This window comes from Schistocerca piceifrons, unplaced genomic scaffold, assembly GCF_021461385.2.
Source record: "Schistocerca piceifrons isolate TAMUIC-IGC-003096 unplaced genomic scaffold, iqSchPice1.1 HiC_scaffold_2340, whole genome shotgun sequence".
NCBI lineage: Eukaryota > Metazoa > Arthropoda > Insecta > Orthoptera > Acrididae > Schistocerca > Schistocerca piceifrons.
This window is the reverse complement of record NW_025728274.1, coordinates 2789365-2861453: the sequence shown is the minus strand read 5'-3', so window position 1 is coordinate 2861453 and position 72089 is coordinate 2789365. Positions and strand designations below refer to the sequence as shown.

The window sequence follows — 72089 nt, the reverse complement described above, 5'->3', positions numbered from 1 at the left end:
TCCCCGCCGGGGGCGTCGGTTTCCCCGCCGGGGGCGTCGGTTTCCCCGCCGGGGGCGTCGGTTTCCCCGCCGGGGGCGTCGGTTTCCCCGCCGGGGGCGTCGGTTTCCCCGCCGGGGGCGTCGGTTTCCCCGCCGGGGGCGTCGGTTTCCCCGCCGGGGGCGTCGGTTTCCCCGCCGGGGGCGTCGGTTTCCCCGCCGGGGGCGTCGGTTTCCCCGCCGGGGGCGTGGAATGCTTCCTCAGCAGCAGGCCGTATGCCCACATTTTGAAGAAGGTGGTGCTGCATTTAGTGTGAATGCTATATTGTGGAGGGGAATTCATGCTACACGAGGAATATTCACTTGTGTATAGGTCTGCTCATTCAACTGCAGCTGTCCAAGATAGACATTAATGTAATGGACTGGCTGTGAGAGACTGCTCACTTGAACACAATGGAAATTATGTGTGTGTAAGTAGCACGAACACACAGAGAACTGGCTGTGAAACACACCATTTATAGCTGATGCTCTTTTGGACTGCTTTTTTTGAAGCCTCGGTGGGGTTGTTTCTTCTGACAAATGGGTCCAATGCCTCACAGATTCAGTGCCAGGGTGCATGACTGAAGTCAGAAATAATGGGGCATTCTGGATAAAATGTTATGGACTGAGAACATTTTACTTTCTTTCCTTGTTCTTCTGTGCAGTGTTCTGCCAGTGAGAGCCAGCACAAAATCTCTTGGTGACGGAAAAATATCAAAGATGAGAGAAGGAAATTTGAGCTAGTTCTAGTTGGCATTATCCTTGTACCTGAAATAAATTTATTTTAATTTAATATTTTGAGTATTACATTCTCTTTACTTGCTCTCTGCCTACATACATGAAATGAATAAGCCAAGAGTGCCCCTTTTTAGGGCTATTTTTTGTTATGTCAAATTCATCTCTCTCCCACTCTATTGCCACCCATCAGCCTCGGCCAAAAATGTGCAAAATACATCTCTCTTTCTCTCTCTCTCTCTCTCTCTCTCTCTCTCTCTCTCTCTCTCTCTCTCTCTCTCTCTCTCTCTCTCTCTCTCTCACACACACACACACACACACACACACACACACACACACACACACACACACACACACACACAGGCAAATTACAAATTGGAAAGTCTCTCATGACCATATAAGAAAACAGGGCAGTAGGATAATTTGTAGTTTCTAAATGGTGTTTATATATAGAAATTGGTCTGTATGCTGCATTTATTTGATGGAGTACATGTGTTTCCTAATGCTGTATGTAGAATAAGAAACAATATGACATTTAATTTCTGTTGGACAAAACGTGTTTATTTCTTGTCTGAATCCTGGGCTACAGCAATGAACTTTGTCCACAGATTGTTCTTCCTTCATGTAATGGAGGAAAAATGCAACTGTGGACACTGCATCATGTAATTTCCCCATGCATCCTCCACAGCCTGACTAAACACAGCTTTGTTAGAGGCCATCTGATCTCGACTGTCGGTCATTTGTCCCAATCAGTGCTACCTAACAATAGCAAGACCGTGCACTCAATTTGCTTACTAAATCACAATCTGTCTTACATCACTGCACCCTTCAGTAAGAGTGATAGATTTGGTGAGTGGGAAGTAACTATACTGCCACTCATGTCAGACATTTCATACTTGCAGAACTGCAGTGCGAAAGGAGGGAGGTAGGGTGGGTGGGAGGGAGGTAGGAGGGAAGTCAGTATGGAACTGATGTAGCAGAAAATCAGTTTGTAAAGTAAGCACCACTTGGTGTTAGGCTCATACTCACCCAGTTTATGGACTGCAGTTGTTCTTGTTGTTGTTATTGTCAGTCCGAATGGGGTTTGATGCAGTTCTCCACTCTGGTCTACCTTGTGCAAGCATCCTTGGCTCTCTGTAACCATTATTAAATTCATTATCATGTGTTTAAATCTGGTAGGAGGCATACAGTAATGATTGTAACACAGTACCACATGGAATGACTTCAGTGCAGTCACAACCAGCAACTTCTGTGCAAATGACTGGTCAGAGAATTCTGTACTGCCTTCACAGAGTGAATAAAAGTACTTGTTTCTCATGAGGTACTGCAGTGCTGGAAGTTAAGCCGCATCCTGTTAGCAACTGACACAAGCTGAGTGGACCAAAATCCATTTAGTTCACTTTCAGAGGACTAATTCCGGACCACTGCTGTAGCCCCTCAATGAGCTATGGACATATGTGGACGTGTTTAGTCAGATGTTTTTACCTATTTTTCCACTTTTCGTTTCCATTTTAATTTCTTGTATTTCCTTTGTTTTGACTGCCATTGGGACCCTAGTTGTTGGGCTGCCCCAGTCCAATTATGCTCTTACTCAAGTCACTACTCGACAAAAAATTCTTATTTGCAGTTTCCTCTTTATTGGATGTGTTCACATTAGTCACATTGTGTTGCTGCTGTCATAATATCAGCTTCCACCCCTGTTAGCCATGACCACAGAGATATGCATGGCCAAAATACAAAGTTGCTTCAAAATTGTCCACAGCAACTGCTCTAACAGCTTCCCAATTAAATGCTCGAATATACCAAAATGGGATAATGATGCATTGCCTGTAGTTCTGTCAAACTGTGCTCTTACAGATTACTTTAAAGACTTCAGTTTTGAAATTTCCTTTCCCCTCCAAGTGATGTAGGACTTGCCTTATGCATGTCAAGGAATCCAAATTTGCACTGCAGTTGGATTTTGTGTAAATGTTACATTAGTTTCTTGTAAAAGTTGTAACAGCAGTCCCTGACAGGAATGCCTGATGTTAAGTCATCAGTACTGAGTACCACACTTGTTGATGATAGTTTTGTTGGTTAAGCTGTGTATCCAAATTGGCATATAGTTCCTTTAGTTGCTGGATATAAAATTTTCCAATTGTTTAAACTCCCACACCTTTATGCTGGTTCTTCATGCTGTCATTGTTGCTCTCTGCAGTGTTGCTATGAACATGTGCTAGGCTGTTACAGTATTTGTGATTTATGATGCCATATATCATTGCTACCAATGTCACATAGTACACTTCCAGACACCTACACTATCTTCTTTGTAAATTAGATATACTTTTCTGCATATCACCTTAACACTGTCCACAGTATGAAGTGGCTTCCACCTAGTCATTCACTATGAAACACACAAGTCTCACTTGTTCTGTGTGTACAGGTACAAATCAGTGAGGCTGATACACTGATGCCAGTTGCCACTGATGCATTTTTACAGGAGAATGCCATCAATAGCGATTTGGATGCCTACAGTGCTATATTTCAATCACATTGCAGTCTGCTGTAGCAGTGTGAACAACAAGAGCTATTCAGTGTAGTTTGGGGGCTAACTGAGCATGTGCTAATCAACACAAAATACATAGAAAATAACTATCCAAACCCTAACCAACAATGTACCTTGAGCAAACTGCTTGCATCTGTAAGAAGCTCCCTAACAGGGTAGTGTGACTCAATTGAAATGAAAACTTATGTGCTGGCCACGCATGTTAAGTATCTGTGGGCATACCCTCGACACATTAAACCTCCTTACCTCTGGGGCAGCTATTAGCATGTTGGAATCCAAAATATGAACTTTGATGAAGAATTACTCTAACACAACAACACTCTGGAACAGGTTAGTACACCCCTAAATAGACAAAGCTCATAAAATCATAATGTATTGTTGAGGCCAGTGTCCTCCAGTTTTGTAGGTATGCAGTCATTACAGTACTTGCAGATAGTTTAAAGTGTTTCGATCAGGATTCTCGGAATTCATGTGGCCTTTATGGCTTCCTATCAACATCACACTACTAATACAAAAGAAAGTGAGTCACATAGTTGTAAGCTGCCACAACTCTGCTACACTACATGGCATGTCATTTGCGACGTGTGCTACGTGAACTGCTGTGGCTCAACACTTTGGGATCTGCTGGTTCTCAGTAACTTGAAATCCAATGGAGACACTATCAGAATTGTACATGACATAATTTCTCTATCTCCTAACTGTGACAGTCTGTAATTTTATAATGGTCTGTTATTCCTTTCCCCTTTCATGAGGGGTGTTCATTTCAGCAAACTAAGCTGTACCATTATTTTGGTCACTGGCAGTGTCCTTACACCAGCCTCCAAACACCAATGTTGCCTTGCTTTTTGTGGGCACCTTTGTCCTTCTCTGTGACAGTGGCTGTATATGGCAGCTGTAATGAATTCAGACAATTAAAATTAAAATATTTTGTGGTTCTTCACTTGGATCATTATGCAGTTTTCATCAATCTCACTTTTATAAAATTCCACGTGTATGTACTTGCCACAGCACCTGATTCCTAATCTCCATCACTATTTTAATTTAGCAACTTCTTGACATTAAAATGAGCATGTGCAGTGAGAAGACAACCACTGCCACATATCAAGATGTTTGATTTACACTCAAATTCTGTTGATGTAAAGTTATTCAGCTTCTTAATATTTTTGCAGATGCCGCAGAAGTTGAGGATGGAGGAGCTGTTGGCAGGTGAGATATTTGCTTTCTTCAGTAGCTTCATTACACATTAAAGTTACGACTTTAATATTTTATTATGTGGTACTTTATTTTTCATCTTTTTCTTTGACATTAATATTCCATTGGTGGTGTGCTAAATAATTTTTGTGAAACAGTTTTTAAAAACTCTATACTATAACTTAACACTGGATGTTAATTATGTCATACATAATACATACTGAAAATTGGCGGTGTTATTGTAACTACGAAAGATTGGTTACAAATGTGCAGTTGCATTGAAAATGTGTACTGTGGTAAATTGTGAGGGAAATGTGGTCAAAGAGAGAAAAGACAAATTTTTAAGTACCAAATTGACATTTAGAAATTTGTCATTGTAATGTTAAGCAAACATTACAAATAGGCACACTACGATAAATAGTAATGAATTTTGCCACCTGACTGATGTGTGAAATAGCCTGACCCATCTGGGTGCCACAGTTACTCTCAATCCCCCGCCTGCCAAGAGTGTTATTGACTACCCGGTGACAACATGCTACTGAGTACAAGGTGGCTGACTTGTTGGTGGCTTCACAACTTGTGTACTGCATTCTCAAGACCCATCTCATACTCCTCTCGCCCCCTCTACTCCCATACCAGCTTCACTAATTTGAAAATTTTGGAGTTCCCCTTAACTTAAGTTTCACAATTCTTCCCTCAGTACTAGCCAATCCTACACTGCCCTTTCCCATGCCTAGCTCTGTACCTGTACCTGTACCTGTACCTGTACCTCCTATGTTACACCCTCTGCCACCCCATCCTCTCTGACATTTGCATTAAATCTGTCCACCACAACTCCTCACGCAGTTGGCCTGCAGGTTTATGACAATTTATCTGGTTGGCAGAGGGACAGAACGCAACAATGTAATTCCTGGCTTAGCCTTTTACTGCTTATTTCCAGATTAACCCTTTCATGGCCAATCGAACGTCTTAGGCTGATGCATAACACTGTAGTGTTTCCTACAAGTTAAAACAACTCAGACTATACATACTGGAGACTTAAATCATCATAAATAATATAATTTGTTTCGCTGTTCACTTCAGTCTGTTGGGATAACTTTCTGGATCCACAACTGTAGAAATCATGTGGTTTTGTAGCAAAGAGCCATGTTCAAAGTGTATTTTCACTCCAAAGGAAGTATGTCAAGATCATTGAACAGAGAGCAGAGAAGATGAAATCTGAGGGTGCAAGATCAGATGAAAAGGGTGGGTGCAAAATGACTTCTCAACCCAGTTGTTCTATAGTGTTTGTTGCCAGTCTAGCAGAATGCTGGTGACTGTTACTGTGGAATAGCACCACTTCACACAGTCTTCCTGGATGTTTTTCTGGGACTGTATCTGCAAGATGTCTGTTGTTGACAATAAATACCAACAGGAAAGTTACACCTCATGCAAGCAACTCGTAGTACACCACATGGTCACCTACATCTACATCTACATGATTACTCTGCAATTCACATTTAAGTGCTTGGCAAAGGGTTTATCCAACCACAATCATACTGTCTCTCTACCATTCCACTCCTGAACAGCGCATGGCAAAAACGAACACCTAAACCTTTCTGTTGGAGCTCTGATTTCTCTTATTTTATTTTGATGATCATTCCTACCTATGTAGATTGGTCTCAACAAAATATTTTCGCTTTCAGACGAGAAAGTTGGTGATTGAAAATTCATAAATAGATCTCGCCGCAATGAAAAAAGTCTTTGTTTTAATGACGTCCATCCCAACTCGCATATCATATTATGCTATACTCTCTCCCCTATTACGTGATAATACAAAACGAGCTGCCCTTTTTTGCACCCTTTCGATGTCCTCCATTAATCCCACCTGGTAAGGCTCCCACACCCCGCAGCAATATTCTAACACCAGACCTCTGCACAATATCCATAACATTATCTTGTGTGGATGCTCAAATGTCTATGTGGCACTGCTGCTCTGTTTGGACTGAAGCATTCCTTTCCGTTCTTTCTCTTACATTAGCATAAAAACAAAATTTCTAGTCATCAGTAACAATACAGGTTAGAAATGGTCAGTGGTATTCACCCACTAATCAAGAACAAGCAAGAGGGTAATGTACATAGGGCCAACCACTGATTTATATGGTTTGGCATGTGGTACCCGTATGATTTATTGTTGAACCTTCTCCTTTGTATTCAAATGCTGCACAGTGACGGAATGGTCATACTTCATCACATTTTCTGGTTCTTGAGTTCAATGATGTGCATCATCGTGGATTAATGCATCCAGATGATCTTCATCAAATGTTGAAGGTCTTTCTGAAAATGGAGGGTCAATAATGTCAAAACAATCATCCTTTAAATTATAAAATCTTTCCTTGCCATGCTCTGTCCCATGGCATTATCCCCATACATGGTGAAAACATTACCATTGAAACCACATATTCATAAACTCCACTGTTCTCATTTTGCCGACTTAGCCATTTTAAATTAAAATGTAGCAGTGCTTTGTGTCAACATAATATTCATAGAATGACAATTTACCTAAAAGAATGTGTCAACATTAAGTGAGAACAAGGTAATGTACTTCGTAAAAATGGTGGAAAAGACAACTGTATCCTTTGATCCCTAGGCATATGAACTTGTCTTAGATCACATGTAATGCCCCCAACAACACAAACACAATGATGGGAAAGGCTGACTTAAAGCATACATTGTGTGCTCACTCTTACATTATTGGTATCGGCTGCTTAAGTAACAATAACACAGTGCACAGTGTTCACTTAAGATGTCTCTCTGTTTTTGCTCCCAACATTTAATGTTCTAATGATGTACCAACATCATAATGCATTGATGGTGGGTGGTTTAAATAAAAAATATGTACAAATGAAATGAGTTTCGTGACAAGGCTGAAGATATATCGGTACATAGGACACTGCATAGAACTGTATGGAACATTGTAGATGTAACTGTAGATGTGCTCCAAGGAAGTGTGTGGGGCCCTTGATATTGATGTTTTATATTAATGACATCACAGACATTCTTCTTCTTTTTGTTTTTCTGTTTGGGGTATCTAATGACCACATACTAATTTCAATGCTTCCTCCTTTGTTCTTCTTCCAGGTTTCCTTCGTCTTCACTATCTATCCTTTTTTTTTCCTCAGACCATTCTGACCCTGTCTTCCTCTTCTTCTCCCTGCCTTGGAATGCTTCCATTTGCAACACTTTCTTCTTGAAATCCTATCATTCTGCTGGGTCTTTTTCTTGTATTTCTTTCCAAATCTTTCCTAACTACTTGAATCTGTCCTGTTGTTGACATCTTGTCCCAAAGATGCTCAACAATCTGCTCATGGATTTCCTAGCAGCCTGAGTATTTTTCAAATGATTCTTAATTCTAGGACTTGAAGTTTGTATAACTCATAATTCAACATTAAACATTCACTTGCATAGAGACATTCTGGTTTTACTACTGTGCTGTAGTGCTGTATTTTCAAATTTTTAGACACACACACCTTGTTGTAAATGTTCATGTTTATATCATATGCTTTCTCCATTTTACATACTATTTTGTCTACAGCAAACATTTTTGAAGCCATTGCCTTGAATCTTTCCTCCCAAATATTTAAATTTATAAACCCTCTTTATCAGTTCATTACCTGTTACTAGGATTTCTGGGTCATTTTTTATGTTTGTCCTAAAACATTTTTCCTACAGAAACTTTTAAAGCTGCTTTGTTAGGTATTCCTTCTAAGAGATTGATTTGTATTTCTGAATTTGTTATATTTTTATAAAGAATGGCATAATCATTTGCAAATACTAGACACTGAATTTCAGTATCTCTTTTTCCTGAAGTCTCCAGTCTCATTGTGACAGCTTATGTTCTTTGCCTTTTGTTTCAATTATCTTACTATTTCCTCTAAGATGCAGTTGAGGTGGCGTGGAAACATGTTGTCACCCTGCATTTCACCTGTTATTTTGAGTGCCTTAGGTGTTTCACACCAAAACTTTATTTATGCTTCAGTGTGTGGGTGTTTCACAAATAAGGTTTGCTAGTTTAGTGTAATGCCAAGTTCTCGAGTCACTTTACCCACTGTTTACCTGTCAATCAAATGCTTTTCTAAAACCTGTAAATGTTAAAACTATGTCTTAAAATTCGTATGGACTAAAAGTTGAAATTCTGTTCTGAGCCAGATTCGATCTTTCTAAATCCACTTTGATATTCTCCCAAATGGCTGTCAAGTGTTACTTCTACCTTGTTTAGTAATATTGTTAAAAATATAACACAGCCCACTGGCAACAGATATATACCTGTGCAATTATTTAGATAATGCCTGTGACTTTTTTGTGCACAGGATGGATAGGAGCCACTTTCCAGTCTTCTGGAATCTTTTCAGTTTCCCATATTTCTTCAGACATAATCTGAAGGTTAGTTGTCATTTCTGCTTGACACCAGTTATGGTTGAGATGATTTTATTTCTTCTCCACTGGCTTTGTTGTTTTTCAGGGTTTTTGTTTGTTTGTTTGTTTGCTTGCTGTAGGTGGTAGATCTGCTTCCATGTTGTCATCAAATATCTGGAAATTCTAGCTAACAATTCAGTTATCTACAGTTCAAGAATTGATCAAAGTACTTTCTTAGTAATTTACATGTGTGGTTATTGCTTAGACCTATTTTACCATTTTCGTCTCTGATGTAAATACATTGGAGCATGATAGCCCTTTTTGAATAAAACCATGACTGTATGTATGAGAGCATTTTTTCTGCTGTAGTACACAGTGATTCTTTTTTATCACTAATTATGATACTCGTGTCATCTGCAAATAGTAGAATTTTGGCTGGGCTGTCTGGAGCCTGTATGTCATTGATATAAACTAGAAATAACAATGGGCCCAGAATGCTGCCCTGAGAAACAACTATTTAAATTTGTTTTGGTTCAGATATGGGTTCAAAATTGTGAAGATTCTTGGATGACCTCAGCTCAACAACTTGTCATCTGTTTTGCAGATAGGATTCAAACTAATTTTTAACGGTACCCCTGATGCATATTGCTTCAAGTTTCCCTAGTAATATTACATTGTTCACAGTATTGAAGGCTTTGGCTAAATCTAGATTAATTCCAACAACCTGTTTATTTGACTCAAAATTTCTTACTATTGCTGTGCAATATGGCTGTTTCTGTACTGTGCCATGTTGACTGTTATTTATTAGTTTATGTTTTTCTAGATATTTTGTAACCCTGATTTTCATAAATTCCTCAAGTATTTTGGAGAAGTATGGGAGGAGAGATATAGGTTGGTAATTTTCTATTTTATGTCTGTCACCATTTTTGTGTAGAGGTATCACTTTAGCGATTTTATTTTATCCGGAAATATCTCTTCGTTAAGGGACAAGTTTGCTATGTGCACTACAGGTTCGACAACACGTGGAACAATTTTTTAATTATTGATACAGGTACATCATCCAAACCAGAGGACAATTTGGATTTCAAGCATTTAATGACTTTTAGAACTTAATGCTCGTCTGATGGGATTGCCATCATGCTGGTATTTACCATTGGAGACATCACTGTTAATTGTTGCGTAAAGTAAGGGGAATATTAACAAAATAATTGTTTACATAGTTTGCCATGGCGTTTTTTCTATGGGGATATTTTCATTATTTTTGAGATGGATTTCCTGTTCTTTAGTTTGACCCAAATTTTTTTTCTTTTTTTTTACCTCATCATTCTGGACTTGTTACTAGCCTGCCTTATTAATCTATCATTACTTAATAATTTTGCTTTTGATATTACTTTGCGGTAAGTCTGTTTGTATGTTCTCACATACTCAACAAACTGCTGATCATGACATGTTTTTAACTTTAAACTTAGTAATATCATGGTTTCACTTGATGTTTTAATTCCGGATGTACTCCAGGTCCCTTTGGATCCAGATGATCTGTAACTCAAAAGCTTTTTTGGGAAGCACATTTCAAAGTATGCCATAAAAGTGGAAGCAAATGTATTGTAAGCATCTTTTGTGTTTGTTTGTGCCAAGACCTCTGGCCAAACTGCATTTTTAACATTATTTTTGAACTGATTACAATTTTCAGTAGAGAAAAATCGTTTGTACTCCTTTTCATTTTCCCCTCCTTGGGAGTTGCAGTGAGATTAAAGGTTAGTGCATTATGATCTGATAATCCTATATTCACATTTGTAACTGCAACTTCATGTGTGACCACATTTGAGAAGATGTTATTTATTAGGCTTTCACTGGAATCTGTTGTTCTAGTGGGAGCTGATACGTGGGGAAACAAGTTGAAGCTTTTAGTATGTCTAAAAACTTGTATTTTACTGAACTCTGGACCAATAGATTAATATTAAAGTCACCACAAAGAATTATGGCAGAGTTCTCATTTGAGAAAAATGTCTAGCATTTCTTCCAAATTCTTAAGAGAGACTTCAGTATCTCCAGATGGTGATCTGCAAATTGCTGCAACAATTACTTTCTTTTCTATGATTAATGGTTTAGCCTCATATATTAACTTAAATTTAAGCTTGGGATTTAGATAAATGCATACACCACCACCTTTGACATTTTGCCTATAGTACTGACTGGCAAGTTTATAATATGTGTGACCAAAAGGACTTAAACTATATCTGTACATTGTATAAGGCTCAGTCACAACTTCTGTGCATGTCTATGACAGGTGGTGTGGGCAGCCTATCAAGTTAGGCTGTGGTCTCCTGATCTCACATTTTGTGCTCGCTTACTCAGTTGTGCAGGACTCTGACACTTGTCTCACTCCTCTGTCAACACAGCTTCCCTTTCATGTCGTTTGTCCCCTAACACTGCAGTCAGGTGTCATGTGGTGTAATTATTTAATACAATGATGTATTATATTCTGTACCTTATCTTCTATACTTCTTCTCAAACTCTGTTATAATTACTTTAAAATTCAAAATTGATGCCTTTGACGCATCACATTTAAATAAATAACTTACTATGTCACTTTTGACTTAACAAATTATTTATTCCCTTCATCATCACACTCATGAACTACACTAAAAGATCACCTTCATTCAGTATAAAAGAGACACTCACAATAATTTTGAAGGTTCCTCTTCTGTGTCTCACAACATACATCAGTTGTTGAAATAACTCCTTCGGCAGCCTATTGCTTTACAGGACAGTGTGGTGACCCCACAGAATACTTATTTTAAGACATGTAGTTTGGCACCCAAAGCTGCTGCGATAGCTGTACAGTGCTGAAGGTGCATATTGTCCCCTGATGTAAGTCACCACACACAAAATAGAAATAACACTAATGAACAATATCTGTACATTTATGTTTGACATGTTGTTTTCTATTGCTCTTTTCATAATGTGTACACAAAACTTCTTTCAAAATGGCATTCATTGATAAGAAGTCATTGATATGTGCATCTCTCCTCTGGAGTGGTACGTACAAGCACAGTCTGTGAACATGGCGCCCAGTGAACACAGTCCAAAGTTTTTTAAAATTTTTTTTTCCTATATGCCATGAATGTGGATTTCTTTTTGTAACTATGGCTTCAGAGATTGGTTATAGCCTCAGTACATCATTGTCCATGATAAAATACGCAAATTTACCCTCAATTGCAGCCATAATTTAAGAGCATGTCCCTAAAGTGAACATAAAGTGCTTGAAAGATGTTTTCCTCTCTGTGTGTACAATAGTATCCAGTGCAGAACCACAGCGGCTGCGGACACCCGAGCCTGGAACCAGTACTGGGGCTGGTGACATACGTGCAGTGAAGTCACCTGGTGAGTAAGAGTAAATTTACACGTAATTGCAGCCTTAACTAAAGCAGTACATAAAGTACTTAAAAGACGTTTTACTCTCTGTGTGTACAATAGTAGGCAGTGCAGAACAGCAGCAGCTACGGTCACCAGAGGCTGGACCCAGTACTGCAGGTGCAGCGAAGTCACCTGGTGAGTAAGAGTAAGAGCCCACTGTGGCAGGCTTACATTCCTGCTTTGTACACTAGAGAATCAAATGTATCTGGACACCTATTAGTGGACATTAAGATTTTGTGTTCTCCTTTATGAGGACTTGAACTCTTCTGGGGACTCTTTGACATTTCGAAATCTCTGTGGGTGGATGCCAGCCCATTCTTCCTTGATAGCTGATACCAGACAAGGTAGAAATATTGGACACAGGGTATGGAGTGAAAATGCCATTTATAACTAATCCCTAAGACGATCCATTGCTTTCAGGTTGGAACATCGGCAGGCAAGCCTTCTTCAGGAATGCCACTGGTTATAAGCCTTTGCCTAACAATGCTGATCCATGAGAGGTACAAGTGTTGAGCTGATCAAATCGGTCGTTGTCTGTAAACTGTTCCTCTGCTGTGTATAGTACACAATACTGTCAAATATGTACTTACCCTTCTGCATTTATTATATCCTGAAGTACAATAAGGGGAGAACAAGTTAAAGAGGAGAAATTGCATATTGTTACACTGCCTGCTCTGCACTGCATTGTTGGCAGTAGAGTTAATGGCGGATAATGTTCACTGAGTAGTCACTCTATTCAAATTCTTCCGTCAGATACCCACGGAGTATAGCACTGTTTGTCACTCCAAATCTCGTTTCCACTCATCCACTCAACAGCAGTCATGGGTTTTTATGCTACAGTCAGTGTGACTTTATGTTGAACAGAAATGTTGTTTCCAGAAGCTGCTCAGCCACTGTAACCAGTTTTTCTAACTCCCTGTACACAGCCATTTCCTTAGTGGGCTCCTAGCTGCACTTCAAAACTGAAGAGTGACTGCAGCAGCTGACTGCAAGCTGGTTTTTACTATTTCCTACCACAATGATAGAAGCACTTGTCCATCAGCATACTGTGTGTGCCTGGACTTCATGTAGCATTGGTTGTTCCTTGACATTTTCACTTAACTGTCACATCGCTGACAGCTGACTTGGGCAAGTTTGGAAGGGCTGAAATTCATCCCTGTGTTAATTATTCAGGTGTAATGCAAAGAAAAGTCCATGTTCAGTGTACTCAGATCCCTGACTGATGAATTCTGCTTACAAAACAGTATTACCTGCCACTTCCTATAATATATATGACAGCAGTATCTGTTGCCGAAAGAACAATTGCCATGGATAACCATGCAGCTTTGCTAGAAATGAAATGATGATTAAATGGATGGAGCGTCTGCCATGTAAGCAGGAGATCCCGGGTTCGAGTCCCGGTCGGGCCACACATTTTCAACATTTCCCCAATGAAGTACATCACCGCCTGTTTGCAGCTAGGGTGTCCATTTAATTATCATTTCACTTCCTATAATAGTAGCTCCACCTCTCATTGAATTAAAATACTCAGTTGCCCATTACATAAGGGTGCCCAGCTATTTTGATTGGATAGTGGGTTTATAGTTCTTATCTATGTGATTTCTGCAACCCCTTAGTCAGTCCACCATTCACAATTGAATTAGAATCCAGAAATCACAATATATTTTATTATATTTATGTTTTTGAATATTGAGGACTTTGATTTGGGGCGAGTATTTACTGACTTACAGAAATACAAAGTTTACCTATATAGCTGTGGAAATATGTGTGCTGAGAATTACAGGGAGGGAAAAGGAAACAGAAAAATGGACAGGGAACAGGCAGGAGTAGGAGACGTAGTGGGGAGGTAGTGGAGATGAGTGATAAATGTAATGATGGAGTGAGTGACAGATAGGATAAGACAATTACATGCTCCTATCCTAGGGAGGTGAGTGGGGGGAACATTGAGGTGACAGTCTGGTGAGAGGCATTGAGTGGATATCAGGCTACATGGACTACAAGCTGCAATGCCTGTAGCTTGAGACCAGAATACCAGGAGAAGCCAGGGAAGAGGCTTAATCAAACAGTGGGACTCCAATGAATGAATGAATGAATGATGTGAGTAGAAGAAACAGAGGATGATTTGTATTTCAAAACTGAACCTTTTTGTACAACCTATTAGGGTAGTAACTTAAATGGAAATATTGGGGTGTGAATCTAGTTTATAAATGGTCATAGCTGATGCGTTCAGCACTACCATAAGTTATTTGATACTAACATTTTCAGGGGCTCCCTTAACCTTTCTGTGGTCAATCAGACATAAAGGTCCTGCCAAAATGTTTGTTTCAGAATCTGCACAACCATAGGAATGTTACATTTCATTGTGTACTGTAATCTGTTGTTCAGTTTATATACAATTAAAACCCAGAAGCTGACAGGTGATGATAGAATGTGTTTTTTCCTTTGTTGGTACAGAAGTGAGTACAGTATGTTTTGTAGAAGGAGCTTCCTATCTTTGGCTTAATTGTGGATGGCAAAGACAGTGTAGATATTATTTATCTTTGTTACATTATTTGCTAGGTATATACTATTTGACATGTATTTTCACTGATAACCCATTCTTGAAGAAAACTAATGTCTGTGTCTTGTAACTAAAATTAATGCATGTCTTTATTAATGAAAATCATATAAAAATCGTGACTGTAGTTGGAAATCTACCACCACAAATGTACAGATATTGTTCTTTTGATGTACTGTTTTTCTTCTTTCTCATGAGATAGTGTACTGGAGACATTTGTTTTCTTTTCCTTATTTTGTCTTGAATGTCTCAATAGTTTCTTGGAATTAATTGTTTACAATTATTTATGGAGCTGTCTTTTGAATTACGCGGAGGGTGATTATGAAGAATACAGTCAGCAGAAATAAGGTTTCTATGATCTACTTTATAACATATGAAAGCTGATCACCTCTGAAATGAAGGTGCTGGGAGTGTATAGTAGAGTGAAAACAACTGAAGCTTGTGGGATGAATGTGTCAATGCTTTTGGAGAGAATGGCTGATAATACAGTATCACTTCCTGTTCACTAGATTTGTCTCTGGTGCCAGTACCTTTGTTCATAAAATATTTCCCATCAAGACTTTCACTACAGTTTGATCCCAGACCAATCTGTTCATCTTTCTGCCTCACCTCTCTACAGGGAGTCCAGCAGGGAGCTGCCTTGCCCCATCTGCCACCCACACTCGTGGTCATATGTCCCACCTAATGTGGATGATCCATGCACATGGAGAGAGATGTGCTCAGGTAGCCATGAACATTAGAACTTCATTGGAACACAGAAGGCACATGATAATGTTGGGCAAGTGAAACAGCATCCTAGTGCAAGCAACATAAAAATACTCCTGATATGCTGTAAGGTTGTCACTAATATGAGCTAAGCTGAGCACTGCAAGCTGCACTGATGATGTCCTAGATTCCAATATTGCTGTGCTCAGAGGAAAAGTCTTGACTGTAACAGCAGCCAAAAGTATGAACTGTCATCCCCATGGAGGAGATGGCAGTGTCAACCATGAGGCACACACCTGGAAGAAAAATGCAAAAATTGGGCCAAGACATCAGTAAGGAGGGATGATGATGTGGAATGGTGCAGGCAGAAAGATACCAGGATGAAAGAAAGAAGTGGCACAAGGCATTTGAACACGGAGCAAAACCATTCAAACACTATGCAGAAGCACTTGAACACAGAGATGAAGGCTACCTAATGGATCACAAGACACTGGTAAAAAGCTTCCAGAGACAAAAAAGGTGTTATAAAAGCACTAGAAGAGAGATGTTCCTGAGTGGGCAAGAGGAAGAGTGTTTCATTGTGGCACAGATGGTACATGCCAACATGAAGCAAATGAAACAACTTTCTGATGAAGGCAAGGAAGAGAATGCCCTGATGCATGAAAAGATTGCTACTAATATGAAAACTATTCTTGACGCTTCCAGTTGAGCACTCTGTCTGTAACAACTGACAAACACTGCTGTAGGTAGCACTGGCAATGCCAATATTGTGGGCTGCATTCTTATTAATATAGTCATGCATTCCAAAGTAGATAGTTGATGTCGAGTCTGGAACTTGGGTTGGCTGGTGAGCCACTGTACATTCCCCTACAAAGGCTATGTAGCGGAGAAATACTGTTAAGTTGTCCAGTGTCGCATGGCTCCAGGGTGGAAACCGTGCGGTGTCTGTCATTGGCAAGATCTGCTGCACTGAGGGTGAGTTTCAGTTTCAAGCCTGTTAAGATGCCAGCAACTGACATACCTCTGTTGTGTGGCATAAGGCAGGATTGTAAAGCACGAGCCAGATGCTACACAACCCACTTCCACCTCATTCCTATTATGTCTCCTAATCCATCCTGTTCCCATACGCATCAGATTTTCTTTCTGTCTCACCTCTACAAAATATCCACCTGAGAAATAATCTGCCTCACCTGCCACTCATTCTCCTCACTACTTGTACCCATCTGTAAGTAAAGAAAGGAGTGTTACATTGAATGTGTTTGATGTGGCATTATTACTGCACAAACAGCAAAAATGTGGTAAGTGATAAACATTTTTGCTATTACTTTCTGTGGGGTATCTGTGAGAGAAATTCATGATAATTTAAAATTATTGGTGAAGTTTTCTGCAAAACACTAAGTGCTCTCATTGCCAAATACTGGATGAATATAATGTCGGTACATTAATGCAATTAGTGAAGGTGCATAAACAAGCTTACACGCAGTTCCTAAATGTTAAACGTGACACTGTGTTAACTGTGTAACATAAGATTGTATGTTTTATTAAGCAGATTTTAAAATTTGATCAATAATTATGTGAAATGATGACAATAAACATTTATTTGTCCCTGCCAGTCTTCAGATAGCAAGCGTGCAACCGGAATAAAGTTCTCGCTTTCTGGAACTCGATAATATTGATGGTTGTTTATAATTGAGTAGATTAGATGCTCAATTATACACTGATCCGTACTTTTTCTAAAAGATAGAAACAATTGATTCTGTTCTTTATCAGGTCATGTTGAAACACACTTTGTTTATCACTAGTTTGTTTTACTTGTGCAGATGAAGTATTTTTTATATTAACACGCAAATTCTTTTTTTGTCAATCAGGCCCTGCTGAGGAGGAAGGCACGCGTCCCATCGCTCAGGTGAGTGAAAGTAGTGGATGCACGTATGAGACCGGCAGAGCAAGTGTGATTTTCACCAGTAGCATATAAAGTTTGGGTCTGTGGCATGTAATGAACCCCACACTGCTTCCTGTCCTCCTCCCAGGGTGAGGACATATTTCATCAGCTCAGGGCTTTGAACCGTTAAAATACTTCCTCCTATTCTGAGCTACTCTGCACACTACCAACTTGCTTAATCAAATAAACTCCTTTATTAATATCCTATTCATCTCCATTTCAGTCTCATTGCATCTCCCATGGCAGTCTGTTTCCTGACATCACAAACTTTGCAACTTCTTTAGCACTGTTAACTGAAATGCTATCTCAAGTCTAAATTACTTGCTAAATGAACCAAAAAATATCTCAAAGACCACTCATATACTGGCTCTTAATTTAAAACAAGTAACTCTCTTTAATTATTAATGTCAAGTCATGTGTCATTGGTTAGTGTACAGAATCTTACTGACAGCTCGACTTCATCTTCGTTCTCCTGATGTAATGGCAGTTGTCATGATGCTGACAGTTCTAGGGGGAAGGCACATTGCTGAACAAGAATGTGACAGCAAGGAATAAACCCATGGACTGGTTGTTTGTGTTGCCATCATCATTTGTGAAAGCGGCATGGCTGGACCATGTAAAATTTGGGGATTCGTGTGGATGCTGATAACCACACCATTGAGTGCCCCCTAACCAGGTATCATCATCATCATGATAGAATAAAACACTGAAATCATCATGAACTGTGAAGAACGATAAACTAATTATCATTATCCCACCCTGCAGATATGCTGCATCAATCTCCACTAGATTTTGTGTGTTGTGGTTGGCAGGTGTTACTAGAGGAGGCCAAAATGCATGCGTTTTAACTCACGCAGGTTGACGTGAGGTCTGGAACAGGACAAGGAAATTAGAATTTAGAAAAACTGACTTAGCTGGTGGAATACTTAACTTTAATCCATTAATGATGAACGTCTGTCTTGATGGTACATGATTCACAATATCAATAGTAACTGATATGGGCCCCTTGCTAGGTCGTAGCAAATGAGGTAGCTGAAGGCTATGCTAAACTATCGTCTCGGCAAATGAGAGCGTATTTTGTCAGTGAACCATCACTACAAAGACGGTTGTACAGCTGGGGCGAGTGCTAGGAAGTCTCTCTAGACCTGCCGTGTGGTGGCGCTCGGTCTGCAATCACTGATAGTGGCGACACGTGGGTCCGACGTATACTACCGGACCGCGGCCGATTTAAAGGCTACCACTTAGCAAGTGTGGTGTCTGGCAGTGACACCACATTATGCACAACAGAGAAGGGTATAAAAGTTTAATGCCATCATTTGAATTAAAAAAAAAATAATAATCACTTTGTGGTGGTGACCATTGTTCATCGGTACTATAGACATTGTGAGATGTACACCTTTACCAAAGCCATGTGTTACACCATAGTTGATACTCATTAAACATGACAATAAATATTCCTTAAAATCGACACTTATCACTTACTGTTGTCTAAAATGCTTACTGATTGCAGTTGGGAACTGAGATTTCTCCATTTTTGAGCAAATATCACAAACACAAATGACAGGTACTCGCAATTGCAAACACATTTCAAAGTACCTTTCTAGAATTATATCAGACTCATTCTCCTTCATACATTCATGGCCTATCCAACTTCCTAAACTCTTCTGAAAATACTTTCCTGCTTGTGAAATAACTACCAAGTAAACTACTTTGAGAGGTATACTTGTCATTGTGTTTGTTACGTTTGTCACGTGTTGATTAGTAATTCAATAAAACTACCTTAGTGTACTTAAGCACGTGCATCACAAATTGTGCAGTGTGATTTCAAAGTAACTGTTTAGTTACTTTTGTCGTTAGGGATTTGCTTTCAGTAACATTAATATAGGTCTCTGGTATATTAAACAGAATTGAATGATCATTCTTGTGATCTTTCAGATCTTGCATTGACGTACTTGCCAGCTCCCATGACCATGGCAAACAGTCCTTTATCCAGTAAGTGGTTTCTTTTTCATACATCTTGTTGTTTAGGACCAATATGTGACACAAATCTTAAAGGTCAGGAATGTGTCAGATAAAATAAAATGTTTAAGAAACCAAAAAAGAGGAGCCATAAGTTTATGTAAATGCAGTCAAGAATGTAACACAGGAATGGCCGCTGAGGTGCCACCTCTCCATCTCTTTCCTCCTCCTCCTCTTTCCTAATCATGACATTATTCCAATGGAATATTAGTGGCCTTCAATCCAAAAAGATGACTTGCGGCTGCTCTTGGAATCGCAGCCTCTGCTAGTTCTCTGCCTGCAGGAAACAAAATTGCATCCTCCTGACTGATTTGAGCTTTTGTATTTCTTCCCAGTCTGCTTTGACTCCCTCTCTCCAAAGATGGCATTCCATATCGTAGGAGGAGAGAGGGGAGTCATGCTGCTCATATGGAAGGACGTTCAAAGTCAACCATTCTCCCTGACTACCCAGCTTGAAGCTATTCCTGTCCGCGTTTTACATTCCTCTCCTGAACTTTTCCATATGTACTGTTTACACCCCTCAGTCATTCCGTGTCATGGACACTCTTCATCCAGCTTACTGGCCAACTCCCTCACCCCTTTCTGCTGCTCATTGACTGTAATGCACACCATTCTCTTTGGAAATCTCCCAGAACCTGACAGAGAGGTGCCCTCTAGGCTGAACTTCTGTCACCTTAACCTCATTTGCCTTATCGTGGGAGTACCCATCTTCCTTTTAACTACATGCACTCCTACCCATACCTGGAAATCTCCTGCACTGCCCAATTTGCCCATCATCTCATCACTGTCTCTAGTACGTACTCGAGCAACCATTTACCATTTGCTATCCATTTTCTGACTCCTACGCCACATATATGCACACCCAAATGGCAACTTTCTAGGGATGACTCGAGATTTACTGTTCCCTGGCACCCTTTGAGTAACATAATTTCTCCAGTTGTGATGTCCAGGTAGAGTATCTTACAAATGCCATCATTACCACCACACAATATTCCATTCTCGCCCTTCATCTTTACTGTGCCATGTCCCAGTGCCTTGATTGACTGAGCTGTGTTGTGACTCAACTCACATGCAGAGATGTGTTCTCCATGTTTTTAACCATCATTCTATGATGGCAAATTGCATTCATTATGAACAGTTGCATGCACAGTGTCATTGCACCCTTCAGGATAGCAAAAATCTAGCTAGATTTCCTTAACTAGTTCTTCTAACAGTTCCACTACCTCATCGGTTGTATGGGCCCTGCAGGACCAAGATCCATTGGGCTGCTATTCTGCGGAGATTTCAAGCTCCACCCACTATCATTCTGCCTTCCTCCACCAGAAACAAGTGGAGGAGGCTTGGGTAGTACTCTATTTTGGCAGATTAGCGAGTGCTACAAGCTGCCTTTAGTATGAGGGGGCGAGAACTTGCTCTCACTTCCTATCGATCCTCCAACACAGTGCTGGACGATGTTTGCATTCAGATGTTCCTAAACCTTTCTTTTGTGGGCAAGCACTTGCTCTTTCTTATGTACAACTGCATCTGGGCAGAGGGCGCCGTTTGCCAGATGCCAGCATAAAGACACTGTCATTCCCATACCCAAACCCAAGCCCAGTACGGAAAAATACCTTCCTTCTAGTTACTGCCCCATTTCTCCCACAAGCTGTGTTTGCAAACTGATGAAACATGTAATTCATGCCTGGCTGGTATAGTGACTAGTGTGTGGCAATTCACTGACCACTGTACTGTGCGGATTTTGATTAGGCCGTCCTGCAGCTGACCATCTCATCACTTTGTCAACGTGTGTCGCGAATGGGTTTCTGTGGATATATCAGACACTGCCAGTGTTTTTAAATTTGCAGAATGCCTGAAACACCTTCTGAAGGATGGGTATTCTTGATCTCTCTACATGTGGCACTTCTGAGGCCACATGCCCCATGTCCTTCAGGTATTTTTAAAGTATTGATTTTTCAAGGAATGTTGGTACTGCCTTGTCAGACACCTTTACCAGGAAGTTGGTGTGCCTCAGGGTACTGTTTTGAGTGTGACCCTCTTTGCTATTGCCTTTAACCTTATTATGTCCTGTCTCCTGCAGGTCATCAGACCATTTGGCAATAGTGCCGTAAAAACCATACCAGGGATTGATCTCGGTGAGATGAGTGTCATTGGTGTGGTAAATGTGAGGTGTCTGACACTAACTCAGTATTCATGCTAGTGATCGCTTACTTAACTGCATAGGTTATGGACCTGACTCTCGGAATGTTCAATTCACTGACATAAGCACACTCTTAGCCTTAGTATATTTATTGGCATTCAGATTCTAAGTGCTCACTGTCTACCATTCAAGCAACTAAGAATGGAAGACCAGTTTTACCAACAAGTTTTTTGTTTTCCACTGCCACTCATATTCTCCATTTTGCAGCTTGAAAATATATCTCTGCATGATTTAGAATGAACGTTAAGGCCTCAAAATTACCTGCTCTTCCCAAATCCATTCTCCATGGTGAAATGATAGAAGCATTGCACGGTAACCTGAAGGTGCAGAGTTCAAAGCTACACATTTCCATTTTTTAATTGTTTTTGCAAATTCACTAGAAAGAGAGACAGATTTTTTTGACATTTATGCAAATAATGGAATTGTGTGTCTGAGTAATGAAATAGCTGCTCTTGTTGTGTATGGGCTTCACTCTGTTTCAGATACATTTATTAAACTACCTGTAGCTAAAGTCATGAAAGTTATAATGTTTTATGATAGAGAAAATAACCAACAACAAAAGCAACATTTGAAGAGCTCTTCTTAAAAGACAGAATGAAACATGATACCTTTAACAGTTCATGATAAGAAATATTACACACTACTACAACCACACTTAATACTTACCATCCTTAAATGTTTAAAGCAGTGGTTAAAATTTCCCAGAGTACTTTGACAAAGTGTGAACAAATAATGATGTACTTTTGCACCTACATACAGCCATTAAAGCTCTAATGAATGGGCAGGCAGCATTATCAAATTAGTTATCAACATTACTGGGTCAGCTACTTGTCAGAGAATATTAACTATAATCTATTAGATCTATTATGAACTACCAGAAAAAAGAATGCCAACAATTAAGCTTCCAGATGCATTTGAACTTGGATGCTGGCATCTTAAGTACTCACTTATGTGCCTTTACTGATGTAGATGTAGAATGGGTGCCAAGTTTGATATAATTATTTGAACACAAACCAGACCTCATGGCAAAGAATAGAAACAGTAAAACTAATGATTCACAGTATCATCCAGTTGCAGGCCTAGGTAAGCCAAGTGTTGCAACAAAACATTTGATCATATTCCATCAGATCTCATCTGTCACATGTGCCAAACTATAACTTCACTTTCCATTACAGTGCTTGTGTATAGTCCAGCACAATATCAACATTGTGAAGTGTGCTTCCACAAACATTTCTACAGCAAAAAGAGATCAAATTCCTTCACGGGGTTTACAATACTATTCAGGTTTTCATCACACAATGTTTGTCTTGTATGGGAGTCCTAGTGTACTGCATATCGTGCTTGAAAACGGGAACAGGGAGAAGGGGAAGATAAGGAAGATGATGGCGAGGTGAGTTGCAGTCTTGTGTTAGACCATCATAGCAACAATAGTTGCGGGCACAGATCAGTGGAAGATGTCATGGAAGGCCTTAGAACATCACTGAGACCCTAATTACAAGTAACAGACATAAGAAATAAATGAATACACCTTTGGTTGTCGTTACCCATGCCCTGGCTCCAACTCAAAACATTAATGTTTGCTTGACTGTGATATTCCTGTGGTGCTGCTTGTGAGTGGATGACTGTAACTGGGGTATTGTCAGAGGTGTTAGTCATCAGAAATGGCATATTAGTCCAATGCTGATTTCTCTCTTGTCATGCTGATAAATGGCAAAAATGTTTAAGGAAATTTTGTTCAAATATGTGGCCTGTCCTCAGTGTAAGCTGTGCAAGGTTAAGCAAACGTCTGCAGTATGCAGATGATTTGGCTTTCCATACATGCTTGACACATATCTGGCAGAGTCGTGAATTTCTATGTATCCTGTGTTGACATGACAAATATTAAGGGGTAGTAACGTGCATTTTTAAAGCTATACAAATTCACCCCAAGGGTGACTATGGGAGTGGAAGTTGCCTGAGTATTGGGAACTTTGGATAAAGTATCAACCTGTGTGATTGATGAATCTTTGGAATGTCAGAAGTCTACCCCTACTGTAAACAGAATTTTAAAGAATTTTGTTGAAGGAGGCACTATCAGCAGAATGCCTGGCTCAAGATACTGAGCACACAGCAGGATAACACATAGCTTGCCTCTAAGAGCCAACTAATCCCTCCCCTAGATACGAAGCAGTTGTAGTGAGTGACCAACTTCCCAGTTCCAATGATGCAGTTAGTTGAGGGCCAAGGAAAGCTGTACTGCACGCACAATGATCCACTATAAACCAGGAACTCAGTGAGGAAATGTTACACTGGCTGGCAGCCACAGAGCTACATCTGAATGCAATGTGAAAAAATGTATTTTTTCACAGATAAGTTGTCTTACCAAGACCAAACAGTAGTTTAGCAGCCGCGAGGGTCCAGACATAATGGCAAATAAGTGGTGACAACAGGTAGTACTAGCCGATTGTCGGTTTCCCCGCCGGGGGCGTCGGTTTCCCCGCCGGGGGCGTCGGTTTCCCCGCCGGGGGCGTCGGTTTCCCCGCCGGGGGCGTCGGTTTCCCCGCCGGGGGCGTCGGTTTCCCCGCCGGGGGCGTCGGTTTCCCCGCCGGGGGCGTCGGTTTCCCCGCCGGGGGCGTCGGTTTCCCCGCCGGGGGCGTCGGTTTCCCCGCCGGGGGCGTCGGTTTCCCCGCCGGGGGCGTCGGTTTCCCCGCCGGGGGCGTCGGTTTCCCCGCCGGGGGCGTCGGTTTCCCCGCCGGGGGCGTCGGTTTCCCCGCCGGGGGCGTGGAATGCTTCCTCAGCAGCAGGCCGTATGCCCACATTTTGAAGAAGGTGGTGCTGCATTTAGTGTGAATGCTATATTGTGGAGGGGAATTCATGCTACACGAGGAATATTCACTTGTGTATAGGTCTGCTCATTCAACTGCAGCTGTCCAAGATAGACATTAATGTAATGGACTGGCTGTGAGAGACTGCTCACTTGAACACAATGGAAATTATGTGTGTGTAAGTAGCACGAACACACAGAGAACTGGCTGTGAAACACACCATTTATAGCTGATGCTCTTTTGGACTGCTTTTTTTGAAGCCTCGGTGGGGTTGTTTCTTCTGACAAATGGGTCCAATGCCTCACAGATTCAGTGCCAGGGTGCATGACTGAAGTCAGAAATAATGGGGCATTCTGGATAAAATGTTATGGACTGAGAACATTTTACTTTCTTTCCTTGTTCTTCTGTGCAGTGTTCTGCCAGTGAGAGCCAGCACAAAATCTCTTGGTGACGGAAAAATATCAAAGATGAGAGAAGGAAATTTGAGCTAGTTCTAGTTGGCATTATCCTTGTACCTGAAATAAATTTATTTTAATTTAATATTTTGAGTATTACATTCTCTTTACTTGCTCTCTGCCTACATACATGAAATGAATAAGCCAAGAGTGCCCCTTTTTAGGGCTATTTTTTGTTATGTCAAATTCATCTCTCTCCCACTCTATTGCCACCCATCAGCCTCGGCCAAAAATGTGCAAAATACATCTCTCTTTCTCTCTCTCTCTCTCTCTCTCTCTCTCTCTCTCTCTCTCTCTCTCTCTCTCTCTCTCTCTCTCTCTCACACACACACACACACACACACACACACAGGCAAATTACAAATTGGAAAGTCTCTCATGACCATATAAGAAAACAGGGCAGTAGGATAATTTGTAGTTTCTAAATGGTGTTTATATATAGAAATTGGTCTGTATGCTGCATTTATTTGATGGAGTACATGTGTTTCCTAATGCTGTATGTAGAATAAGAAACAATATGACATTTAATTTCTGTTGGACAAAACGTGTTTATTTCTTGTCTGAATCCTGGGCTACAGCAATGAACTTTGTCCACAGATTGTTCTTCCTTCATGTAATGGAGGAAAAATGCAACTGTGGACACTGCATCATGTAATTTCCCCATGCATCCTCCACAGCCTGACTAAACACAGCTTTGTTAGAGGCCATCTGATCTCGACTGTCGGTCATTTGTCCCAATCAGTGCTACCTAACAATAGCAAGACCGTGCACTCAATTTGCTTACTAAATCACAATCTGTCTTACATCACTGCACCCTTCAGTAAGAGTGATAGATTTGGTGAGTGGGAAGTAACTATACTGCCACTCATGTCAGACATTTCATACTTGCAGAACTGCAGTGCGAAAGGAGGGAGGTAGGGTGGGTGGGAGGGAGGTAGGAGGGAAGTCAGTATGGAACTGATGTAGCAGAAAATCAGTTTGTAAAGTAAGCACCACTTGGTGTTAGGCTCATACTCACCCAGTTTATGGACTGCAGTTGTTCTTGTTGTTGTTATTGTCAGTCCGAATGGGGTTTGATGCAGTTCTCCACTCTGGTCTACCTTGTGCAAGCATCCTTGGCTCTCTGTAACCATTATTAAATTCATTATCATGTGTTTAAATCTGGTAGGAGGCATACAGTAATGATTGTAACACAGTACCACATGGAATGACTTCAGTGCAGTCACAACCAGCAACTTCTGTGCAAATGACTGGTCAGAGAATTCTGTACTGCCTTCACAGAGTGAATAAAAGTACTTGTTTCTCATGAGGTACTGCAGTGCTGGAAGTTAAGCCGCATCCTGTTAGCAACTGACACAAGCTGAGTGGACCAAAATCCATTTAGTTCACTTTCAGAGGACTAATTCCGGACCACTGCTGTAGCCCCTCAATGAGCTATGGACATATGTGGACGTGTTTAGTCAGATGTTTTTACCTATTTTTCCACTTTTCGTTTCCATTTTAATTTCTTGTATTTCCTTTGTTTTGACTGCCATTGGGACCCTAGTTGTTGGGCTGCCCCAGTCCAATTATGCTCTTACTCAAGTCACTACTCGACAAAAAATTCTTATTTGCAGTTTCCTCTTTATTGGATGTGTTCACATTAGTCACATTGTGTTGCTGCTGTCATAATATCAGCTTCCACCCCTGTTAGCCATGACCACAGAGATATGCATGGCCAAAATACAAAGTTGCTTCAAAATTGTCCACAGCAACTGCTCTAACAGCTTCCCAATTAAATGCTCGAATATACCAAAATGGGATAATGATGCATTGCCTGTAGTTCTGTCAAACTGTGCTCTTACAGATTACTTTAAAGACTTCAGTTTTGAAATTTCCTTTCCCCTCCAAGTGATGTAGGACTTGCCTTATGCATGTCAAGGAATCCAAATTTGCACTGCAGTTGGATTTTGTGTAAATGTTACATTAGTTTCTTGTAAAAGTTGTAACAGCAGTCCCTGACAGGAATGCCTGATGTTAAGTCATCAGTACTGAGTACCACACTTGTTGATGATAGTTTTGTTGGTTAAGCTGTGTATCCAAATTGGCATATAGTTCCTTTAGTTGCTGGATATAAAATTTTCCAATTGTTTAAACTCCCACACCTTTATGCTGGTTCTTCATGCTGTCATTGTTGCTCTCTGCAGTGTTGCTATGAACATGTGCTAGGCTGTTACAGTATTTGTGATTTATGATGCCATATATCATTGCTACCAATGTCACATAGTACACTTCCAGACACCTACACTATCTTCTTTGTAAATTAGATATACTTTTCTGCATATCACCTTAACACTGTCCACAGTATGAAGTGGCTTCCACCTAGTCATTCACTATGAAACACACAAGTCTCACTTGTTCTGTGTGTACAGGTACAAATCAGTGAGGCTGATACACTGATGCCAGTTGCCACTGATGCATTTTTACAGGAGAATGCCATCAATAGCGATTTGGATGCCTACAGTGCTATATTTCAATCACATTGCAGTCTGCTGTAGCAGTGTGAACAACAAGAGCTATTCAGTGTAGTTTGGGGGCTAACTGAGCATGTGCTAATCAACACAAAATACATAGAAAATAACTATCCAAACCCTAACCAACAATGTACCTTGAGCAAACTGCTTGCATCTGTAAGAAGCTCCCTAACAGGGTAGTGTGACTCAATTGAAATGAAAACTTATGTGCTGGCCACGCATGTTAAGTATCTGTGGGCATACCCTCGACACATTAAACCTCCTTACCTCTGGGGCAGCTATTAGCATGTTGGAATCCAAAATATGAACTTTGATGAAGAATTACTCTAACACAACAACACTCTGGAACAGGTTAGTACACCCCTAAATAGACAAAGCTCATAAAATCATAATGTATTGTTGAGGCCAGTGTCCTCCAGTTTTGTAGGTATGCAGTCATTACAGTACTTGCAGATAGTTTAAAGTGTTTCGATCAGGATTCTCGGAATTCATGTGGCCTTTATGGCTTCCTATCAACATCACACTACTAATACAAAAGAAAGTGAGTCACATAGTTGTAAGCTGCCACAACTCTGCTACACTACATGGCATGTCATTTGCGACGTGTGCTACGTGAACTGCTGTGGCTCAACACTTTGGGATCTGCTGGTTCTCAGTAACTTGAAATCCAATGGAGACACTATCAGAATTGTACATGACATAATTTCTCTATCTCCTAACTGTGACAGTCTGTAATTTTATAATGGTCTGTTATTCCTTTCCCCTTTCATGAGGGGTGTTCATTTCAGCAAACTAAGCTGTACCATTATTTTGGTCACTGGCAGTGTCCTTACACCAGCCTCCAAACACCAATGTTGCCTTGCTTTTTGTGGGCACCTTTGTCCTTCTCTGTGACAGTGGCTGTATATGGCAGCTGTAATGAATTCAGACAATTAAAATTAAAATATTTTGTGGTTCTTCACTTGGATCATTATGCAGTTTTCATCAATCTCACTTTTATAAAATTCCACGTGTATGTACTTGCCACAGCACCTGATTCCTAATCTCCATCACTATTTTAATTTAGCAACTTCTTGACATTAAAATGAGCATGTGCAGTGAGAAGACAACCACTGCCACATATCAAGATGTTTGATTTACACTCAAATTCTGTTGATGTAAAGTTATTCAGCTTCTTAATATTTTTGCAGATGCCGCAGAAGTTGAGGATGGAGGAGCTGTTGGCAGGTGAGATATTTGCTTTCTTCAGTAGCTTCATTACACATTAAAGTTACGACTTTAATATTTTATTATGTGGTACTTTATTTTTCATCTTTTTCTTTGACATTAATATTCCATTGGTGGTGTGCTAAATAATTTTTGTGAAACAGTTTTTAAAAACTCTATACTATAACTTAACACTGGATGTTAATTATGTCATACATAATACATACTGAAAATTGGCGGTGTTATTGTAACTACGAAAGATTGGTTACAAATGTGCAGTTGCATTGAAAATGTGTACTGTGGTAAATTGTGAGGGAAATGTGGTCAAAGAGAGAAAAGACAAATTTTTAAGTACCAAATTGACATTTAGAAATTTGTCATTGTAATGTTAAGCAAACATTACAAATAGGCACACTACGATAAATAGTAATGAATTTTGCCACCTGACTGATGTGTGAAATAGCCTGACCCATCTGGGTGCCACAGTTACTCTCAATCCCCCGCCTGCCAAGAGTGTTATTGACTACCCGGTGACAACATGCTACTGAGTACAAGGTGGCTGACTTGTTGGTGGCTTCACAACTTGTGTACTGCATTCTCAAGACCCATCTCATACTCCTCTCGCCCCCTCTACTCCCATACCAGCTTCACTAATTTGAAAATTTTGGAGTTCCCCTTAACTTAAGTTTCACAATTCTTCCCTCAGTACTAGCCAATCCTACACTGCCCTTTCCCATGCCTAGCTCTGTACCTGTACCTGTACCTGTACCTGTACCTCCTATGTTACACCCTCTGCCACCCCATCCTCTCTGACATTTGCATTAAATCTGTCCACCACAACTCCTCACGCAGTTGGCCTGCAGGTTTATGACAATTTATCTGGTTGGCAGAGGGACAGAACGCAACAATGTAATTCCTGGCTTAGCCTTTTACTGCTTATTTCCAGATTAACCCTTTCATGGCCAATCGAACGTCTTAGGCTGATGCATAACACTGTAGTGTTTCCTACAAGTTAAAACAACTCAGACTATACATACTGGAGACTTAAATCATCATAAATAATATAATTTGTTTCGCTGTTCACTTCAGTCTGTTGGGATAACTTTCTGGATCCACAACTGTAGAAATCATGTGGTTTTGTAGCAAAGAGCCATGTTCAAAGTGTATTTTCACTCCAAAGGAAGTATGTCAAGATCATTGAACAGAGAGCAGAGAAGATGAAATCTGAGGGTGCAAGATCAGATGAAAAGGGTGGGTGCAAAATGACTTCTCAACCCAGTTGTTCTATAGTGTTTGTTGCCAGTCTAGCAGAATGCTGGTGACTGTTACTGTGGAATAGCACCACTTCACACAGTCTTCCTGGATGTTTTTCTGGGACTGTATCTGCAAGATGTCTGTTGTTGACAATAAATACCAACAGGAAAGTTACACCTCATGCAAGCAACTCGTAGTACACCACATGGTCACCTACATCTACATCTACATGATTACTCTGCAATTCACATTTAAGTGCTTGGCAAAGGGTTTATCCAACCACAATCATACTGTCTCTCTACCATTCCACTCCTGAACAGCGCATGGCAAAAACGAACACCTAAACCTTTCTGTTGGAGCTCTGATTTCTCTTATTTTATTTTGATGATCATTCCTACCTATGTAGATTGGTCTCAACAAAATATTTTCGCTTTCAGACGAGAAAGTTGGTGATTGAAAATTCATAAATAGATCTCGCCGCAATGAAAAAAGTCTTTGTTTTAATGACGTCCATCCCAACTCGCATATCATATTATGCTATACTCTCTCCCCTATTACGTGATAATACAAAACGAGCTGCCCTTTTTTGCACCCTTTCGATGTCCTCCATTAATCCCACCTGGTAAGGCTCCCACACCCCGCAGCAATATTCTAACACCAGACCTCTGCACAATATCCATAACATTATCTTGTGTGGATGCTCAAATGTCTATGTGGCACTGCTGCTCTGTTTGGACTGAAGCATTCCTTTCCGTTCTTTCTCTTACATTAGCATAAAAACAAAATTTCTAGTCATCAGTAACAATACAGGTTAGAAATGGTCAGTGGTATTCACCCACTAATCAAGAACAAGCAAGAGGGTAATGTACATAGGGCCAACCACTGATTTATATGGTTTGGCATGTGGTACCCGTATGATTTATTGTTGAACCTTCTCCTTTGTATTCAAATGCTGCACAGTGACGGAATGGTCATACTTCATCACATTTTCTGGTTCTTGAGTTCAATGATGTGCATCATCGTGGATTAATGCATCCAGATGATCTTCATCAAATGTTGAAGGTCTTTCTGAAAATGGAGGGTCAATAATGTCAAAACAATCATCCTTTAAATTATAAAATCTTTCCTTGCCATGCTCTGTCCCATGGCATTATCCCCATACATGGTGAAAACATTACCATTGAAACCACATATTCATAAACTCCACTGTTCTCATTTTGCCGACTTAGCCATTTTAAATTAAAATGTAGCAGTGCTTTGTGTCAACATAATATTCATAGAATGACAATTTACCTAAAAGAATGTGTCAACATTAAGTGAGAACAAGGTAATGTACTTCGTAAAAATGGTGGAAAAGACAACTGTATCCTTTGATCCCTAGGCATATGAACTTGTCTTAGATCACATGTAATGCCCCCAACAACACAAACACAATGATGGGAAAGGCTGACTTAAAGCATACATTGTGTGCTCACTCTTACATTATTGGTATCGGCTGCTTAAGTAACAATAACACAGTGCACAGTGTTCACTTAAGATGTCTCTCTGTTTTTGCTCCCAACATTTAATGTTCTAATGATGTACCAACATCATAATGCATTGATGGTGGGTGGTTTAAATAAAAAATATGTACAAATGAAATGAGTTTCGTGACAAGGCTGAAGATATATCGGTACATAGGACACTGCATAGAACTGTATGGAACATTGTAGATGTAACTGTAGATGTGCTCCAAGGAAGTGTGTGGGGCCCTTGATATTGATGTTTTATATTAATGACATCACAGACATTCTTCTTCTTTTTGTTTTTCTGTTTGGGGTATCTAATGACCACATACTAATTTCAATGCTTCCTCCTTTGTTCTTCTTCCAGGTTTCCTTCGTCTTCACTATCTATCCTTTTTTTTTCCTCAGACCATTCTGACCCTGTCTTCCTCTTCTTCTCCCTGCCTTGGAATGCTTCCATTTGCAACACTTTCTTCTTGAAATCCTATCATTCTGCTGGGTCTTTTTCTTGTATTTCTTTCCAAATCTTTCCTAACTACTTGAATCTGTCCTGTTGTTGACATCTTGTCCCAAAGATGCTCAACAATCTGCTCATGGATTTCCTAGCAGCCTGAGTATTTTTCAAATGATTCTTAATTCTAGGACTTGAAGTTTGTATAACTCATAATTCAACATTAAACATTCACTTGCATAGAGACATTCTGGTTTTACTACTGTGCTGTAGTGCTGTATTTTCAAATTTTTAGACACACACACCTTGTTGTAAATGTTCATGTTTATATCATATGCTTTCTCCATTTTACATACTATTTTGTCTACAGCAAACATTTTTGAAGCCATTGCCTTGAATCTTTCCTCCCAAATATTTAAATTTATAAACCCTCTTTATCAGTTCATTACCTGTTACTAGGATTTCTGGGTCATTTTTTATGTTTGTCCTAAAACATTTTTCCTACAGAAACTTTTAAAGCTGCTTTGTTAGGTATTCCTTCTAAGAGATTGATTTGTATTTCTGAATTTGTTATATTTTTATAAAGAATGGCATAATCATTTGCAAATACTAGACACTGAATTTCAGTATCTCTTTTTCCTGAAGTCTCCAGTCTCATTGTGACAGCTTATGTTCTTTGCCTTTTGTTTCAATTATCTTACTATTTCCTCTAAGATGCAGTTGAGGTGGCGTGGAAACATGTTGTCACCCTGCATTTCACCTGTTATTTTGAGTGCCTTAGGTGTTTCACACCAAAACTTTATTTATGCTTCAGTGTGTGGGTGTTTCACAAATAAGGTTTGCTAGTTTAGTGTAATGCCAAGTTCTCGAGTCACTTTACCCACTGTTTACCTGTCAATCAAATGCTTTTCTAAAACCTGTAAATGTTAAAACTATGTCTTAAAATTCGTATGGACTAAAAGTTGAAATTCTGTTCTGAGCCAGATTCGATCTTTCTAAATCCACTTTGATATTCTCCCAAATGGCTGTCAAGTGTTACTTCTACCTTGTTTAGTAATATTGTTAAAAATATAACACAGCCCACTGGCAACAGATATATACCTGTGCAATTATTTAGATAATGCCTGTGACTTTTTTGTGCACAGGATGGATAGGAGCCACTTTCCAGTCTTCTGGAATCTTTTCAGTTTCCCATATTTCTTCAGACATAATCTGAAGGTTAGTTGTCATTTCTGCTTGACACCAGTTATGGTTGAGATGATTTTATTTCTTCTCCACTGGCTTTGTTGTTTTTCAGGGTTTTTGTTTGTTTGTTTGTTTGCTTGCTGTAGGTGGTAGATCTGCTTCCATGTTGTCATCAAATATCTGGAAATTCTAGCTAACAATTCAGTTATCTACAGTTCAAGAATTGATCAAAGTACTTTCTTAGTAATTTACATGTGTGGTTATTGCTTAGACCTATTTTACCATTTTCGTCTCTGATGTAAATACATTGGAGCATGATAGCCCTTTTTGAATAAAACCATGACTGTATGTATGAGAGCATTTTTTCTGCTGTAGTACACAGTGATTCTTTTTTATCACTAATTATGATACTCGTGTCATCTGCAAATAGTAGAATTTTGGCTGGGCTGTCTGGAGCCTGTATGTCATTGATATAAACTAGAAATAACAATGGGCCCAGAATGCTGCCCTGAGAAACAACTATTTAAATTTGTTTTGGTTCAGATATGGGTTCAAAATTGTGAAGATTCTTGGATGACCTCAGCTCAACAACTTGTCATCTGTTTTGCAGATAGGATTCAAACTAATTTTTAACGGTACCCCTGATGCATATTGCTTCAAGTTTCCCTAGTAATATTACATTGTTCACAGTATTGAAGGCTTTGGCTAAATCTAGATTAATTCCAACAACCTGTTTATTTGACTCAAAATTTCTTACTATTGCTGTGCAATATGGCTGTTTCTGTACTGTGCCATGTTGACTGTTATTTATTAGTTTATGTTTTTCTAGATATTTTGTAACCCTGATTTTCATAAATTCCTCAAGTATTTTGGAGAAGTATGGGAGGAGAGATATAGGTTGGTAATTTTCTATTTTATGTCTGTCACCATTTTTGTGTAGAGGTATCACTTTAGCGATTTTATTTTATCCGGAAATATCTCTTCGTTAAGGGACAAGTTTGCTATGTGCACTACAGGTTCGACAACACGTGGAACAATTTTTTAATTATTGATACAGGTACATCATCCAAACCAGAGGACAATTTGGATTTCAAGCATTTAATGACTTTTAGAACTTAATGCTCGTCTGATGGGATTGCCATCATGCTGGTATTTACCATTGGAGACATCACTGTTAATTGTTGCGTAAAGTAAGGGGAATATTAACAAAATAATTGTTTACATAGTTTGCCATGGCGTTTTTTCTATGGGGATATTTTCATTATTTTTGAGATGGATTTCCTGTTCTTTAGTTTGACCCAATTTTTTTTTCTTTTTTTTTACCTCATCATTCTGGACTTGTTACTAGCCTGCCTTATTAATCTATCATTACTTAATAATTTTGCTTTTGATATTACTTTGCGGTAAGTCTGTTTGTATGTTCTCACATACTCAACAAACTGCTGATCATGACATGTTTTTAACTTTAAACTTAGTAATATCATGGTTTCACTTGATGTTTTAATTCCGGATGTACTCCAGGTCCCTTTGGATCCAGATGATCTGTAACTCAAAAGCTTTTTTGGGAAGCACATTTCAAAGTATGCCATAAAAGTGGAAGCAAATGTATTGTAAGCATCTTTTGTGTTTGTTTGTGCCAAGACCTCTGGCCAAACTGCATTTTTAACATTATTTTTGAACTGATTACAATTTTCAGTAGAGAAAAATCGTTTGTACTCCTTTTCATTTTCCCCTCCTTGGGAGTTGCAGTGAGATTAAAGGTTAGTGCATTATGATCTGATAATCCTATATTCACATTTGTAACTGCAACTTCATGTGTGACCACATTTGAGAAGATGTTATTTATTAGGCTTTCACTGGAATCTGTTGTTCTAGTGGGAGCTGATACGTGGGGAAACAAGTTGAAGCTTTTAGTATGTCTAAAAACTTGTATTTTACTGAACTCTGGACCAATAGATTAATATTAAAGTCACCACAAAGAATTATGGCAGAGTTCTCATTTGAGAAAAATGTCTAGCATTTCTTCCAAATTCTTAAGAGAGACTTCAGTATCTCCAGATGGTGATCTGCAAATTGCTGCAACAATTACTTTCTTTTCTATGATTAATGGTTTAGCCTCATATATTAACTTAAATTTAAGCTTGGGATTTAGATAAATGCATACACCACCACCTTTGACATTTTGCCTATAGTACTGACTGGCAAGTTTATAATATGTGTGACCAAAAGGACTTAAACTATATCTGTACATTGTATAAGGCTCAGTCACAACTTCTGTGCATGTCTATGACAGGTGGTGTGGGCAGCCTATCAAGTTAGGCTGTGGTCTCCTGATCTCACATTTTGTGCTCGCTTACTCAGTTGTGCAGGACTCTGACACTTGTCTCACTCCTCTGTCAACACAGCTTCCCTTTCATGTCGTTTGTCCCCTAACACTGCAGTCAGGTGTCATGTGGTGTAATTATTTAATACAATGATGTATTATATTCTGTACCTTATCTTCTATACTTCTTCTCAAACTCTGTTATAATTACTTTAAAATTCAAAATTGATGCCTTTGACGCATCACATTTAAATAAATAACTTACTATGTCACTTTTGACTTAACAAATTATTTATTCCCTTCATCATCACACTCATGAACTACACTAAAAGATCACCTTCATTCAGTATAAAAGAGACACTCACAATAATTTTGAAGGTTCCTCTTCTGTGTCTCACAACATACATCAGTTGTTGAAATAACTCCTTCGGCAGCCTATTGCTTTACAGGACAGTGTGGTGACCCCACAGAATACTTATTTTAAGACATGTAGTTTGGCACCCAAAGCTGCTGCGATAGCTGTACAGTGCTGAAGGTGCATATTGTCCCCTGATGTAAGTCACCACACACAAAATAGAAATAACACTAATGAACAATATCTGTACATTTATGTTTGACATGTTGTTTTCTATTGCTCTTTTCATAATGTGTACACAAAACTTCTTTCAAAATGGCATTCATTGATAAGAAGTCATTGATATGTGCATCTCTCCTCTGGAGTGGTACGTACAAGCACAGTCTGTGAACATGGCGCCCAGTGAACACAGTCCAAAGTTTTTTAAAATTTTTTTTTCCTATATGCCATGAATGTGGATTTCTTTTTGTAACTATGGCTTCAGAGATTGGTTATAGCCTCAGTACATCATTGTCCATGATAAAATACGCAAATTTACCCTCAATTGCAGCCATAATTTAAGAGCATGTCCCTAAAGTGAACATAAAGTGCTTGAAAGATGTTTTCCTCTCTGTGTGTACAATAGTATCCAGTGCAGAACCACAGCGGCTGCGGACACCCGAGCCTGGAACCAGTACTGGGGCTGGTGACATACGTGCAGTGAAGTCACCTGGTGAGTAAGAGTAAATTTACACGTAATTGCAGCCTTAACTAAAGCAGTACATAAAGTACTTAAAATACGTTTTACTCTCTGTGTGTACAATAGTAGGCAGTGCAGAACAGCAGCAGCTACGGTCACCAGAGGCTGGACCCAGTACTGCAGGTGCAGCGAAGTCACCTGGTGAGTAAGAGTAAGAGCCCACTGTGGCAGGCTTACATTCCTGCTTTGTACACTAGAGAATCAAATGTATCTGGACACCTATTAGTGGACATTAAGATTTTGTGTTCTCCTTTATGAGGACTTGAACTCTTCTGGGGACTCTTTGACATTTCGAAATCTCTGTGGGTGGATGCCAGCCCATTCTTCCTTGATAGCTGATACCAGACAAGGTAGAAATATTGGACACAGGGTATGGAGTGAAAATGCCATTTATAACTAATCCCTAAGACGATCCATTGCTTTCAGGTTGGAACATCGGCAGGCAAGCCTTCTTCAGGAATGCCACTGGTTATAAGCCTTTGCCTAACAATGCTGATCCATGAGAGGTACAAGTGTTGAGCTGATCAAATCGGTCGTTGTCTGTAAACTGTTCCTCTGCTGTGTATAGTACACAATACTGTCAAATATGTACTTACCCTTCTGCATTTATTATATCCTGAAGTACAATAAGGGGAGAACAAGTTAAAGAGGAGAAATTGCATATTGTTACACTGCCTGCTCTGCACTGCATTGTTGGCAGTAGAGTTAATGGCGGATAATGTTCACTGAGTAGTCACTCTATTCAAATTCTTCCGTCAGATACCCACGGAGTATAGCACTGTTTGTCACTCCAAATCTCGTTTCCACTCATCCACTCAACAGCAGTCATGGGTTTTTATGCTACAGTCAGTGTGACTTTATGTTGAACAGAAATGTTGTTTCCAGAAGCTGCTCAGCCACTGTAACCAGTTTTTCTAACTCCCTGTACACAGCCATTTCCTTAGTGGGCTCCTAGCTGCACTTCAAAACTGAAGAGTGACTGCAGCAGCTGACTGCAAGCTGGTTTTTACTATTTCCTACCACAATGATAGAAGCACTTGTCCATCAGCATACTGTGTGTGCCTGGACTTCATGTAGCATTGGTTGTTCCTTGACATTTTCACTTAACTGTCACATCGCTGACAGCTGACTTGGGCAAGTTTGGAAGGGCTGAAATTCATCCCTGTGTTAATTATTCAGGTGTAATGCAAAGAAAAGTCCATGTTCAGTGTACTCAGATCCCTGACTGATGAATTCTGCTTACAAAACAGTATTACCTGCCACTTCCTATAATATATATGACAGCAGTATCTGTTGCCGAAAGAACAATTGCCATGGATAACCATGCAGCTTTGCTAGAAATGAAATGATGATTAAATGGATGGAGCGTCTGCCATGTAAGCAGGAGATCCCGGGTTCGAGTCCCGGTCGGGCCACACATTTTCAACATTTCCCCAATGAAGTACATCACCGCCTGTTTGCAGCTAGGGTGTCCATTTAATTATCATTTCACTTCCTATAATAGTAGCTCCACCTCTCATTGAATTAAAATACTCAGTTGCCCATTACATAAGGGTGCCCAGCTATTTTGATTGGATAGTGGGTTTATAGTTCTTATCTATGTGATTTCTGCAACCCCTTAGTCAGTCCACCATTCACAATTGAATTAGAATCCAGAAATCACAATATATTTTATTATATTTATGTTTTTGAATATTGAGGACTTTGATTTGGGGCGAGTATTTACTGACTTACAGAAATACAAAGTTTACCTATATAGCTGTGGAAATATGTGTGCTGAGAATTACAGGGAGGGAAAAGGAAACAGAAAAATGGACAGGGAACAGGCAGGAGTAGGAGACGTAGTGGGGAGGTAGTGGAGATGAGTGATAAATGTAATGATGGAGTGAGTGACAGATAGGATAAGACAATTACATGCTCCTATCCTAGGGAGGTGAGTGGGGGGAACATTGAGGTGACAGTCTGGTGAGAGGCATTGAGTGGATATCAGGCTACATGGACTACAAGCTGCAATGCCTGTAGCTTGAGACCAGAATACCAGGAGAAGCCAGGGAAGAGGCTTAATCAAACAGTGGGACTCCAATGAATGAATGAATGAATGATGTGAGTAGAAGAAACAGAGGATGATTTGTATTTCAAAACTGAACCTTTTTGTACAACCTATTAGGGTAGTAACTTAAATGGAAATATTGGGGTGTGAATCTAGTTTATAAATGGTCATAGCTGATGCGTTCAGCACTACCATAAGTTATTTGATACTAACATTTTCAGGGGCTCCCTTAACCTTTCTGTGGTCAATCAGACATAAAGGTCCTGCCAAAATGTTTGTTTCAGAATCTGCACAACCATAGGAATGTTACATTTCATTGTGTACTGTAATCTGTTGTTCAGTTTATATACAATTAAAACCCAGAAGCTGACAGGTGATGATAGAATGTGTTTTTTCCTTTGTTGGTACAGAAGTGAGTACAGTATGTTTTGTAGAAGGAGCTTCCTATCTTTGGCTTAATTGTGGATGGCAAAGACAGTGTAGATATTATTTATCTTTGTTACATTATTTGCTAGGTATATACTATTTGACATGTATTTTCACTGATAACCCATTCTTGAAGAAAACTAATGTCTGTGTCTTGTAACTAAAATTAATGCATGTCTTTATTAATGAAAATCATATAAAAATCGTGACTGTAGTTGGAAATCTACCACCACAAATGTACAGATATTGTTCTTTTGATGTACTGTTTTTCTTCTTTCTCATGAGATAGTGTACTGGAGACATTTGTTTTCTTTTCCTTATTTTGTCTTGAATGTCTCAATAGTTTCTTGGAATTAATTGTTTACAATTATTTATGGAGCTGTCTTTTGAATTACGCGGAGGGTGATTATGAAGAATACAGTCAGCAGAAATAAGGTTTCTATGATCTACTTTATAACATATGAAAGCTGATCACCTCTGAAATGAAGGTGCTGGGAGTGTATAGTAGAGTGAAAACAACTGAAGCTTGTGGGATGAATGTGTCAATGCTTTTGGAGAGAATGGCTGATAATACAGTATCACTTCCTGTTCACTAGATTTGTCTCTGGTGCCAGTACCTTTGTTCATAAAATATTTCCCATCAAGACTTTCACTACAGTTTGATCCCAGACCAATCTGTTTATCTTTCTGCCTCACCTCTCTACAGGGAGTCCAGCAGGGAGCTGCCTTGCCCCATCTGCCACCCACACTCGTGGTCATATGTCCCACCTAATGTGGATGATCCATGCACATGGAGAGAGATGTGCTCAGGTAGCCATGAACATTAGAACTTCATTGGAACACAGAAGGCACATGATAATGTTGGGCAAGTGAAACAGCATCCTAGTGCAAGCAACATAAAAATACTCCTGATATGCTGTAAGGTTGTCACTAATATGAGCTAAGCTGAGCACTGCAAGCTGCACTGATGATGTCCTAGATTCCAATATTGCTGTGCTCAGAGGAAAAGTCTTGACTGTAACAGCAGCCAAAAGTATGAACTGTCATCCCCATGGAGGAGATGGCAGTGTCAACCATGAGGCACACACCTGGAAGAAAAATGCAAAAATTGGGCCAAGACATCAGTAAGGAGGGATGATGATGTGGAATGGTGCAGGCAGAAAGATACCAGGATGAAAGAAAGAAGTGGCACAAGGCATTTGAACACGGAGCAAAACCATTCAAACACTATGCAGAAGCACTTGAACACAGAGATGAAGGCTACCTAATGGATCACAAGACACTGGTAAAAAGCTTCCAGAGACAAAAAAGGTGTTATAAAAGCACTAGAAGAGAGATGTTCCTGAGTGGGCAAGAGGAAGAGTGTTTCATTGTGGCACAGATGGTACATGCCAACATGAAGCAAATGAAACAACTTTCTGATGAAGGCAAGGAAGAGAATGCCCTGATGCATGAAAAGATTGCTACTAATATGAAAATTATTCTTGACGCTTCCAGTTGAGCACTCTGTCTGTAACAACTGACAAACACTGCTGTAGGTAGCACTGGCAATGCCAATATTGTGGGCTGCATTCTTATTAATATAGTCATGCATTCCAAAGTAGATAGTTGATGTCGAGTCTGGAACTTGGGTTGGCTGGTGAGCCACTGTACATTCCCCTACAAAGGCTATGTAGCGGAGAAATACTGTTAAGTTGTCCAGTGTCGCATGGCTCCAGGGTGGAAACCGTGCGGTGTCTGTCATTGGCAAGATCTGCTGCACTGAGGGTGAGTTTCAGTTTCAAGCCTGTTAAGATGCCAGCAACTGACATACCTCTGTTGTGTGGCATAAGGCAGGATTGTAAAGCACGAGCCAGATGCTACACAACCCACTTCCACCTCATTCCTATTATGTCTCCTAATCCATCCTGTTCCCATACGCATCAGATTTTCTTTCTGTCTCACCTCTACAAAATATCCACCTGAGAAATAATCTGCCTCACCTGCCACTCATTCTCCTCACTACTTGTACCCATCTGTAAGTAAAGAAAGGAGTGTTACATTGAATGTGTTTGATGTGGCATTATTACTGCACAAACAGCAAAAATGTGGTAAGTGATAAACATTTTTGCTATTACTTTCTGTGGGGTATCTGTGAGAGAAATTCATGATAATTTAAAATTATTGGTGAAGTTTTCTGCAAAACACTAAGTGCTCTCATTGCCAAATACTGGATGAATATAATGTCGGTACATTAATGCAATTAGTGAAGGTGCATAAACAAGCTTACACGCAGTTCCTAAATGTTAAACGTGACACTGTGTTAACTGTGTAACATAAGATTGTATGTTTTATTAAGCAGATTTTAAAATTTGATCAATAATTATGTGAAATGATGACAATAAACATTTATTTGTCCCTGCCAGTCTTCAGATAGCAAGCGTGCAACCGGAATAAAGTTCTCGCTTTCTGGAACTCGATAATATTGATGGTTGTTTATAATTGAGTAGATTAGATGCTCAATTATACACTGATCCGTACTTTTTCTAAAAGATAGAAACAATTGATTCTGTTCTTTATCAGGTCATGTTGAAACACACTTTGTTTATCACTAGTTTGTTTTACTTGTGCAGATGAAGTATTTTTTATATTAACACGCAAATTCTTTTTTTGTCAATCAGGCCCTGCTGAGGAGGAAGGCACGCGCCCCATCGCTCAGGTGAGTGAAAGTAGTGGATGCACGTATGAGACTGGCAGAGCAAGTGTGATTTTCACCAGTAGCATATAAAGTTTGGGTCTGTGGCATGTAATGAACCCCACACTGCTTCCTGTCCTCCTCCCAGGGTGAGGTCATATTTCATCAGCTCAGGGCTTTGAACCGTTAAAATACTTCCTCCTATTCTGAGCTACTCTGCACACTACCAACTTGCTTAATCAAATAAACTCCTTTATTAATATCCTATTCATCTCCATTTCAGTCTCATTGCATCTCCCATGGCAGTCTGTTTCCTGACATCACAAACTTTGCAACTTCTTTAGCACTGTTAACTGAAATGCTATCTCAAGTCTAAATTACTTGCTAAATGAACCAAAAAATATCTCAAAGACCACTCATATACTGGCTCTTAATTTAAAACAAGTAACTCTCTTTAATTATTAATGTCAAGTCATGTGTCATTGGTTAGTGTACAGAATCTTACTGACAGCTCGACTTCATCTTCGTCCTCCTGATGTAATGGCAGTTGTCATGATGCTGACAGTTCTAGGGGGAAGGCACATTGCTGAACAAGAATGAGACAGCAAGGAATAAACCCATGGACTGGTTGTTTGTGTTGCCATCATCATTTGTGAAAGTGGCATGGCTGGACCATGTAAAATTTGGGGATTCGTGTGGATGCTGATAACCACGCCATTGAGTGCCCCCTAACCAGGTATCATCATCATCATGATAGAATAAAACACTGAAATCATCATGAACTGTGAAGAACGATAAACTAATTATCATTATCCCACCCTGCAGATATGCTGCATCAATCTCCACTAGATTTTGTGTGTTGTGGTTGGCAGGTGTTACTAGAGGAGGCCAAAATGCATGCGTTTTAACTCACGCAGGTTGACGTGAGGTCTGGAACAGGACAAGGAAATTAGAATTTAGAAACACTGACTTAGCTGGTGGAATACTTAACTTTAATCCATTAATGATGAACGTCTGTCTTGATGGTACATGATTCACAATATCAATAGTAACTGATATGGGCCCCTTGCTAGGTCGTAGCAAATGAGGTAGCTGAAGGCTATGCTAAACTATTGTCTCGGCAAATGAGAGCGTATTTTGTCAGTGAACCATCACTACAAAGACGGTTGTACAGCTGGGGCGAGTGCTAGGAAGTCTCTCTAGACCTGCCGTGTGGTGGCGCTCGGTCTGCAATCACTGATAGTGGCGACACGTGGGTCCGACGTATACTACCGGACCGCGGCCGATTTAAAGGCTACCACCTAGCAAGTGTGGTGTCTGGCGGTGACACCACATTATGCACAACAGAGAAGGGTATAAAAGTTTAATGCCATCATTTGAATTTAAAAAAAAATAATAATCACTTTGTGGTGGTGACCATTGTTCATCGGTACTATAGACATTGTGAGATGTACACCTTTACCAAAGCGATGTGTTTCACCATAGTTGATACTCATTAAACATGACAATAAATATTCCTTAAAATCGACACTTATCACTTATTGTTGTCTAAAATGCTTACTGATTGCAGTTGGGAACTGAGATTTCTCCATTTTTGAGCAAATATCACAAACACAAATGACAGGTACTCGCAATTGCAAACACATTTCAAAGTACCTTTCTAGAATTATATCAGACTCATTCTCCTTCATACATTCATGGCCTATCCAACTTCCTAAACTCTTCTGAAAATACTTTCCTGCTTGTGAAATAACTACCAAGTAAACTACTTTGAGAGGTATACTTGTCATTGTGTTTGTTACGTTTGTCACGTGTTGATTAGTAATTCAATAAAACTACCTTAGTGTACTTAAGCACGTGCATCACAAATTGTGCAGTGTGATTTCAAAGTAACTGTTTAGTTACTTTTGTCGTTAGGGATTTGCTTTCAGTAACATTAATATAGGTCTCTGGTATATTAAACAGAATTGAATGATCATTCTTGTGATCTTTCAGATCTTGCATTGACGTACTTGCCAGCTCCCATGACCATGGCAAACAGTCCTTTATCCAGTAAGTGGTTTCTTTTTCATACATCTTGTTGTTTAGGACCAATATGTGACACAAATCTTAAAGGTCAGGAATGTGTCAGATAAAATAAAATGTTTAAGAAACCAAAAAAGAGGAGCCATAAGTTTATGTAAATGCAGTCAAGAATGTAACACAGGAATGGCCGCTGAGGTGCCACCTCTCCATCTCTTTCCTCCTCCTCCTCTTTCCTAATCATGACATTATTCCAATGGAATATTAGTGGCCTTCAATCCAAAAAGATGACTTGCGGCTGCTCTTGGAATCGCAGCCTCTGCTAGTTCTCTGCCTGCAGGAAACAAAATTGCATCCTCCTGACTGATTTGAGCTTTTGTATTTCTTCCCAGTCTGCTTTGACTCCCTCTCTCCAAAGATGGCATTCCATATCGTAGGAGGAGAGAGGGGAGTCATGCTGCTCATATGGAAGGACGTTCAAAGTCAACCATTCTCCCTGACTACCCAGCTTGAAGCTATTCCTGTCCGCGTTTTACATTCCTCTCCTGAACTTTTCCATATGTACTGTTTACACCCCTCAGTCATTCCGTGTCATGGACACTCTTCATCCAGCTTACTGGCCAACTCCCTCACCCCTTTCTGCTGCTCATTGACTGTAATGCACACCATTCTCTTTGGAAATCTCCCAGAACCTGACAGAGAGGTGCCCTCTAGGCTGAACTTCTGTCACCTTAACCTCATTTGCCTTATCGTGGGAGTACCCATCTTCCTTTTAACTACATGCACTCCTACCCATACCTGGAAATCTCCTGCACTGCCCAATTTGCCCATCATCTCATCACTGTCTCTAGTACGTACTCGAGCAACCATTTACCATTTGCTATCCATTTTCTGACTCCTACGCCACATATATGCACACCCAAATGGCAACTTTCTAGGGATGACTCGAGATTTACTGTTCCCTGGCACCCTTTGAGTAACATAATTTCTCCAGTTGTGATGTCCAGGTAGAGTATCTTACAAATGCCATCATTACCACCACACAATATTCCATTCTCGCCCTTCATCTTTACTGTGCCATGTCCCAGTGCCTTGATTGACTGAGCTGTGTTGTGACTCAACTCACATGCAGAGATGTGTTCTCCATGTTTTTAACCATCATTCTATGATGGCAAACTGCATTCATTATGAACAGTTGCATGCACAGTGTCATTGCACCCTTCAGGATAGCAAAAATCTAGCTAGATTTCCTTAACTAGTTCTTCTAACAGTTCCACTACCTCATCGGTTGTATGGGCCCTGCAGGACCAAGATCCATTGGGCTGCTATTCTGCGGAGATTTCAAGCTCCACCCACTATCATTCTGCCTTCCTCCACCAGAAACAAGTGGAGGAGGCTTGGGTAGTACTCTATTTTGGCAGATTAGCGAGTGCTACAAGCTGCCTTTAGTATGAGGGGGCGAGAACTTGCTCTCACTTCCTATCGATCCTCCAACACAGTGCTGGACGATGTTTGCATTCAGATGTTCCTAAACCTTTCTTTTGTGGGCAAGCACTTGCTCTTTCTTATGTACAACTGCATCTGGGCAGAGGGCGCCGTTTGCCAGATGCCAGCATAAAGACACTGTCATTCCCATACCCAAACCCAAGCCCAGTACGGAAAAATACCTTCCTTCTAGTTACTGCCCCATTTCTCCCACAAGCTGTGTTTGCAAACTGATGAAACATGTAATTCATGCCTGGCTGGTATAGTGACTAGTGTGTGGCAATTCACTGACCACTGTACTGTGCGGATTTTGATTAGGCCGTCCTGCAGCTGACCATCTCATCACTTTGTCAACGTGTGTCGCGAATGGGTTTCTGTGGATATATCAGACACTGCCAGTGTTTTTAAATTTGCAGAATGCCTGAAACACCTTCTGAAGGATGGGTATTCTTGATCTCTCTACATGTGGCACTTCTGAGGCCACATGCCCCATGTCCTTCAGGTATTTTTAAAATATTGATTTTTCAAGGAATGTTGGTACTGCCTTGTCAGACACCTTTACCAGGAAGTTGGTGTGCCTCAGGGTACTGTTTTGAGTGTGACCCTCTTTGCTATTGCCTTTAACCTTATTATGTCCTGTCTCCTGCAGGTCATCAGACCATTTGGCAATAGTGCCGTAAAAACCATACCAGGGATTGATCTCGGTGAGATGAGTGTCATTGGTGTGGTAAATGTGAGGTGTCTGACACTAACTCAGTATTCATGCTAGTGATCGCTTACTTAACTGCATAGGTTATGGACCTGACTCTCGGAATGTTCAATTCACTGACATAAGCACACTCTTAGCCTTAGTATATTTATTGGCATTCAGATTCTAAGTGCTCACTGTCTACCATTCAAGCAACTAAGAATGGAAGACCAGTTTTACCAACAAGTTTTTTGTTTTCCACTGCCACTCATATTCTCCATTTTGCAGCTTGAAAATATATCTCTGCATGATTTAGAATGAACGTTAAGGCCTCAAAATTACCTGCTCTTCCCAAATCCATTCTCCATGGTGAAATGATAGAAGCATTGCACGGTAACCTGAAGGTGCAGAGTTCAAAGCTACACATTTCCATTTTTTAATTGTTTTTGCAAATTCACTAGAAAGAGAGACAGATTTTTTTGACATTTATGCAAATAATGGAATTGTGTGTCTGAGTAATGAAATAGCTGCTCTTGTTGTGTATGGGCTTCACTCTGTTTCAGATACATTTATTAAACTACCTGTAGCTAAAGTCATGAAAGTTATAATGTTTTATGATAGAGAAAATAACCAACAACAAAAGCAACATTTGAAGAGCTCTTCTTAAAAGACAGAATGAAACATGATACCTTTAACAGTTCATGATAAGAAATATTACACACTACTACAACCACACTTAATACTTACCATCCTTAAATGTTTAAAGCAGTGGTTAAAATTTCCCAGAGTACTTTGACAAAGTGTGAACAAATAATGATGTACTTTTGCACCTACATACAGCCATTAAAGCTCTAATGAATGGGCAGGCAGCATTATCAAATTAGTTATCAACATTACTGGGTCAGCTACTTGTCAGAGAATATTAACTATAATCTATTAGATCTATTATGAACTACCAGAAAAAAGAATGCCAACAATTAAGCTTCCAGATGCATTTGAACTTGGATGCTGGCATCTTAAGTACTCACTTATGTGCCTTTACTGATGTAGATGTAGAATGGGTGCCAAGTTTGATATAATTATTTGAACACAAACCAGACCTCATGGCAAAGAATAGAAACAGTAAAACTAATGATTCACAGTATCATCCAGTTGCAGGCCTAGGTAAGCCAAGTGTTGCAACAAAACATTTGATCATATTCCATCAGATCTCATCTGTCACATGTGCCAAACTATAACTTCACTTTCCATTACAGTGCTTGTGTATAGTCCAGCACAATATCAACATTGTGAAGTGTGCTTCCACAAACATTTCTACAGCAAAAAGAGATCAAATTCCTTCACGGGGTTTACAATACTATTCAGGTTTTCATCACACAATGTTTGTCTTGTATGGGAGTCCTAGTGTACTGCATATCGTGCTTGAAAACGGGAACAGGGAGAAGGGGAAGATAAGGAAGATGATGGCGAGGTGAGTTGCAGTCTTGTGTTAGACCATCATAGCAACAATAGTTGCGGGCACAGATCAGTGGAAGATGTCATGGAAGGCCTTAGAACATCACTGAGACCCTAATTACAAGTAACAGACATAAGAAATAAATGAATACACCTTTGGTTGTCGTTACCCATGCCCTGGCTCCAACTCAAAACATTAATGTTTGCTTGACTGTGATATTCCTGTGGTGCTGCTTGTGAGTGGATGACTGTAACTGGGGTATTGTCAGAGGTGTTAGTCATCAGAAATGGCATATTAGTCCAATGCTGATTTCTCTCTTGTCATGCTGATAAATGGCAAAATTGTTTAAGGAAATTTTGTTCAAATATGTGGCCTGTCCTCAGTGTAAGCTGTGCAAGGTTAAGCAAACGTCTGCAGTATGCAGATGATTTGGCTTTCCATACATGCTTGACACATATCTGGCAGAGTCGTGAATTTCTATGTATCCTGTGTTGACATGACAAATATTAAGGGGTAGTAACGTGCATTTTTAAAGCTATACAAATTCACCCCAAGGGTGACTATGGGAGTGGAAGTTGCCTGAGTATTGGGAACTTTGGATAAAGTATCAACCTGTGTGATTGATGAATCTTTGGAATGTCAGAAGTCTACCCCTACTGTAAACAGAATTTTAAAGAATTTTGTTGAAGGAGGCACTATCAGCAGAATGCCTGGCTCAAGATACTGAGCACACAGCAGGATAACACATAGCTTGCCTCTAAGAGCCAACTAATCCCTCCCCTAGATACGAAGCAGTTGTAGTGAGTGACCAACTTCCCAGTTCCAATGATGCAGTTAGTTGAGGGCCAAGGAAAGCTGTACTGCACGCACAATGATCCACTATAAACCAGGAACTCAGTGAGGAAATGTTACACTGGCTGGCAGCCACAGAGCTACATCTGAATGCAATGTGAAAAAATGTATTTTTTCACAGATAAGTTGTCTTACCAAGACCAAACAGTAGTTTAGCAGCCGCGAGGGTCCAGACATAATGGCAAATAAGTGGTGACAACAGGTAGTACTAGCCGATTGTCGGTTTCCCCGCCGGGGGCGTCGGTTTCCCCGCCGGGGGCGTCGGTTTCCCCGCCGGGGGCGTCGGTTTCCCCGCCGGGGGCGTCGGTTTCCCCGCCGGGGGCGTCGGTTTCCCCGCCGGGGGCGTCGGTTTCCCCGCCGGGGGCGTCGGTTTCCCCGCCGGGGGCGTCGGTTTCCCCGCCGGGGGCGTCGGTTTCCCCGCCGGGGGCGTCGGTTTCCCCGCCGGGGGCGTCGGTTTCCCCGCCGGGGGCGTCGGTTTCCCCGCCGGGGGCGTCGGTTTCCCCGCCGGGGGCGTCGGTTTCCCCGCCGGGGGCGTCGGTTTCCCCGCCGGGGGCGTGGAATGCTTCCTCAGCAGCAGGCCGTATGCCCACATTTTGAAGAAGGTGGTGCTGCATTTAGTGTGAATGCTATATTGTGGAGGGGAATTCATGCTACACGAGGAATATTCACTTGTGTATAGGTCTGCTCATTCAACTGCAGCTGTCCAAGATAGACATTAATGTAATGGACTGGCTGTGAGAGACTGCTCACTTGAACACAATGGAAATTATGTGTGTGTAAGTAGCACGAACACACAGAGAACTGGCTGTGAAACACACCATTTATAGCTGATGCTCTTTTGGACTGCTTTTTTTGAAGCCTCGGTGGGGTTGTTTCTTCTGACAAATGGGTCCAATGCCTCACAGATTCAGTGCCAGGGTGCATGACTGAAGTCAGAAATAATGGGGCATTCTGGATAAAATGTTATGGACTGAGAACATTTTACTTTCTTTCCTTGTTCTTCTGTGCAGTGTTCTGCCAGTGAGAGCCAGCACAAAATCTCTTGGTGACGGAAAAATATCAAAGATGAGAGAAGGAAATTTGAGCTAGTTCTAGTTGGCATTATCCTTGTACCTGAAATAAATTTATTTTAATTTAATATTTTGAGTATTACATTCTCTTTACTTGCTCTCTGCCTACATACATGAAATGAATAAGCCAAGAGTGCCCCTTTTTAGGGCTATTTTTTGTTATGTCAAATTCATCTCTCTCCCACTCTATTGCCACCCATCAGCCTCGGCCAAAAATGTGCAAAATACATCTCTCTCTCTCTCTCTCTCTCTCTCTCTCTCTCTCTCTCTCTCTCTCTCTCTCTCTCTCACACACACACACACACACACACACACACACACACACACACACACACACACACACACACACACACACAGGCAAATTACAAATTGGAAAGTCTCTCATGACCATATAAGAAAACAGGGCAGTAGGATAATTTGTAGTTTCTAAATGGTGTTTATATATAGAAATTGGTCTGTATGCTGCATTTATTTGATGGAGTACATGTGTTTCCTAATGCTGTATGTAGAATAAGAAACAATATGACATTTAATTTCTGTTGGGCAAAACGTGTTTATTTCTTGTCTGAATCCTGGGCTACAGCAATGAACTTTGTCCACAGATTGTTCTTCCTTCATGTAATGGAGGAAAAATGCAACTGTGGACACTGCATCATGTAATTTCCCCATGCATCCTCCACAGCCTGACTAAACACAGCTTTGTTAGAGGCCATCTGATCTCGACTGTCGGTCATTTGTCCCAATCAGTGCTACCTAACAATAGCAAGACCGTGCACTCAATTTGCTTACTAAATCACAATCTGTCTTACATCACTGCACCCTTCAGTAAGAGTGATAGATTTGGTGAGTGGGAAGTAACTATACTGCCACTCATGTCAGACATTTCATACTTGCAGAACTGCAGTGCGAAAGGAGGGAGGTAGGGTGGGTGGGAGGGAGGTAGGAGGGAAGTCAGTATGGAACTGATGTAGCAGAAAATCAGTTTGTAAAGTAAGCACCACTTGGTGTTAGGCTCATACTCACCCAGTTTATGGACTGCAGTTGTTCTTGTTGTTGTTATTGTCAGTCCGAATGGGGTTTGATGCAGTTCTCCACTCTGGTCTACCTTGTGCAAGCATCCTTGGCTCTCTGTAACCATTATTAAATTCATTATCATGTGTTTAAATCTGGTAGGAGGCATACAGTAATGATTGTAACACAGTACCACATGGAATGACTTCAGTGCAGTCACAACCAGCAACTTCTGTGCAAATGACTGGTCAGAGAATTCTGTACTGCCTTCACAGAGTGAATAAAAGTACTTGTTTCTCATGAGGTACTGCAGTGCTGGAAGTTAAGCCGCATCCTGTTAGCAACTGACACAAGCTGAGTGGACCAAAATCCATTTAGTTCACTTTCAGAGGACTAATTCCGGACCACTGCTGTAGCCCCTCAATGAGCTATGGACATATGTGGACGTGTTTAGTCAGATGTTTTTACCTATTTTTCCACTTTTCGTTTCCATTTTAATTTCTTGTATTTCCTTTGTTTTGACTGCCATTGGGACCCTAGTTGTTGGGCTGCCCCAGTCCAATTATGCTCTTACTCAAGTCACTACTCGACAAAAAATTCTTATTTGCAGTTTCCTCTTTATTGGATGTGTTCACATTAGTCACATTGTGTTGCTGCTGTCATAATATCAGCTTCCACCCCTGTTAGCCATGACCACAGAGATATGCATGGCCAAAATACAAAGTTGCTTCAAAATTGTCCACAGCAACTGCTCTAACAGCTTCCCAATTAAATGCTCGAATATACCAAAATGGGATAATGATGCATTGCCTGTAGTTCTGTCAAACTGTGCTCTTACAGATTACTTTAAAGACTTCAGTTTTGAAATTTCCTTTCCCCTCCAAGTGATGTAGGACTTGCCTTATGCATGTCAAGGAATCCAAATTTGCACTGCAGTTGGATTTTGTGTAAATGTTACATTAGTTTCTTGTAAAAGTTGTAACAGCAGTCCCTGACAGGAATGCCTGATGTTAAGTCATCAGTACTGAGTACCACACTTGTTGATGATAGTTTTGTTGGTTAAGCTGTGTATCCAAATTGGCATATAGTTCCTTTAGTTGCTGGATATAAAATTTTCCAATTGTTTAAACTCCCACACCTTTATGCTGGTTCTTCATGCTGTCATTGTTGCTCTCTGCAGTGTTGCTATGAACATGTGCTAGGCTGTTACAGTATTTGTGATTTATGATGCCATATATCATTGCTACCAATGTCACATAGTACACTTCAAGACACCTACACTATCTTCTTTGTAAATTAGATATACTTTTCTGCATATCACCTTAACACTGTCCACAGTATGAAGTGGCTTCCACCTAGTCATTCACTATGAAACACACAAGTCTCACTTGTTCTGTGTGTACAGGTACAAATCAGTGAGGCTGATACACTGATGCCAGTTGCCACTGATGCATTTTTACAGGAGAATGCCATCAATAGCGATTTGGATGCCTACAGTGCTATATTTCAATCACATTGCAGTCTGCTGTAGCAGTGTGAACAACAAGAGCTATTCAGTGTAGTTTGGGGGCTAACTGAGCATGTGCTAATCAACACAAAATACATAGAAAATAACTATCCAAACCCTAACCAACAATGTACCTTGAGCAAACTGCTTGCATCTGTAAGAAGCTCCCTAACAGGGTAGTGTGACTCAATTGAAATGAAAACTTATGTGCTGGCCACGCATGTTAAGTATCTGTGGGCATACCCTCAACACATTAAACCTCCTTACCTCTGGGGCAGCTATTAGCATGTTGGAATCCAAAATATGAACTTTGATGAAGAATTACTCTAACACAACAACACTCTGGAACAGGTTAGTACACCCCTAAATAGACAAAGCTCATAAAATCATAATGTATTGTTGAGGCCAGTGTCCTCCAGTTTTGTAGGTATGCAGTCATTACAGTACTTGCAGATAGTTTAAAGTGTTTCGATCAGGATTCTCGGAATTCATGTGGCCTTTATGGCTTCCTATCAACATCACACTACTAATACAAAAGAAAGTGAGTCACATAGTTGTAAGCTGCCACAACTCTGCTACACTACATGGCATGTCATTTGCGACGTGTGCTACGTGAACTGCTGTGGCTCAACACTTTGGGATCTGCTGGTTCTCAGTAACTTGAAATCCAATGGAGACACTATCAGAATTGTACATGACATAATTTCTCTATCTCCTAACTGTGACAGTCTGTAATTTTATAATGGTCTGTTATTCCTTTCCCCTTTCATGAGGGGTGTTCATTCCAGCAAACTAAGCTGTACCATTATTTTGGTCACTGGCAGTGTCCTTACACCAGCCTCCAAACACCAATGTTGCCTTGCTTTTTGTGGGCACCTTTGTCCTTCTCTGTGGCAGTGGCTGTATATAGCAGCTGTAATGAATTCAGACAATTAAAATTAAAATATTTTGTGGTTCTTCACTTGGATCATTATGCAGTTTTCATCAATCTCACTTTTATAAAATTCCACGTGTATGTACTTGCCACAGCACCTGATTCCTAATCTCCATCACTATTTTAATTTAGCAACTTCTTGACATTAAAATGAGCATGTGCAGTGAGAAGACAACCACTGCCACATATCAAGATGTTTGATTTACACTCAAATTCTGTTGATGTAAAGTTATTCAGCTTCTTAATATTTTTGCAGATGCCGCAGAAGTTGAGGATGGAGGAGCTGTTGGCAGGTGAGATATTTGCTTTCTTCAGTAGCTTAATTACACATTAAAGTTACGACTTTAATATTTTATTATGTGGTACTTTATTTTTCATCTTTTTCTTTGACATTAATATTCCATTGGTGGTGTGCTAAATAATTTTTGTGAAACAGTTTTTAAAAACTCTATACTATAACTTAACACTGGATGTTAATTATGTCATACATAATACATACTGAAAATTGGCGGTGTTATTGTAACTACGAAAGATTGGTTACAAATGTGCAGTTGCATTGAAAATGTGTACTGTGGTAAATTGTGAGGGAAATGTGGTCAAAGAGAGAAAAGACAAATTTTTAAGTACCAAATTGACATTTAGAAATTTGTCATTGTAATGTTAAGCAAACATTACAAATAGGCACACTACGATAAATAGTAATGAATTTTGCCACCTGACTGATGTGTGAAATAGCCTGACCCATCTGGGTGCCACAGTTACTCTCAATCCCCCGCCTGCCAAGAGTGTTATTGACTACCCGGTGACAACATGCTACTGAGTACAAGGTGGCTGACTTGTTGGTGGCTTCACAACTTGTGTACTGCATTCTCGAGACCCATCTCATACTCCTCTCGCCCCCTCTACTCCCATACCAGCTTCACTAATTTGAAAATTTTGGAGTTCCCCTTAAGTTTCACAATTCTTCCCTCAGTACTAGCCACCCCTACACTGCCCTTTCCCATGCCTAGCTCTGTACCTGTACCTGTACCTGTACCTGTACCTGTACCTGTACCTGTACCTGTACCTGTACCTGTACCTGTACCTGTACCTGTACCTGTACCTGTACCTGTACCTGTACCTGTACCTGTACCTGTACCTGTACCTGTACCTGTACCTGTACCTGTACCTCCTATGTTACACCCTCTGCCACCCCATCCTCTCTGACATTTGCATTAAATCTGTCCACCACAACTCCTCGCGCAGTTGGCCTGCAGGTTTATGACAATTTATCTGGTTGGCAGAGGGACAGAACGCAACAATGTAATTCCTGGCTTAGCCTTTTACTGCTTATTTCCAGATTAACCCTTTCATGGCCAATCGAACGTCTTAGGCTGATGCATAACACTGTAGTGTTTCCTACAAGTTAAAACAACTCAGACTATACATACTGGAGACTTAAATCATCATAAATAATATAATTTGTTTCGCTGTTCACTTCAGTCTGTTGGGATAACTTTCTGGATCCACAACTGTAGAAATCATGTGGTTTTGTAGCAAAGAGCCATGTTCAAAGTGCATTTTCACTCCAAAGGAAGTATGTCAAGATCATTGAACAGAGAGCAGAGAAGATGAAATCTGAGGGTGCAAGATCAGATGAAAAGGGTGGGTGCAAAATGACTTCTCAACCCAGTTGTTCTATAGTGTTTGTTGCCAGTCTAGCAGAATGCTGGTGACTGTTACTGTGGAATAGCACCACTTCACACAGTCTTCCTGGATGTTTTTCTGGGACTGTATCTGCAAGATGTCTGTTGTTGACAATAAATACCAACAGGAAAGTTACACCTCATGCAAGCAACTCGTAGTACACCACATGGTCACCTACATCTACATCTACATGATTACTCTGCAATTCACATTTAAGTGCTTGGCAAAGGGTTTATCCAACCACAATCATACTGTCTCTCTACCATTCCACTCCTGAACAGCGCATGGCAAAAACGAACACCTAAACCTTTCTGTTGGAGCTCTGATTTCTCTTATTTTATTTTGATGATCATTCCTACCTATGTAGATTGGTCTCAACAAAATATTTTCGCTTTCAGACGAGAAAGTTGGTGATTGAAAATTCATAAATAGATCTCGCCGCAATGAAAAAAGTCTTTGTTTTAATGACGTCCATCCCAACTCGCATATCATATTATGCTATACTCTCTCCCCTATTACGTGATAATACAAAACGAGCTGCCCTTTTTTGCACCCTTCGATGTCCTCCATCAATCCCACCTGGTAAGGCTCCCACACCCCGCAGCAATATACTAACACCGGACCTCTGCATAATATCCATAACATTATCTTGTGTGGATGCTCAAATGTCTATGTGGCACTGCTGCTCTGTTTGGACTGAAGCATTCCTTTCCGTTCTTTCTCTTACATTAGCATAAAAACAAAATTTCTAGTCATCAGTAACAATACAGGTTAGAAATGGTCAGTGGTATTCACCCACTAATCAAGAACAAGCAAGAGGGTAATGTACATAGGGCCAACCACTGATTTATATGGTTTGGCATGTGGTACCCGTATGATTTATTGTTGAACCTTCTCCTTTGTATTCAAATGCTGCACAGTGACGGAATGGTCATACTTCATCACATTTTCTGGTTCTTGAGTTCAATGATGTGCATCATCGTGGGTTAATGCATCCAGATGATCTTCATCAAATGTTGAAGGTCTTTCTGAAAATGGAGGGTCAATAATGTCAAAACAATCATCCTTTAAATTATAAAATCTTTCCTTGCCATGCTCTGTCCCATGGCATTATCCCCATACATGGTGAAAACATTACCATTGAAACCACATATTCATAAACTCCACTGTTCTCATTTTGCCGACTTAGCCATTTTAAATTAAAATGTAGCAGTGCTTTGTGTCAACATAATATTCATAGAATGACAATTTACCTAAAAGAATGTGTCAACATTAAGTGAGAACAAGGTAATGTACTTCGTAAAAATGGTGGAAAAGACAACTGTATCCTTTGATCCCTAGGCATATGAACTTGTCTTAGATCACATGTAATGCCCCCAACAACACAAACACAATGATGGGAAAGGCTGACTTAAAGCATACATTGTGTGCTCACTCTTACATTATTGGTATCGGCTGCTTAAGTAACAATAACACAGTGCACAGTGTTCACTTAAGATGTCTCTCTGTTTTTGCTCCCAACATTTAATGTTCTAATGATGTACCAACATCATAATGCATTGATGGTGGGTGGTTTAAATAAAAAATATGTACAAATGAAATGAGTTTCGTGACAAGGCTGAAGATATATCGGTACATAGGACACTGCATAGAACTGTATGGAACATTGTAGATGTAACTGTAGATGTGCTCCAAGGAAGTGTGTGGGGCCCTTGATATTGATGTTTTATATTAATGACATCACAGACATTCTTCTTCTTTTTGTTTTTCTGTTTGGGGTATCTAATGACCACATACTAATTTCAATGCTTCCTCCTTTGTTCTTCTTCCAGGTTTCCTTCGTCTTCACTATCTATCCTTTTTTTTTCCTCAGACCATTCTGACCCTGTCTTCCTCTTCTTCTCCCTGCCTTGGAATGCTTCCATTTGCAACACTTTCTTCTTGAAATCCTATCATTCTGCTGGGTCTTTTTCTTGTATTTCTTTCCAAATCTTTCCTAACTACTTGAATCTGTCCTGTTGTTGACATCTTGTCCCAAAGATGCTTAACAATCTGCTCATGGATTTCCTAGCAGCCTGAGTATTTTTCAAATGATTCTTAATTCTAGGACTTGAAGTTTGTATAACTCATAATTCAACATTAAACATTCACTTGCATAGAGACATTCTGGTTTTACTACTGTGCTGTAGTGCTGTATTTTCAAATTTTTAGACACACACACCTTGTTGTAAATGTTCATGTTTATATCATATGCTTTCTCCATTTTACATACTATTTTGTCTACAGCAAACATTTTTGAAGCCATTGCCTTGAATCTTTCCTCCCAAATATTTAAATTTATAAACCCTCTTTATCAGTTCATTACCTGTTACTAGGATTTCTGGGTCATTTTTTATGTTTGTCCTAAAACATTTTTCCTACAGAAACTTTTAAAGCTGCTTTGTTAGGTATTCCTTCTAAGAGATTGATTTGTATTTCTGAATTTGTTATATTTTTATAAAGAATGGCATAATCATTTGCAAATACTAGACACTGAATTTCAGTATCTCTTTTTCCTGAAGTCTCCAGTCTCATTGTGACAGCTTATGTTCTTTGCCTTTTGTTTCAATTATCTTACTATTTCCTCTAAGATGCAGTTGAGGTGGCGTGGAAACATGTTGTCACCCTGCATTTCACCTGTTATTTTGAGTGCCTTAGGTGTTTCACACCAAAACTTTATTTATGCTTCAGTGTGTGGGTGTTTCACAAATAAGGTTTGCTAGTTTAGTGTAATGCCAAGTTCTCGAGTCACTTTACCCACTGTTTACCTGTCAATCAAATGCTTTTCTAAAACCTGTAAATGTTAAAACTATGTCTTAAAATTCGTATGGACTAAAAGTTGAAATTCTGTTCTGAGCCAGATTCGATCTTTCTAAATCCACTTTGATATTCTCCCAAATGGCTGTCAAGTGTTACTTCTACCTTGTTTAGTAATATTGTTAAAAATATAACACAGCCCACTGGCAACAGATATATACCTGTGCAATTATTTAGATAATGCCTGTGACTTTTTTGTGCACAGGATGGATAGGAGCCACTTTCCAGTCTTCTGGAATCTTTTCAGTTTCCCATATTTCTTCAGACATAATCTGAAGGTTAGTTGTCATTTCTGCTTGACACCAGTTATGGTTGAGATGATTTTATTTCTTCTCCACTGGCTTTGTTGTTTTTCAGGGTTTTTGTTTGTTTGTTTGTTTGCTTGCTGTAGGTGGTAGATCTGCTTCCATGTTTTCATCAAATATCTGGAAATTCTAGCTAACAATTCAGTTATCTACAGTTCAAGAATTGATCAAAGTACTTTCTTAGTAATTTACATGTGTGGTTATTGCTTAGACCTATTTTACCATTTTCGTCTCTGATGTAAATACATTGGAGCATGATAGCCCTTTTTGAATAAAACCATGACTGTATGTATGAGAGCATTTTTTCTGCTGTAGTACACAGTGATTCTTTTTTATCACTAATTATGATACTCATGTCATCTGCAAATAGTAGAATTTTGGCTGGGCTGTCTGGAGCCCGTATGTCATTGATATAAACTAGAAATAACAATGGGCCCAGAATGCTGCCCTGAGAAACAACTATTTAAATTTGTTTTGGTTCAGATATGGGTTTAAAATTGTGAAGATTCTTGGATGACCTCAGCTCAACAACTTGTGATCTGTTTTGCAGATAGGATTCAAACCAATTTTTAACGGTACTCCTGATGCATATTGCTTCAAGTTTCCCTAGTAATATTACATTGTTCACAGTATTGAAGGCTTTGGCTAAATCTAGATTAATTCCAACAACCTGTTTATTTGACTCAAAATTTCTTACTATTGCTGTGCAATATGGCTGTTTCTGTACTGTGCCATGTTGACTGTTATTTATTAGTTTATGTTTTTCTAGATATTTTGTAACCCTGATTTTCATAAATTCCTCAAGTATTTTGGAGAAGTATGGGAGGAGAGATATAGGTTGGTAATTTTCTATTTTATGTCTGTCACCATTTTTGTGTAGAGGTATCACTTTAGAGATTTTATTTTATCCGGAAATATCTCTTCGTTAAGGGACAAGTTTGCTATGTGCACTACAGGTTCGACAACACGTGGAACAATTTTTTAATTATTGATACAGGTACATCATCCAAACCAGAGGACAATTTGGATTTCAAGCATTTAATGACTTTTAGAACTTAATGCTCGTCTGATGGGATTGCCATCATGCTGGTATTTACCATTGGAGACATCACTGTTAATTGTTGCGTAAAGTAAGGGGAATATTAACAAAATAATTGTTTACATAGTTTGCCATGGCGTTTTTTCTATGGGGATATTTTCATTATTTTTAAGATGGATTTCCTGTTCTTTAGTTTGACCCAAATTTTTTTCTTTTTTTTTACCTCATCATTCTGGACTTGTTACTAGCCTGCCTTATTAATCTATCATTACTTAATAATTTTGCTTTTGATATTACTTTGCGGTAAGTCTGTTTGTATGTTCTCACATACTCAACAAACTGCTGATCATGACATGTTTTTAACTTTAAACTTAGTAATATCATGGTTTCACTTGATGTTTTAATTCCGGATGTACTCCAGGTCCCTTTGGATCCAGATGATCTGTAACTCAAAAGCTTTTTTGGAAGCACATTTCAAAGTATGCCATAAACATGGAAGCAAATGTATTGTAAGCATCTTTTGTGTTTGTTTGTGCCAAGACCTCTGGCCAAACTGCATTTTTAACATTATTTTTGAACTGATTACAATTTTCAGTAGAGAAAAATCGTTTGTACTTCTTTTTATTTTCCCCTCCTTGGGAGTTGCAGTGAGATTAAATGTTAGTGCATTATGATCTGATAATCCTATATTCACATTTGTAACTGCAACTTCATGTGTGACCACATTTGAGAAGATGTTATTTATTAGGCTTTCACTGGAATCTGTTGTTCTAGTGGGAGCTGATACGTGGGGAAACAAGTTGAAGCTTTTAGTATGTCTAAAAACTTGTATTTTACTGAACTCTGGACCAATAGATTAATATTAAAGCCACCACAAAGAATTATGGCAGAGTTCTCATTTGAGAAAAATGTCTAGCATTTCTTCCAAATTCTTAAGAGAGACTTCAGTATCTCCAGATGGTGATCTGCAAATTGCTGCAACAATTACTTTCTTTTCTATGATTAATGGTTTAGCCTCATATCTTATCTTAAATTTAAGCTTGGGATATAGATAAATGCATACACCACCACCTTTGACATTTTGCCTATAGTAATGACTGGCAAGTTTATAATATGTGTGACCAAAAGGACTTAAACTATATCTGTACATTGTATAAGGCTCAGTCACAACTTCTGTGCATGTCTATGACAGGTGGTGTGGGCAGCCTATCAAGTTAGGCTGTGGTCTCCTGATCTCACATTTTGTGCTCGCTTACTCAGTTGTGCAGGACTCTGACACTTGTCTCACTCCTCTGTCAACACAGCTTCCCTTTCATGTCGTTTGTCCCCTAACACTGCAGTCAGGTGTCATGTGGTGTAATTATTTAATACAATGATGTATTATATTCTGTACCTTATCTTCTATACTTCTTCTCAAACTCTGTTATAATTACTTTAAAATTCAAAATTGATGCCTTTGACGCATCACATTTAAATAAATAACTTACTATGTCACTTTTGACTTAACAAATTATTTATTCCCTTCATCATCACACTCATGAACTACACTAAAAGATCACCTTCATTCAGTATAAAAGAGACACTCACAATAATTTTGAAGGTTCCTCTTCTCTGTCTCACAACATACATCAGTTGTTGAAATAACTCCTTCGGCAGCCTATTGCTTTACAGGACAGTGTGGTGACCCCACAGAATACTTATTTTAAGACATGTAGTTTGGCACCCAAAGCTGCTGCGATAGCTGTACAGTGCTGAAGGTGCATATTGTCCCCTGATGTAAGTCACCACACACAAAATAGAAATAACACTAATGAACAATATCTGTACATTTATGTTTGACATGTTGTTTTCTATTGCTCTTTTCATAATGTGTACACAAAACTTCTTTCAAAATGGCATTCATTGATAAGAAGTCATTGATATGTGCATCTCTCCTCTGGAGTGGTACGTACAAGCACAGTCTGTGAACATGGCGCCCAGTGAACACAGTCCAAAGTTTTTTAAAATTTTTTTTTCCTATATGCCATGAATGTGGATTTCTTTTTGTAACTATGGCTTCAGAGATTGGTTATAGCCTCAGTACATCATTGTCCATGATAAAATATGCAAATTTACCCTCAATTGCAGCCATAATTTAAGAGCATGTCCCTAAAGTGAACATAAAGTGCTTGAAAGATGTTTTCCTCTCTGTGTGTACAATAGTATCCAGTGCAGAACCACAGCGGCTGCGGACACCCGAGCCTGGAACCAGTACTGGGGCTGGTGACATACGTGCAGTGAAGTCACCTGGTGAGTAAGAGTAAATTTACACGTAATTGCAGCCTTAACTAAAGCAGTACATAAAGTACTTAAAAGACGTTTTACTCTCTGTGTGTACAATAGTAGGCAGTGCAGAACAGCAGCAGCTACGGTCACCAGAGGCTGGACCCAGTACTGCAGGTGCAGCGAAGTCACCTGGTGAGTAAGAGTAAGAGCCCACTGTGGCAGGCTTACATTCCTGCTTTGTACACTAGAGAATCAAATGTATCTGGACACCTATTAGTGGACATTAAGATTTTGTGTTCTCCTTTATGAGGACTTGAACTCTTCTGGGGACTCTTTGACATTTCGAAATCTCTGTGGGTGGATGCCAGCCCATTCTTCCTTGATAGCTGATACCAGACAAGGTAGAAATATTGGACACAGGGTATGGAGTGAAAATGCCATTTATAACTAATCCCTAAGACGATCCATTGCTTTCAGGTTGGAACATCGGCAGGCAAGCCTTCTTCAGGAATGCCACTGGTTATAAGCCTTTGCCTAACAATGCTGATCCATGAGAGGTACAAGTGTTGAGCTGATCAAATCGGTCGTTGTCTGTAAACTGTTCCTCTGCTGTGTATAGTACACAATACTGTCAAATATGTACTTACCCTTCTGCATTTATCATATCCTGAAGTACAATAAGGGGAGAACAAGTTAAAGAGGAGAAATTGCATATTGTTACACTGCCTGCTCTGCACTGCATTGTTGGCAGTAGAGTTAATGGCGGATAATGTTCACTGAGTAGTCACTCTATTCAAATTCTTCCGTCAGATACCCACGGAGTATAGCACTGTTTGTCACTCCAAATCTCGTTTCCACTCATCCACTCAACAGGAGTCATGGGTTTTTATGCTACAGTCAGTGTGACTTTATGTTGAACAGAAATGTTGTTTCCAGAAGCTGCTCAGCCACTGTAACCAGTTTTTCTAACTCCCTGTACACAGCCATTTCCTTAGTGGGCTCCTAGCTGCACTTCAAAACTGAAGAGTCACTGCAGCAGCTAACTGCAAGCTGGTTTTTACTATTTCCTACCACAATGATAGAAGCACTTGTCCATCAGCATACTGTGTGTGCCTGGACTTCATGTAGCATTGGTTGTTCCTTCACATTTTCACTTAACTGTCACATCGCTGACAGCTGACTTGGGCAAGTTTGGAAGGGCTGAAATGCATTCCTGTGTTAATTATTCAGGTGTAATGCAAAGAAAAGTCCATGTTCAGTGTACTCAGATCCCTGACTGATGAATTCTGCTTACAAAACAGTATTACCTGCCACTTCCTATAATATATATGACGGCAGTATCTGTTGCCGAAAGAACAATTGCCATGGATAACCATGCAGCTTTGCTAGAAATGAAATGATGATTAAATGGATGGAGCGTCTGCCATGTAAGCAGGAGATCCCGGGTTCGAGTACCGGTCGGGGCACACATTTTCAACATTTCCCCAATGAAGTACATCACCGCCTGTTTGCAGCTAGGGTGTCCATTTAATTATCATTTCACTTCCTATAATAGTAGCTCCACCTCTCATTGAATTAAAATGCTCAGTTGCCCATTACATAAGGGTGCCCATGTATTTTGATTGGATAGTGGGTTTATAGTTCTTATCTATGTGATTTCTGCAACCCCTTAGTCAGTCCACCATACACAATTGAATTAGAATCCAGAAATCACAATATATTTTATTATATTTATGTTTTTGAATATTGAGAACTTTGATTTGGGGCGAGTATTTACTGACTTACAGAAATACAAAGTTTACCTATACAGCTGTGAAAATATGTGTGCTGAGAATTACAGGGAGGGAAAAGGAAACAGAAAAATGGACAGGGAACAGGCAGGAGTAGGAGACGTAGTGGGGAGGTAGTGGAGATGAGTGACAAATGTAGTGATGGAGTGAGTGACAGATAGGATAAGACAATTACATGCTCCTATCCTAGAGAGGTGAGTGGGGGGAACATTGAGGTGACAGTCTGGTGAGAGGCATTGAGTGGATATCAGGCTACATGGACTACAAGCTGCAATGCCTGTAGCTTGAGACCAGAATACCAGGAGAAGCCAGGGAAGAGGCTTAATCAAACAGTGGGACTCCAATGAATGAATGAATGAATGAATGATGTGAGTAGAAGAAACAGAGGATGATTTGTATTTCAAAACTGAACCTTTTTGTACAACCTATTAGGGTAGTAACTTAAATGGAAATATTGGGGTGTGAATCTAGTTTATAAATGGTCATAGCTGATGCGTTCAGCACTACCATAAGTTATTTGATACTAACATTTTCAGGGGCTCCCTTAACCTTTCTGTGGTCAATCAGACATAAAGGTCCTGCCAAAATGTTTGTTTCAGAATCTGCACAACCATAGGAATGTCCCATTTCATTGTGTACTGTAATCTGTTGTTCAGTTTATGTACAATTAAAACCCAGAAGCTGACAGGTGGTGATAGAATGTGTTTTTTTCTTTGTTGGTACAGAAGTGAGTACAGTATGTTTTGTAGAAGGAGCTTCCTATCTTTGGCTTAATTGTGGATGGCAAAGACAGTGAAGATATTATTTAGCTTTGTTACATTATTTGCTAGGTATATACTATTTGACATATATTTTCACTGATAACTCATTCTTGAAGAAAACTGATGTCTGTGTCTTGTAACTAAAATTAATGCATGTCTTTATTGATGAAAATCATATAAAAATCGTGACTGTAGTTGGAAATCTATCACCACAAATGTACAGATACTGTTCTTTTGATGTACTGTTTTTCTTCTTTCTCATGAGATAGTGTACTGGAGACATTTGTTTTCTTTTCCTTATTTTGTCTTGAATGTCTCAATAGTTTCTTGGAATTAATTGTTTACAATTATTTATGGAGCTGTCTTTTGAATTATGGATAGGGTGGTTATGAAGAATCCAGTCAGCAGAAATAAGGTTTCTATGATCTACTTTATAACATATGAAAGCTGATCACCTCTGAAATGAAGGTGCTGGGAGTGTATAGTAGAGTGAAAACAACTGAAGCATGTGGGATGAATGTGTCAATGCTTTTGGAGAGAATGGCTGATAATACAGTATCACTTCCTGTTCACTAGATTTGTCTCTGGTGCCAGTACCTTTGTTCATAAAATATTTCCCATCAAGACTTTCACTACAGTTTGATCCCAGACCAATCTGTTCGTCTTTCTGCCTCACCTCTCTACAGGGAGTCCAGCTGGGAGCTGCCTTGCCCCATCTGCCACCCACACTCGTGGTCATATGTCCCACCTAATGTGGATGATCCATGCACAAGGAGAGAGATGTGCTCAGGTAGCCATGAACATTAGAACTTCATTGGAACACAGAAGGCACATGATAATGTTGGGCAAGTGAAACAGCTTCCTAGTGCAAGCAACATAAAAATACTCCTGATATGCTGTAAGGTTGTCACTAATATGAGCTAAGCTGAGCACTGCAAGTTGCACTGATGATGTCTTAGATTCCAAGGTTGCTGTGCTCAGAGGAAAAGTTTTGACTGTAACAGCAGCCAAAAGTATGAACTGTCATCCCCATGGAGGAGATGGCAGTGTCATCCATGAGGCACACACCTGGAAGAAAAATACAGAAATTGGGCCAAGACATCAGTAAGGAGGGATGATGATGTGGAATGGTGCAGGCAGAAAGATACCAGGATGAAAGAAAGAAGTGCCACAAGGCATTTGAACACGGAGCAAAACCATTCAAACACTATGCAGAAGCACTTGAACACAGAGATGAAGGCTACCTAATGGATCACAAGACACTGGTAAAAATCTTCCAGAGACAAAAAGTTAATTATAAAAGCACAAGAAGAGAGATGTTCCTGAGTGGACAAGAGGAAGAGTGTTTCATTGCGGCACAGATGGTACATGCCAACATGAAGCAAATGAAACAACTTTCTGATGAAGGCAAGGAAGAGAATGCCCTGATGCATGAAAAGATTGCCACTAATATGAAAACTATTCTTGAAGCTTCCAGTTGAGCACTCTGTCTGTAAGAACTGACAAACACTGCTGTAGGTTGCACTGGCAATGCCAATATTGTGGGCCGCATTCTTATTAATATAGTCATGCATTCCAAAGTAGATAGTTGATGTCGAGTTTGGAACTTGGGTTGGCTGGTGAGCCACTGTACATTCCCCTACAAAGGCTATGTAGCGGAGAAATACTGTTAAGTTGTCCAGTGTCGCATGGCTCCAGGGTGGAAACCGTGCAGTGGCTGTCATTGGCAAGATCCGCTGCACTGAGGGTGAGTTTCAGTTTCAAGCCTGTTAAGATGCCAGCAACTGACATACCTCTGTTGTGTGGCATAAGGCAGGATTGTAAAACACCAGCCAGATGCTACTCCACCCACTTCCACCTCATTCCTATTATGTCTCCAAATCCATCCTGTTCCCATACGCATCAGATTTTCATTCTGTCTCACCTCTACAAAAAATCTACCTGAGAAATAATCTGCCTCACCTGCCACTCATTCTCCTCACTACTTGTACCCATCTGTAAGTAAAGAAAGGAGTGTTACATTGAATGTGTTTGATGTGGCATTATTACTGCACAAACAGCAAAAATGTGGTAAGTGATAAACATTTTTGCTATTACTTTCTGTGGGGTATCTGTGAGAGAAATTCATCATAATTTAAAATTGTTGGTGAAGTTTTCTGCAAAACACCAAGTGCTCTCATTGCCAAATACTGGATGAATATAATGTCGGTACATGAATGCAATTAGTGAAGGTGCATAAACAACCTTACACACAGTTCCTAAATGTTAAACGTGACACTGTGTTAACTGTGTAACATAAGATTGTATGTTTTATTAAGCAGATTTTAAAATTTGATCAATAATTATGTGAAATGATGACAATAAACATTTATTTGTCCCTGCCAGTCTTCAGATAGCAAGCGTGCAACCGGAATAAAGTTCTGGCTTTCTGGAACTTGGTAATATTGATGGTTGTTTATAATTGAGTAGATTAGATGCTCAATTATACACTGATCCGTACTTTTTCTAAAAGATAGAAACAATTGATTCTGTTCTTTATCAGGTCATGTTGAAACACACTTTTTTTATCACTAGTTTGTTTTACTTGTGCAGATAAAGTATTTTTTATATTAACACGCAAATTCTTTTTTTGTCAATCAGGCCCTGCTAAGGAGGAAGGCACGCGTCCCATCGCTCAGGTGAGTGAAAGTAGTGGATGCACGTATGAGACCGGCAGAGCAAGTGTGATTTTCACCAGTAGCATATAAAGTTTGGGTCTGTGGCATGTAATGAACCCCACACTGCTTCCTGTCCTCCTCCCAGGGTGAGGACATATTTCATCAGCTCAGGGCTTTGAGCCGTTAAAATACTTCCTCCTATTCTGAGCTACTCTGCACACTACCAACTTGCTTAATCAAATAAACTCCTTTATTAATATCCTATTCATCTCCATTTCAGTCTCATTGCATCTCCCATGGCAGTCTGTTTCCTGACATCGCAAACTTTGCAACTTCTTTAGCACTGTTAACTGAAATGCTATCTCAAGTCTAAATTACCTGCTAAATGAACCAAAAAATATCTCAAAGACCACTCATATACTGGCTCTTAATTTAAAACAAGTAACTCTCTTTAATTATTAATGTCAAGTCATGTGTCATTGGTTAGTGTACAGAATCTTACTGACAGCTCGACTTCATCTTCGTTCTCCTGGTGTAATGGCAGTTGTCATGATGCTGACAGTTCTAGGGGGAAGGCACATTGCTGAACAAGAATGAGACAGCAAGGAATAAACCCATGGACTGGTTGTTTGTGTTGCCATCATCATTTGTGAAAGCGGCATGGCTGGACCATGTAAAATTTGGGGATTCGTGTGGATGCTGATAACCACGCCATTGAGTGCCCCCTAACCAGGTATCATCATCATCATGATAGAATAAAACACTGAATTCATCATGAACTGTGAAGAACGATAAACTAATTATCGTTATCCCACCCTGCAGATATGCTGCATCAATCTCCACTAGATTTTGTGTGTTGTGGTTGGCAGGTGTTACTAGAGCAGGCCAAAATGCATGCGTTTTAACTCACGCAGGCTGGCGTGAGGTCTGGAACAGGACAAGGAAATTAGAATTTAGAAAAACTGACTTAGCTGGTGGAATACTTAACTTTAATCCATTAATGATGAACATCTGTCTTGATGGTACATGATTCACAATATCAATAGTAACTGATATGGGCCCCTTGCTAGGTCGTAGCAAATGAGGTAGCTGAAGGCTATGCTAAACTATCGTCTCGGCAAATGAGAGCATATTTTGTCAGTGAACCATCACTACAAAGACGGTTGTACAGCTGGGGCGAGTGCTAGGAAGTCTCTCTAGACCTGCCGTGTGGTGGCGCTCGGTCTGCAATCACTGATAGTGGCGACACGTGGGTCCGACGTATACTACCGGACCGCGGCCGATTTAAAGGCTACCACCTAGCAAGTGTGGTGTCTGGCGGTGACACCACATTATGCACAACAGAGAAAAAAATCACTTTGTGGTGGTGACCATTGTTCATCGGTACTATAGACATTGCGAAATGTACACCTTTACTAAAGCGATGTGTTACACCATAGTTGATACTCATTAAACATGACAATAAATATTCCTTAAAATCGACGCTTACCACTTACTGTTGTCTAAAATGCTTACTGATTGCAGTTGGGAACTGAGATTTCTCCATTTTTGAGCAAATATCACAAACACAAATGACAGGTACTCGGAATCGCAAACACGTTTCAAAATACCTTTCTAGAATTATATCAGACTCATTCTCCTCCATACATTCATGGCCTATCAAACTTCCTAAACTCTTCTGAAAATACTTTCCTGCTTGTGAAATAACTACCAAGTGAACTACTTTGAGAGGTATACTTGTCATAGTGTTTGTTATGTTTGACAGATGTTGATTAGTAATTCAATAAAACTACCTTAGTGTGCTTGAGCACGTGCATCACAAATTGTGCAGTGTGATTTCAAAGTAACTGTTTAGTTACTTTTGTTGTTAGGGATTTGCTTTCAGTAACATTAATATAGGTCTCTGGTACATTAAACAGAATTGAATGATCATTCTTGTGATCTTTCAGATCTTGCATTGACTTACTTCCATCTCCCATTACCATGGCAAACAGTCCTTTATCCAGTAAGTGGTTTCTTTTTCATACATCTTGTTGTTTAGGACCAATATGTGGCACAAATCATAAAGGTCAGGAATGTGTCAGATAAAATAAAATGTTTAAGAAACCAAAAAAGAGGAGCCATAAGTTTATGTAAATGCAGTCAAGAATGTAACACAGGAATGGCCGCTGAGGTGCCACCTCTCCATTTCTTCCCTCCTCCTCTTTCCTAATCATGACATTATTCCAATGGAATATTGGTGGCCTTTAATCCAAAAAGATGACTTGTGGCTGCTCTTGGAATCGCAGCCTCTGCTAGTTCTGTGCTTGCAGGAAACAAAATTGCATCCTCAAGACTAATTTAAGCTTTTGTATTTCTTCCCAGCCTGCTTTTACTCCCTCTCTCCAAAGATGGCATTCCATATTGTAGGAGGAGAGAGGGGTGTCATGCTGCTCATATGGAAGGACGTTCAAAGTCAACCTTTCTCCCTGACTACCCAGCTTGAAGCTATTCCTGTCCGCGTTTTACATTCCTCTCCTGAACTTTTCCATATGTACTGTTTACATCCCTCAGTCATTCGGTGTCGTGGACACTCTTCATCCAGCTTACTGGCCAACTCCCTCACCCCTTTCTGCTGCTCGTTGACTGTAATGCACACCATTCCCTTTGGAAACCTCCCAGAACCTGACAGAGAGGTGCCCTCTAGGCTGAAGTTCTCTGTCACCTTAATCTCATTTGCCTTATCGTGGGAGTACCCCTCTTCCTTTTATACTACATGCACTCCTACCCATATCTGGAAATCTCCTGCACTGCCCAATTTGCCCATCATCTCATCACTGTCTCTAGTACGTACTCGAGCAACCATTTACCATTTGCTATCCATTTTCTGACTCCTACCCCACATATATGCACAACCAAATGGCAACTTTCTAGGGATGACTCGAGATTTACTGTTCCCTGGCACCCTTTGAGTAACATAATTTCTCCAGTTGTGATGGCCAGGTAGAATATCTCACAAATGCCATCATTACCACCACACAATATTCCATTCTCGCCCTTCATCTTTACTGTGCCATGTCCCAGTGCCTTGATTGACTGAGCTGTGTTGTGACTCAACTCACATGCAGAGATGTGTTCTCCATGTTTTTAACCATCATTCTATGATGGCAAACTGCATTCATTATGAACAGTTGCATGCACAGTGTCGTTGCACCCTTCAGGATAGCAAAAATCTAGCTAGATTTCCTTAACTACTTCTTCTAACAGTTCCACTACCTCATCTGTTGTATGGGCCCTGCAGGACCAAGATCCATTGGGCTGCTATTCTGCGGAGATTTCAAGCTCCACCCACTATCATTCTGCCTTCCTCCACCAGAAACAAGTGGAGGCGGCTTGGGTAGTACCCTTATTTTGGCAGATTAGCGAGTGCTACAAGCTGCCTTTAGTATGAGGGGGCGAGAACTTGCTCTCACTTCCTATCGATCCTCCAACACAGTGCTGGACGATGTTTGCATTCAGATGTTGCTAAACCTTTCTTTTGTGGGCAAGCACTTGCTCTTTCTTATGTACAACTGCATCTGGGCAGAGGGCGCCGTTTGCCAGATGCCAGCATAAAGACACTCATTCCCATTCCCATACCCATACCCAAGCCCAGTAAGGAAAAATACCTTCCTTCTAGTTACTGCCCCATTTCTCCCACAAGCTGTGTTTGCAAACTGATGAAACATGTAATTCATGCCTGGCTGGTATAGTGACTAGAGTGTGGCAATTCACTGACCACTGTACTGTGCGGATTTTGATCAGGCCGTCCTGCAGCTGACCATCTCATCACTTTGTCAACGCGAATGGTTTTCTGTGGATATATCAGACACTGCCAGTGTTTTTAAATTTGCAGAATGCCTGAAACACCTTCTGAAGGATGGGTATTCTTGATCTCTCTACATGTGGCACTTCTGAGGCCACATGCCCCATGTCCTTCAGGTATTTTTAAAGTATTGATTTTTCAAGGAATGTTGGTACTGCCTTGTCAGACACCTTTACCAGGAAGTTGGTGTGCCTCAGGGTACTGTTTTGAGTGTGACCCTCTTTGCTATTGCCTTTAACCTTATTATGTCCTGTCTCCTGCAGGTCATCTCCAGCAGTCTACTGTTGCCCACCCCTACCCTGTTACCCTCCCACACCCTGTCCCAGCCTCCTCCTTACCCCCACATGATTGCCTGTCTCATCATGTGCAACTGCTCGCAGCCTGGCTTCAGCTGCCAGAGTGTGATCACGTGTGTGAGAGTTGCATTTGCGTGAGTATGTGAGTGTATGTTATCTATATATAACAGAGGCCTTGTTCACTGAGAGCTCACTTTCTTACAGTTTTTTTTTTTTTTTTTGTCATGCCTGTGTACCTTCCATGGTATTGTTAAATTCATTTCTGAAGAATTGTGATGGCTCGGGGCATTGAGGTGCTGAGGTAGGGGTCAGTGTACACTCATCAGCAAACAAACAATTGTGCCATATTAGACAAAAGCCAGGAAAGATCAGACCATTTGGCAATAGTGCCGTAAAAACCAGACCAGGGATTGATCTTGGGGAGATGAGTGTCATTGGTGTGGTAAATGTGAGGTGTCTGATACTCAGTATTCATGTATGCCCCATATGCTAGTGATCGCTTACTTAACTGCATAGGTTATGGACCTGACTCTCAGAAGGTTCAAATCACTGACATAAGCACACTCTTAGCCTTAGTATATTTATTGGCATTCAGATTCTAAGTGCTCACTGTCTACCATTCAAGCAACTAAGAATGGAAGACCAGTTTTACAAACAAGTTTTTTGTATTCCACTGCCACTCATATTCTTCATTTTGCAGCTTGAAAATATATCTCTGCATGTTTTGGAATGAAGGTTAAGGCCTCAAAATTACCTGCTCCTCCCAAATCCATTCTCCATGGTGAAATGAGAGAAGCATTGCATGGTAACTTGAAGGTGCAGAGTTCAAAGTTACACATTTCCATTTTTTAATTGTTTTTGCAAATTCACTAGAAAGAGAGACAGATTTTTTGGACATTTATGCAAATAATGGAATTGAGTGTCTGAGTAATGAAATAGCTGCTCTTGTTGTGTATGGGCTTCACTCTGTTTCAGATACATTTATTAAACTACCTGTAGCTAAAGTCATGAAAGTTATAATGTTTTATGATAGAGAAAATAACCAACAACAAAAGCAACATTTGAAGAGCACTTCTTAAAAGACAGAATGAAACATGATACCTTGAACAGTTCATGATAAGAAATGTTACACACTACTACAACCACACTTAATACTTACCATCCTTAAATGTTTAAAGCAGTGGTTAATATTTCCCAGAGTACTTTGACAAAGTGTGAACAAATAATGATGTACTTTTGCACCTACATACAGCCATTAAAGCTCTAATGAATGGGCAGGCAGCATTATCAAATTAGTTATCAACATTACTGGGTCAGCTACTTGTCAGAGAATATTAACTATAATCTATTAGATCTATTATGAACTACCAGAAAGAAGAATGCCAACAATTAAAAGCTTCCAGATGCATTTGAACTTGGATGCTGGCATCTTAAGTACTCACTTATGTGCCTTTACTGATGTAGATGTAGAATGGGTGCCAAGTTTGATATAGCTATTTGAACACAAACCAGACCTCATGGCAAAGAATAGAAACAGTAAAACTAATGATTCACAGTATCATCCAGTTGCAGGCCTAGGTAAGCAAAGTGTTGCAACAAAACATTTGATCATATTCCATCAGATCTCATCTGTCACATGTGCCAAACTATAACTTCACTTTCCATTACAGTGCTTGTATATAGTCCAGCACAATATCAACTTTGTGAAGTGCACTTCCACAAACATTTCTACAGCATAAAGAGATCAAATTTCTTCATGGCGTTTACAATACTATTCAGGTTTTCATCACACAATGTTTGTCTTATATGGGAGTCCTAGTGTACTGCATATCGTGCTCGAAAAAAGGAATGGGGAGAAGGGGAAGATAAGGAAGATGATGGCGAGGTGAGTTGCAGTCTTGTGTTAG

The 72089-nt window shown here is 40.0% G+C and overlaps 2 protein-coding genes across 2 annotated transcripts; both read right to left on the bottom strand.

Annotated features, from left to right (window-relative positions):
- Positions 1 to 15811: 15811 nt before the first annotated feature.
- On the bottom strand, positions 15812 to 24516 carry LOC124742864 (extensin-like). Its single transcript, XM_047248810.1, has 2 exons — positions 24199 to 24516; positions 15812 to 15856 (listed from the first exon to the last, which is right to left on the bottom strand). Exons 1-2 carry the CDS (start codon positions 24514 to 24516, stop codon positions 15812 to 15814), a joined length of 363 nt encoding a protein of 120 aa, XP_047104766.1.
- Positions 24517 to 40027: 15511 nt separating this feature from the next.
- Positions 40028 to 48753, bottom strand: LOC124742863 (extensin-like). The gene is made up of 2 exons (XM_047248809.1): positions 48415 to 48753; positions 40028 to 40072 (listed from the first exon to the last, which is right to left on the bottom strand). Exons 1-2 carry the CDS (start codon positions 48751 to 48753, stop codon positions 40028 to 40030), a joined length of 384 nt encoding a protein of 127 aa, XP_047104765.1.
- Between the last annotated feature and the right edge of the window lie 23336 nt (positions 48754 to 72089).

Excerpts from the sequence above, each read along its gene's own strand:
- LOC124742864 (XM_047248810.1), bottom strand. The coding sequence starts at position 24,516 with ATGTGGGCATACGGCCTGCTGCTGAGGAAGCATTCCACGCCCCCGGCG. Across the intron at positions 15,857-24,198 it reads CGGGGAAACCGACGCCCCCG|GTGTGTGCCTCATGGTTGAC; the intron begins GCGGGGAAACCG and ends TTTTTCTTCCAG.
- LOC124742863 (XM_047248809.1), bottom strand. The coding sequence starts at position 48,753 with ATGTGGGCATACGGCCTGCTGCTGAGGAAGCATTCCACGCCCCCGGCG. Across the intron at positions 40,073-48,414 it reads CGGGGAAACCGACGCCCCCG|GTGTGTGCCTCATGGTTGAC; the intron begins GCGGGGAAACCG and ends TTTTTCTTCCAG.